Genomic DNA, 70,714 nt, shown 5'->3' with positions numbered 1-70,714 from the left:
AGGAGGAGGATGAATTAGCCAGGCTTAGGGAGAAAGGTGTTCCAGGCAGAGGGAGCAACATGAGCAAAGGCTAGGCAGTGAAGATGGTGCATATGAAAGGGCCCAGCACTGGGCCTCAGCACTGTTTAAAAAATACAAGGCAGGAGAGTGGCCCAGACAGACTGGCCTGGGTGCTGGATGTGGGGCAGATGAACTGGGTCAGGTACGTCCAGGGAGCTGCATTATTTACTGTCCCATCTATAAAATATTTACACAGGCTTCCTGATGATTTATGGTGTTTGTTTTCCTACCTTGGGGCTCCTGGCAGGTAAATCATGTGCCCTGCAGCTCACCCTTGGGAGGAGTCCCAGGGCACCGATGCCAAGAACCTAACTGGGCCAGGAGGAGGGCTCTGGTCCATCAGGCCAGGCCATTCAGCAGCTCTAAGCTCTTCTAATGAGGTGTGAGCCCCGCAGACCTGAAGTCCCCACCCCAGAGTCCCCAGGGCAGAGTCAGGAATCCAGGGTGACAAAGGTCCAGGCTATGGGGAGAGGCAGACCCAGACGGTGACCCAGTGCTCCCTGGCTGCGTGGTCTTAGATGAGGTGCCAGACCTCTCTCATCTTGTCTTCTCCCCTGTAAAATGGGGTTCATGGTGGTACAGTGTTCTGAGGAGTGGATTGAGATCACATAGCACAGGGTGTCAGCTCAGTGACAGGAAGCTTGAAACTGTATACATGTTACATTAAATGTCTGCGAAGTGTAACATTAGGACAACCTGTCAACTGGAGCACACCTCATAGAAGAGCACAACTCTTATAAGTGTTTTATGTGGGAAGTGGGTGCCTTTTAATTTGCTTGGGTTGAGAGCCAAGGGCCTGCGGAAACCTTAGAAGGGCTTGACCTCAGCCTCCCACAGAAGGAGACCTGCTGTCCCCTCTGCTCAGCACCTCTCTCAGAGTCTTTTTAGAAATCTTTCTTATAATCTCTCTAAAACGGGCCCAGTTTCCTGTCCATTTCTGGAAAGGAAAAAAGGAAAAACCCCAGGTAGAGGGAGGGAGGTGGGGTGGAGGGCTTGAGTGGACCTCTGCCCGGGCCAGGTGGTGCCTCTTACTGCTCTGAGGGGGAAGAGCCCTCAGCCAGCGAAAGTGGAGCTGGGGTGGGAGGTCCAGACCCATGGCTGATGGGCTGGCAGTCTCATGAAGACTGGACTACAGGGAAAAGCGGACACAGGGCTGGGTGCCCCCAGCCTGAGACAGGAGGATGGGGAGGTATGGTGAGGTCAGCAGATTCCTGAAAGGAGCTTCTGGAGAATCATGGCCTGGATGTGGATGAGAAATCGGCCCACATACCCAGGGTCTTCTCCCAGGGCCCACCTGGACCGGCTCGACCAACCTCTCCATTGAGCAGGTGGCCACACTAAGGGCAGAGGGAGTAGGAATCAGCAGGCCACGCGGGATCGGAATTGCGACCAGAACCCAGGGAAATCCACGCCCTCCTCTAAGAGTCACAGACCCATAGACTCTCAGAGAGCAAGTACCCTCAGGAACCATCAAATCTGACCCCTTGCCACAGTAGACAGAGGAGAATGTGCCTATCCTGGGCCTACTTACCGCAAATCACGCCTCACCCTTCCCCTGCTCTGATCCTCGTCTATAGCAGAGGGGTCAACCTCTTCAGGCTGCATTCCTCATACTTCTGTGGCTTGGTTTAGCCTGTTGGGGGCACTGGGGGAAAGGTGGAAGGAGACAGGAAGAGAAATGCCTTAGGCAATGTTTCCAGCAGTGCCTGCCTCTCTTCTGTGGCCTCAGATCCCCTGGACAGGCCCAATGAGGTTCTAGCTTCTTCTGGATACCCAAGTATCAGTCAGTAATACTTTAGTGAGAATCAACTGATGAAGTTCCTTAAGTTCACTACATTCCCAGACAGCTCTCCACAAAGCAGAAGGAAGCTGGCACAGAGTGAGGGTGAGGAAGGCAGATCTCCAAAGGGAGAGGGGGCTGAGGAAGCAGAGGATGGGTGCCACAGGCAAGCCCTTTGATCCTGGACAAGTGGCCTTACCTCTGTGGACTTCAGGGTCCAACAGGAAAAGAGAAGCCACTTGAGGTGTTTCAAATAGAGGGAACTGAATGTAGGGAATCCATTACACAGGTGATGGAAAAGTAGAGAAGCTATGGGGAAAGGAAAGGCAGCCCAGAGAGTAGCACCAGCAGGAAGCCACCACTGCCTCCAGGCTAAAGGGACAAAGGAGAGAGTGGTGCGCATGTGCCACCCCTGGAGATCCCCTCCCCAGAGCCCAGCAGCCTGGTGGATTTTCCCCACCTTGTTTCTCAACCGGGTGTTTCGGGCAGCAACTTCCCCATTGAGCACATACTTCCTTCCCTCGGCTGCAGCTACAGGACACAGCTGTCTGGAAAACCTGTGGCCTCCTCTGCCTGGCTCATCTGGGAACTGGAGCGGCTGGGCCTGTGCTTCACCCCCACAGTTCCCAGAGGGAGAGCCAGGGGCTGCTGCCCAAACCAGGCACCGGGGGAGAGAGCTGAGGACTGAGGCCCTCTGAGCAAGGCTCCAGAAACCCAGGAAATTGAAATCTCTACCCCACCATCTAGACTCCAAACAGCACCACCCCCTAAGGGTCTCAAGGCCAGTGTTAACCAAGGGACCCACAAATCTTTACTGAGCACCTACTGTGTGCCAGGCACCATTACATCACCTTGGTTTTACCTGACTCCAAACCTGTGAGGTGGGTATTATCATATAACCCCACTTTATAGATGGGGAAATCAAGGTTCTAAGGGGCTAAGTCATTTGTTCAGGCTCCCTACATTAAGATGCTCTATATCTCAGAGCCCTGAGGTATAGACATGGAGAACCCTTGGCATTCACGCTTTCAACATAGGGGTTTCAAGTGCTTGAGAGTGATCCCAAAGGGTGGGGATTTTCTGTCATTGGTAGCATTGCCGAGGCATGAATTTGAACCCTGCATAGGTAAGGCTGGTGGTGGGAGGGAGTCACTGACTTTGAGGCTTAAACGGAGTAAAGCAGGCTAAGCATTTCACCAGCACCCCGTGTGAAGGCATAGGGGCTATTAGGCTCTGGGGTCAGGTTACCCACCCCACCTCCATCCCTTTACCTCCTCAGCTGTTAGATGAGATACATAATCCTGACCTTAAAGGGTTCTTGTGAAGACTGCAATCACGTATGTAAAGGTTCCAATGCTTCTGGCATATATAGGGGCTTTTAGGACAATGACGTTGATCTTGGCCTTTGCAAACAGTGACGTAATTCAGGGCTCAGTGGTAGGTTGTGAGGCCTGAATTGGTAGGAGCTCCAAGGGCAGACAGTGTGATCCTGGGGGGAAGGGTGGCCAGGAAGGTCCACGTCAGTGAGATGTGAAGGACAAGCAGGCAGGAGGCACCAGGTTGTGTGCTCAGGGCCTCTGGTCTTTGGGGTCACAGAGGCCTGAGTGCAAATGGCAGCTCTGCCCCTTCCTGGTGGTGTGACCTTGTGCATGTTACTTCAGTGGGGCCTCACTTTCCTCATCTGTAAACTGGGGTGACATCACTGCCCATTTCCTAAGGTGTGTTGAGGAGGTTAAATGCAATAATACACCTGAAACCCCTGGTATACGCCTGGCACATGCAAAGAGCTTAATAAATGTCAGTAGTTACTGTTAGTTAACATCAGTGGTTACTATTATTTTCATGAGGGTTGGACCAGCACTTCAGGACATGAGTGGAGGTGATGGTTCCTCCATGGCCCCAGCAGTGATTCCCGGGCCCCAGCAGCCTTGGGAACTACTTGCTTCTCATCTCTGGCCTTCTCTGAGGGAGGATTCCTCTAGTCCCCAGGGAGGAGGTTTTTCTCCATCACTTCCCACCAGAATTGGACTAGGGGGAGTTAGACTCTGTGCCTCTCGGGATTTGGGGTCTGACTCATACCCTGACTCGCTTGTTTATCAACTGGAGATTGAGCCTACGCGCCCAAGCAAGGGCTAGACTGGGGAGGGGAATGGACAGTGATTAAAAACTGAGCGAGGTCCTGCCAAGAGGAGTTCACGGTCTAGGGCGCAAGGCAGACCAGACTGGCTGAGGTACAGGCTGTGATACATGTGGCGGTCAGTCTTAGATTCATGGTATTTTCTGAGCAGCTGGTGCAGAATTCTCATCCTCCTCAACCAGGTTACCTTCTCTGGCATTCGAGCATTGGCAGTACCCTTTCTCTTACCTATGCTCATGTGCCTGCCCTTCCGGCGGGCCAAGATGTTTTTCCAGCATCAAGCCTGGGAATGGACTGTCACAGGCTTCCAGATGATCAGCCCATCTTTGATCAGCTTCCGGATCTGCTGACGGGAGTTGGCATTGGTAATTTCATTAGTCTCATTGGGGTCCAACCAGACCTTCTTTTTGCCACAGCGGAGGACACTGAAGCCAAGCCTTTTCTGAAGCCTGAGCATACTCATGCCTGCGGCCGCAGCAACAAAAGAGTGGACAAGGGGCTTCCCCGGTGGTGCAGTGGTTGAGAATCCGCCTGCTAATGCAGGGGACACAGGTTAGATCCCTGGTCCGGGAAGATCCCACATGCTGTAGAGCAACTAAGCTCGTGTGCCACAACTACTGAGCCTGTGCTCTAGAGCCCGTGAGAGACAACTACTGAGCCTGCATGCCACAACTACTGAAGCCCGCGCGCCTAGAGTCCGTGCTCCACAATGAGAGAAGCCACTGCAATGAGAAGCCCGCGCACCGCAACGAAGAGTAGCCCCCGCTCGCCACTAGAGAACTAGAGAAAGCCCGCGTGCAGCAACAAAGACCCAACACAGCCAAAAATAAATAAATAAATAAAATAAAATTTAAAAAAAGAGTGGACTGCCATTTTTGATTCCACTTTGCTTTCCCCGAACCATGTCCCAGACACCGAGCCTGCCCAAGGGGTGTGTGTGTGTGTGTGTGTGTGTGTGTGTGTGTGTGTGTGTGTGTAAATGACCTAAAGTTCCCCACCATACTAAAAAAAAATTAAAATGCTATTTCTCCCTTACTGCCCCCTGCCCCAGAATAGAGAGCTCACTTGTCATGGTACTCAACTTCCTCAGACCTCATCAGAGACATGCTCAATTTCACATTTCCAAGGAGATTCTTGACCATTTATCCTCTGATAGACACCCAAAGGCTGAGTCCTCCCTTTCCCATTCCAGGTCCCAGGTCTGTGGGCAGATTGCTCATGGGCTCCATCCACTTCAGTCTTGAAGTGGCAAAGGGGAAACAATTTCAAGGGCATAAGCCATATTGCCCCCTGCTTCATGACACTGCTCTTCTAACCTATGAACTGAAGTTAGCTGTGAGGACCTGAATTGACCCAGGCTGCTCCAGTACTTTTCCTGCCTCCGACATCTCTCTTCTGGTTCTGCCTACACCCTCTTCCCAGCAACCTTAGTCAAGGTTTGAGAAAGCCTGGTGTAGTAGAAAGAGCCCTATTGTCTTGAGTTCCAAGCTCTTCTTTGCCATTTAATAGCATGTGATTGTGGGAAAATCATTTACGATAAGCCCCAATTTTCCCTGTCTTTGAAATGGAAATAATAATAGGTGCCATGCCTGAAGGGTTAAGAAACTTAGTAATTGTGATTATAAAACAACACTCAGGACACCAAGTAAAATAGGCTATTTCATTAATTGCTAGTGAGTACAAAGTGGGAGCACAAAGTGTTCCTTTTTAAAAAAAATATTTTAATTTTATTGGAGTATAGTTGATTTACAATGTTGTGTACAAAGAGTTCTTTAACAGGTGAATGGTTAAACTGTGGTACATCCATATCATGAAATAAAAGAAACAAACTACTGATACATTCAAAAACTTGGATGGATTTCCAGAGAATTATGCTGAGTGAAAAAATCCAATCCTAAAAAGTTACATAGTGTATGACTCCATTTTTCGAATGAAAAAATTTTAGAAGTGGAGGATAGGTTAGTGGTTGCCAAGGGTTAAGAAGGGGGTGACATAGGCGTGATTATAAAAGAGCAACATGAAGAATCCTTGTGGTGTTGGACCTGTTCAGTATCTTGGCTGTAGACGCAGATGTAAGAATTTACACAAGTAACAAAATTGCATAGTACTTAATATACACACATACACAGGTAAAACTGGGGAAATATGACCAAGACTGGTGGATTGAACTAATGTCACTGTTCTGGTTGTGATGTCATACTATTGTTTCACAAAATGTTACTACTGGGTGAAAGTGGGCAAAATGTACAAGGGATCTCTCTCTATTGTTTGTTACAACTGCATGTGAATCTACATTTACCTCAAATTTTTCCAAAGGATATGATAGATTATTAATGTTTCTGCTGGGTTTAGGAGAAAGAAGGGGCTGCCCTTGTGTTCCACTGCAGAATTCCAAAGAGGAAAATTAAAAAATATTACTCTCAAAAAAAAAAAAAAAAAGAATTGGACTAGGGGAGTGGTCGAGGCCTCCTGGACTGTGGCACGTGTGACAGCTCCACCTGCCCCTAGAAGGTCACTTAGAAAATAGGTCTGGAGACCCAGCTGGGAGGAGCTGGCTCCCCTACCCTGGCCTCAGCTCCGATGTCACTCTGCAGAGGCCCTCCCTGACCACTCTGTTGAAGTAGGCCTCAGGATCGCATCACCCTACTTTTCTGACTTCAAGGCACTTTTCAGGATGTGGAATTATCTTATCAACTTGGCTATTGGTTTACAGTCTACCTTTCCACCCTGGAGGAAAGCTTCTTGCGGCAGGGTCCTGGTCTGTATCTTAGAGACCAGTTTGATGCGTAGCTCTCAACAGGTACTCAGTAAACATTTGCTGGATGAATGGACCACAGAGGCAGAAGGTGTGTCTTGGTGGAGGCACAAGAAGACCACTGGACACAGAGGCGAAGGCCTGAGTCCCAAGCCCAGCTCTGCCCCCACCAGCTGTGTGACCCTGGGCTCCAGTCTCCCCATATGTACCATGAAGTCTTTGGGGAGAGGGGCTCCAAGTCCCTTTGGTTTCTGACATTCTGTGCCTCTGAGAGGTCCACAGAGCAGCAACTCTAGGAAGCCTCATTGGCTCCCAGGTAACAGGGAGTCCCCATGACAAATGCAGCCAGGTCTATTTTGAAATATGTTCTTGAACTGTCTGTGTCTGGGCTTTGAGTGACTTAGCCCAGAGAATTCTACCTTCCCTCGGGGCCACCACCATTAATAAGTGACCTGGGGCACCGACCACAAGCACATGCACATGCACAAACTGATTTGCAAGGCAGAAATAGAGACACAGATGTAGAGAACAAACGTATGGACACCAAGGGGGGAAAGTGGCGGGGGGTGGGTGGTGGTGGGATGAATTGGGAGATTGGGATTGACATGTATACACTAATATGTATAAAATGGATAACTAATAAGAACCTGCTCTATAAAAAATAAATAAAATAAACAAAAAAACCCATACACACAGACACACTCACTATCACACCTGCTTGTACACACTCACATATACTTGCTCACATGTTCACACCACACGACACAGGTGAACACTCACACATGTGTACTCACATGTTCTCAGACACACACACAGATGCTTACACAATCACACATACACTCTGGTATGAACACATACAGGCAGTCACACACATTTGCACTCCTACACGCTCATACTCATTTGTACACTGTCATATGCACTCACTTGCACTCGCCTACACTTGCATGTAGACTCGCAATGCTTACATACTCATGTACGTGCTTGCACGTGCTCACAGACTTTGCCTGATACACAAGTGCACTCAGACACTCAACCTGCATCCACACACTCACATATACACTCACACACATTCACACATACCCACTCCCATACCCACGTTTACAATCACACATGCTCAGTCATGCTTAAAGTCAGTCACGCACACATGCACACACTCACACACATGCACACACTCACACACGCACACACTCACACATGCACACACTCACACACATGCACGCACACACACACATGCACACATACCATTCTGTTGTACAAGCCCAACCCCCACCCATCTGCAGCTTGCCCCTCCAGAACCTCCCAGGCCTGGCCCCATCTAATGGCTGCTCTCTGCTCTCTTTTCCCTCTTGGTTCGACTTATTTTTCTTAGCCACAATGAGCATATTTGGAGAAGGATCTATTTTCACCCTATCTGGAAACGTACTTCCTTTCAGCCATGAGCTCGGCAGACCAGTGAGAAGGCGCCTGGCTGCCGTGGCACGGGCTGGGAGGGGTGAGGAGAAGCCGGGATGGAGACCAGAAAGTCCCAGAGACCAGACAGCTTCCTAGGATGGGGCTGCTGCAACCCCTCCTGGGGCTGCTGCCTCTGAAATTCTTTTTTGGGTACCCCTGAAATCAGGACAGCTCCTTCCCATAGAGGGAGCTGTGACTGGGAGAGTCTGGCTTGCCCCTTTGCTCCTTTCATATGACGTGGGGGTTCCACTGGCTCCTTATCACCTCTCTTTTCTAGGAGGAGTCAAGCATTTGTAGATCATCTTGTCCCTCTCATCCCAGATAACAAAAAAGTAACATACGTTATATTGAGTGAACATTTCCTCTCCCCCAACCTGTGTAAACCCCTTTGCATGCATCATTTCATTTCAGCTTCAGAAGCACCTCAAGAGATTGCGTTGTTAGTCTCCCATTTCACAGATGAGAAAACTGAGGCTCAGAGACATCAAGGGACATGCCTAAAGCACACAGCCGTGTGGGGCAGAGTAGGCCCCTCTGTCTTCCTATTGCTCAGGCTCCAGCAGCCTCACTATCCCTAGCATTCACCCTGCAGAGCTGCCTGGAGATGACCAGGGACTGTGTGGGAACCCTGACTGGGTGGCCATGGGTTTAAATTGGGATTCCCTGAGGGTGCTTACCCAGAGGGTGCCTCCTCTGTTGGTGACCTGGGTGGCTGCCACATATCAGTCACACCGGTGTCAGGTGTGGCAGGGTAGCCTGTGGGCAAGGCAGGCCCCTGGGAGTGTGCATGGCACAGACAGCCTCTGAAACCCGAGGCCCTTGTCCAGTCTGTGCCTCCTCCCCTCTTGGATCAGAGTCCCTTCTATCACACACATGCTCCAGTGTGACAGCCCTGGGAGGCAGAGCAAGGCAAGTCTTCATGTCCCAAGCAGAGTCCATGGCTCTGTGTGCCCCTTCCCATCCCAGTAAGTCAGCACACAGGAGGTGCTCAGTAAATGTTAGCTAAAATAAAAAGAATTTTTAGATGGCAAAGGATTTGAAGAGACATGTCTCCAAAAAAGATATACAAATAGCCAATAAGCACATGAAAAGATGCTCAACATCATTAGTCATTACGGAAATGCAAATCAAAACCACAATGAGATATCACTTCACACCCGTGAGGATGACTGTGATCAAAAACATGGACAATAATATGTATTGGTGAGGATGTGGGGAAATTGGAACCCTCATACACTGCCAGTGGGAATGTAAAATACTACAGCCACAGTGGAAAACAGGGTTACCACAAGACCCCAGCAATCCCACTCCTAGGTACATAACCAAGAGAACTGAAAACATGTCCACACAAATATCTGTACACGAATGTTCCTAGCAGCATTACTCATAATAACCAAAAAGTGGAAACAACTCAAATGTTCATCAGCTAATGAATGGATAAACAAAATGTGATATACCCATAAAATGGAATATTATTCAGCCATAAAAAGGAATGAAGCAATGATACCTGCGACAACATGGATGACTCTACAAAACACTAATGCTAAGTGAAAGATTCTGGGTGCAAAATACCCCATTCTATATGATTCCATTTATAGGAAACGTCCAGAATAGGCAAATACAAAGAGACACAAAGTAGATGAGTCATTGCCAGGAGCTGATGAGAAGGGGAAAAGGGGAGTGTCTGCTAATGAGTATGGAGTTTCTTTTGGGAGTGATGAAAATATTCTGGAATTAGATAGTGGTGATGGTTGGAGAACGCCCTCCAAGCGTGAATATGCTAACACCCACTGAATCGTACACCTTATTTTTTATTTTTATTTTTTAATATTATGATGTTGTATTTTATTTTGTTATTATTTTTTAAATTTGTATTGAAATAGAGTTGATTTACAATTAAATTGTACACTTTAAAAGGGGTGAATTTTATGGTACAGAATTATGAAAATAAGTTATCTATTTTAAATTTTATTTATTTATTTATTTTCGGCTGTGTTGGGTCTTCGTTTCTGTGCGAGGACTTTCTCTAGTTGCGGCAAGTGGGGGCCACTCTTCATCACGGTGCGCGAGCCTCTCACTATCGCGGCGGCCTCTCTTGTTGCGGAGCACAGGCTCCAGACGCGCAGGCTCAGCAATTGTGGCTCACGGGCCTAGTCGCTCCATGGCATGTGGAATCTTCCCAGACCAGGGCTCAAACCCGTGTGCCCTGCATTGGCAGGCAGATTCTCAACCACTGCGCCACCAGGGAAGCCCAAGTTATATATTTTAAAACATTTAAATGAGCCTGGGACTTCCCTGGCAGTTCAGTGGTCAAGACTCCGTGCTTCCACTGAAGGGGGCATGGGTTCAATCCCTGGTTGGGGAACTAAGATCTCACATGCTGTGCGACATGGCCACCCCCAAAAAAATTAATTAAAAAAAAATGAGTGTAAGAAAAAAAAAAGTCAGAATAATCTCTATGTGGGTGGAGGATGGAGGTCCAAATATTAAATGATTTTCCAAGGTCACAGGGAGAAACGATGTCAGCTCTATTGAAGCAAATACAATGAAAATAACACTAATAGCTCCTATTTGTTGAGCATGTTCAGTCTATGTGCCTGGCAGTATGGAAGCCTCTGCATGCATTGTCTCATTTAACTCTCACCATAACCCATGTGGCAGGTATTATTATTATCCCCATTTTACAGATGAGGAAACAGAGGCTTGGAGAAACGAAGTGTCTTACCTAAAAGACACTTGAACTTAGATCAGTCCATCTCCAAATGGTTGAGGAAAATGATTCTGTGAGACCTATTTTTTAAAAAATTGTTATTGCCTGTTTTGGTTTTTACAAGACACTTGCGTCCTCAATGCAAGAAAAAAGACACAAATGCAAGTTGGTGGTGCTGCTGCCGCTAGCAGGCTGTCAGGTCCAGGAAGGGCCTGCCCTGGTACCCGACTCCACTCTGGTCCCCAGGCTCGACCCCCACCTTCTTCATGAGCAGGTCCTGGCAAGTAGCCTTCGAGAAAACAGGCCCAGGAGAGCCTGGGGGCAACTCTCCATGCTGGACTGTTGTTCCATAGGGCAGCAAACACACCATGTGCTCAGGCTAGCGGCCTCCACTGGCTCTGGCCCAAATTCTTTGGGGTTTTGGATAAACAAAGTCTGCCCCATTTCACCTCTATGTGACCTTTCTACGTGTGTAGCCCTGGGTCCCAAGAGCCAGGCCCCAGGGACAGCCCCTTCCTACCTAGCATGTGAGAAGAAGCCCTGGGTGTTTATGCCAGGTCCAGGCCAGGGGCGGAAATGTGCCAGGGGTGGGAATGTGCCAGGGGCGTTTCCTCCCTGGGAGCTTTGTGAATTGCTGAGAAGCAGCTTGCAGAAAATGGTAAACGGGGGCCTTTGAGGTCTGACAGTCTGAGCTCAATCCCAGCTCTGCTACCTATTGGCTGGGTAACCCTGAGCAAGTCACTTTACTTTTCTAAACTTCAGTTTCTTCATCTGTAAAATGGGGATAATAACTCAGATGATTATTATATAACTATTATAAGCCCACCATGTAAAATTTTGTTTTAAATAAATTTATTTATTTATTTATTTATTTTTGGCTGCGTTGGGTCTTCATTGATGCATGCGGGCTTTCTCTAGTTGCGGCGAGCGGGGGCTACTCTCCACTGCAGTGCGTGGGCTTCTCATTGCGGTGGCTTCTCTTGCTGGGGAGCACGGGCTCCAGGTGTGCGGGCTTCAGTAGTTGTGGCACGTGGGCTCTAGAGCGCAGGCTCAGTGGTTGTGGCGCACAGGCTTAGCTGCTCCGCGGCATGTGGGATCTTCCCGGACCAGGGCTCGAACCCGTGTCCCTTGCATTCGCAGGCAGTTTCTTAACCACTTTGCCACCAGGGAAGTCCCCCCACCATGTAAGATTGATGAGAGGGTTAATTGAGGTGATGCATGAAAAGTGGAGGCCTGACTCACAATGTTAACCATTTTTACACTTATGGGGGCCATGGACCCAGAATCAGAAAGTCCAGAGGCTGACTCCCTGAGGCAGCCTACATGTGTGTATACCTGCGTGCACACACACCTTCATGTCCCCACACGTTCACTGGCTGCGTGCACTGCACGTGATCTTACATTCACATTTCCACATCCGTGCTCATACATAAACTCACAAGCATGTATGCATTCATGTGTGTGCGCACATACTCCCACACACAGACTTTGTCTGTCTGAAGGCAGATCCTGGCAAATAGACCTGCACACACATACAGATGCGCGCCCACCTCCCCCCATGCATGTGAACACATGTGCCTGAATTTGTATTCATTCACACATGCATGTCCACATCCATGAACTTGCTGTTCTTCTCAGGGCTACCAGCCCGGCACTGGCCACAGACCAGTGGGGGAGGACCTCCTGCACTCCAGGGCAGTCAAAGGCACTTCCTGGGTCCTCCAATGGGCTCGGCAAGATTCCTCCTCTGTGTTCTCTCTGCCTGCATGTCCCTCTGTCTGACCAAGCCCTCTCTCCCTTCAAGGTGCAGCTCAAAAACGGTCCCTGCGGGAAAGCTTCCCTGATGCCCCCGCCAGAGAGCTCTGACCCCGACCCTGAGCTTCCCTTGCCTGTTTTTTTCCACCTCAGCCTGCCTGGTATCACAGTCGTGTTCTCTTGGAGAGGGACCCTGAGCTCTGAGAGGGCAGCGATTGTGACTCATTCACCCTTACCTTCCCTCCTAATGCCCAGCACAGGGTGGTGGCTCTGGAATAGACATTGTGTTGATATGAACTAGGCTGATGAGTGGACATTGCAGTATCTCTGCACAAATCAAAGCCCACAGGAGCCAGCAAGGCCAGGGCCCTGTGGCTGCTCACCCCCAACCCCTGGGCAGACCCTGGGACCCAGGGGCTGCACTGTGCACCCTTCCTGATACAAAATTTCCCCAAGGCCCTCGCGCAGGCACCGCCTCCAGTCCCTGCTGCCCTGACCACTGAACTGTGGCCCAATCCTGAGAGCAAGACCCCTTGATGGCTGGATGGGCCTGGGGGCAGATCTCAGGACTCAGTTTGCTTGCTTTAAGCAGACAGAATTTCCCAGCCCACTGAAAGAGGTAGATTTTCCAAGGTGCCTGAAGATCTGCCCTCAGGCTGTCCTTCTCAGAGCTTGGTCCACTGTATCAGAACCACCCAGAGTGCAGGTTAATGCATATTCCTAGGCCCACCCCAGCCTTCCTAAATCAGAACTGCTGAAGTGGAGCCAAAAAATCAGCACTAAAAATAAACAACCTGGTTTAGTCCTGGTTAAGGGTCTGAGAGTCACACCGCCCTGTGCAAATTCTGGCACCGTCATTTACTAGCCCTTAGGCAAGTCCCTTAACCTGCTAAGCCTCAGTCTCCTGGTCTGTAAAATGGGGATAATAATGGTGCCTACGTTGTGGGGCTGCTGTGGGAGTAAAATGAGATCATGAAAGTGAAGCGTGCAGCATAGTGCCTACACGGGCTCAGCAAATGTGGACTACTAGTAGCACAGCCAAATTCTCATGCCCGGGGACTTGTGAGTGAAGGACAGAGTCTTGAGTTTCTCTTGCAGGGGGGCATTGGTGGAGGTCCTCTGGGCAGCAGGAAGCCTTGGCAGGGCAGAGCTAGTGGCTGGTGTATAGGACCATGCCCAGCTCTTCTGCCTCCTCCCAGCTGAGGTCCAAGGTCCTGCTTCCCATATCTTCCATCCTGCCTCCCCACCCGCCAGCCACCTCCCTCCCTGCCCTGATGCCCCAGGAGTCTAACTGTCTTGGCAACAGCCCTGGCACTCCCTCCAGCTTTGTAATAAAATAGCCAGCTCAGGTCAGCTTTCCCTGGCAGGGAGGCTACCTGCCATGGAGAGCAGGGGGCGAGGGGGGCAGGGAAGCCCAGAGAAACAGCTCCTTCAATGACCACCAGTGATAGTCTAGTGTTCTCCCAGGGGTCACTTGCTCTCCAAAGCAGGCAACCCCCAGGAAAGAACTCTTCTTATCATCATTATCATCATTAATCATTTTGTGTCTTGCCATGGGCTAATAAAACTCTTCCACCATTAAAATATTTTTTAAACTGAACTTAAAATTTCATTTATGTATGCAGTCATTCATTCAATATTGAAATGCCCACTGCTTGTCAGGCACCGGGGCTCAATGGTGATCACCAGGATTGGCAAACTTTTTCTTTAAAAGGCCAGATAGTAAATATTTTCAGTTTTTCAGGCCAAACTATTCTGCTGTTCTAGTAAGACAGTAGCTATAGACAACAAGTAAACAAATGGATGGATGTGGTTGTGTTCCAATAAAACTTTATTTGTGGGGAGGGGCAAGATAGGGGTGGAGATTAAGAGGTACAAACTACTATGTATAAAATAAATAAGCTACAAGGATATATTAGAAAACAGGGAATATAGCCAATATTTTATAATAATGGTAAGTGGAATATAACCTTTAAAAATTGTGAATCACTATGTTGTACACCTGAAATTTACATAATGTCGTACATCAACAACTGTACTTCAATTTAAAAAAATAATAATTTGAAAATACAGTGGAAATGTACAATATGATTCCAATTTTCTTTTTTATTTTATAAAATTTATTTATTTAATTTATTTATTTTTGGCTGTGTTGGGTCTTTGCTGCGCGCAGGCTTTCTCTAGTTGCAGTGAGTGGGGTGCTTCTCTCCACTGCAGTGCGCGGGCTTCTCATTGCGGAGGCTTCTCTTGTTGTGGAGCATGGGCTCTAGGCGTGCGGGCCTCCGTAGTTGTGGCACGCGGGCTCAGTAGTTGTGGCACATGGGCTCAGTTGCTCCACGGCATGTGGGATCTTCCTGGACCAGGGCTCGAACCCGTGTTCCCTGCATTGGCAGGTAGATTCTTAATCACTGCACCACCAGGGAAGCCCCGATTCCAATTTTCTAATTAAAAAAACCTTTACTGTGGACCCTGAAATCTGAATTTCATGTAATTTTCATGTGTCATGAAATAGTCTTCTTTTGATTTTTTTCCCAACCTTTTAAAATTATAAAAATTACCCTTAGCTTGCAGGTGGTTTAAAACAGGCAATAGGGCTTCCCTGGTGGCACAGTGGTTGAGAGTCTGCCTGCCAATGCAGGGGACACGGGATCGAGCCCTAGTCTGGGAGGATCCCATATGCCGCGGAGCAACTAAGCCCGTGAGCCACAACTACTGAGCTTGCGCGTCTGGAGCCTGTGCTCCGCAACAAGAGAGGCCGCGACGGTGAGAGGCCCGCGCACCGCGATGAAGAGTGGCCCCTGCTCGCCGCAACTGGAGAAAGCCCTAGCACAGAGACGAAGACCCAACACAGCCATAAATAAATAAATAAATAAATTTATTAAAAAAAAAAACAGGCAATAGGCAGTGGGTCACAGCTCACCAGCCCGTGCTTAGCCCTCCACACAGGAGTGTGGCACACAGGAGTGTGGCACACAGGAGTGTGCCAGGCCCTGTTGGTGCCAATACCTCTAACAGAGGCAAGGCCTTCGGAGAGGCTCAGCACAGAGGCAGGGGACAACTTCAAGCCCACTGCCGTTCAACCTCTGCAGCTCTCCCAGAGTCCTCATCTGTAATACCTACCTCATGAGTTGTTGAGAGGATGAAGGGGTTAGTACATGCATGTGCAGTGCTCACACGAGCACCTGACATGGAGTCAGTGGGCGGTGCTCACTGATTCTCATTACCGTTCCTTCTGTCCCACACACCCATGCACCCAGCACGGCTCTGGGCACAAAGTGTCTGCTCAATCTCTCCTTGCTAAATCCTACCCTCCAGAATGAGAGAAAAGGGCCCCTAACTCCCTGCCCAGAAGCCCCTTGGGGTCTGTACCCTGGACTCCGGGGAGGCTTTGCACCTTGGACTTAGCTTGGAGCATTTCCCTTTGGCTTCTTTGCCCCCAGTGAAACGATTCCCTAGTCACTCCCAGACCAGCCCACCTGGATGCCTAGGGTTAGAGTATGTTGACGTGAAGAGCTCTTGGGGACTTCCCTGGTGGTCCAGTTGTTAAGACTCCGTGATTCCAATGCGGGAGCGTGGGTTCGATCCCTGGTCGGGAAACTAAGATCCCGCATGCCGTGCAGAGCAGACAAAAAAAAAGAGCTCTTGGCTGTTTGCACTCCAAGGAGGAGCTGTGGAGGAGGCAGCTGCTTGGCCGGGGAAAGAGAGAGCCAGAGCCCACCTCACCTGCCAGCCCAAGGTCCATGGGGGTGGGCAGGCAGCCCAGGTCAAAGCCTTGGGCATCTCGGCCCACAGGCTGAATACCTCAAACCTCCAGCATTTTGCTCTCCTCTCCAAGTGGTTGCTCAATTTGCTTTGCCTTCCAGAACAGCACCCCTCCCTCCCCGTCTAAAAGCCTCTATTACCTTATCTTATTTCATTCTTTCATAGCACTTATCACTATGTGAAATTTTATTATTTATTTACTAGGGTTTTTTTTTTTTTTTCAATCTTCCTTCCACTAGAATTTAAGCTCCTGAAGGGCCAGACTTTTGTCTACTATAATCCTTACGATTGCCATCACAGGGCAGATAATATCCCCTATTTAATAGCTGAGCATATAGCGGTCACCTGGTTAGTGAGTAGCAGAATGAGGATTCAGGGTCAGGTCTGTCTGACAGTCAAAAGCTTACATTCTGAGCCCCTGCCATAAGACAGAACTTGATTAATCTGGCAAGATGGGAGTGGGGGACGTGCATAGGCCTTGAACCCCATAGTCTGTTTCCGGCAGTAGTAGCAGCAATAACAGGTCAGGAAGCATTCACGGGTGTCCTGGGGACTTTCTCTGCCGCTGCTGCAGGAGGCAAAGCCAAATGGACTTCATTCCTGCCTTATTGGAACTCATGGGATGTTTAGACATAGCCTACTCTCTTCACTGCAAAGCAGACTGTGCTAAGAGCTACAAAGGGTTACAAAGTTCTTTACAGGTGCTGTCTTTTTTTTTTTTTTAATAAATTTATTTATTTGTTTTTATTTTTGGCTGTGTTGGGTCTTTGTTGCTGTGCGCAGGCTTTCTCTAGTTGCGGCGAGCGGGGGCTACTCTTGGTTGCGGTGCGCGGGCCTCTCACTGTCGTGGCTTCTCTTGTTGCACAGCACAGGTTCCAGGAGTGCGGGCTTCAGTAGTCGTGGCAGGCGGGCTCAGTAGTTGTGGCTCGTGGGCTCTAGAGCGCAGGCTCAGTAGTTGTGGCTTAGTTGCTCTACAGCATGTGAGATCCTCCCAGGCCAGGGATCAAACCCGTGTACCCTGCATTGGCAGATGGATTCCTAACCACTGCACCACGAGGGAAGCCCTACAGGCGCTGCCTTTATCTGCTTAGGCTGCCGTAATAGAATACCATAGGCTGGGTGGCTTAAACAACAGGAATTTATTTCTTGCAGTCCTGAAGGCTGGGAAGTCCAAGATAAAGTGGCTGATTCAGTTCTTAGTGAGAGCCCTCTTCCTGGTTTGCAGCCAGCTGCCTTCTTGCTGTATCCTCACATGGCAGGGAGAGAGTTCATCTCTCTGGTCTCTTCTTGTAAGGTCACTAACCCCATTCTTGAGGGCTCCACTCTCGTGACCTAATTACCTCCCAAAGGTCCCACCTCCAATTACCACCACATTGGAAATTAGGGCTTCAACATATGAATTTGGGGAGGACACAAACATTCAGTCTTTAGCAGGTGCTGTTATACTCACAAGTCAGAACACTGGGGCCTGGGAGGGTAGGCAGTGCCATTTGGAAAGGAAGGCACTTTGGGCAGAGCTGGCAGCAGAGCAAAGGCCAATTTGGGCCTGTTTGAGGAAATGTAAGGGATCCAAGTGGCGAGAGCCTAGAATGTGTTGTGAAAGGGCAGTGAGAGTGTGAAAGGTGGTTGAAAGGTAGGTTGGGGTCAAATCACCGAGTGCCTAAAAGAGATAGATGGAGCTTCCTATGGCCCGCATAGTAGATGATAGGAGCATGGACAGAACAACAGCCGACTGTGTCGGGCACTTTACATTTTATGAAGCACTTTCCTACCATTCTTCCGCTCTGTCCTCACGATTGGTGGCATGCAGACAAGTGAGGCAAGTTTAGGATCAGGAGCCTGAGGTCCACTCCACCCAGGCACAAGTTATGTATATATGAACAAGTCACTTCACGTCTCCACGTCTCACCTTACTCATCTCTGACAACAGGTCCCAATTTTCAACGCTTGAGAAAGGATTACACAAAACCACACATGAAGATGCTGTATTCAACTTCTGGTCCTCAGTTCTTTCGTTGTAAAATTGGGACAATCCTGTCTACTCCAATTCAGGGGACCGTGTCCGTGATTTTGTAAGCGAAGGCCAAATGGCAAAAATCTTATTACGGAGGCCAGTGAATAGTTTGTTCCTTTTGACAGATGAGGCCAGGGAAGTTAGTGTTTCTTGGTTTGTGGGCTGGGAGCCTCAGAGAAGGGGCTTTGGCTACTTTAATAGCGCCTCTTAGTATGGTCACAGTATTTAACTTATTTGGAACAGGGAGGCATACGCACAGAAACCACACGTTCTCTCAAACGGCAGAGGCGATGCGGCGCAACCACGCTGACTCATCCGAACCCGGTCCACTTAAAGGGCCAGATCTTCCCGTGCCCCGCCTCCGCCGTACAAAATCGCCAATCAGCGAACGAGCCGCTCCGTGACGCTATCTTCTTGCGACAAAGCCGGCCGTCTGAGGCGTTTACTGGTGATGGACCCCGGGCGCTGAGGCTATGCGCCCCCGGGAGGTGCTGGGCCAGGCGGCCCGGCTGGCCTCCTCTGGTCTCCTCCTGCAGGTACTCTGCCGGGCCGGCCCCAGCCCGTTCCGCAGCCGGGATTCACGGGGAGGTGGCCCTGGGGCCCTTGAGAGCCCATCCCGGGGCAGACCCAGCCCTGGCGTGAACCCCGCTACTACGGAGGGGTTCCGCGAGAGGCGGTGGCGGCGGCGGCGGCGGCGGCCGAGAGGGGACACCTGGACCCGGAGCTGGGAGCCTGCGTTCAGAATCCTGGCTGGGAGACTGCAAACAAACCACTTTCCTTTTGAGCATTATCTATCCCATATGGCAGTAGGGGAGGGTTAGATCAGGTGGCAGGGGTGCCTCTGGTGCTCTAGAATCTCATATTTTTTTAAAGCAAGGGTTTATTTTTTCCATGTCCCACTCCTTACCCTCACAAACACTTTTTTTTTAAAATTTATTTATATATTTTTATTTATGGCTGTGTTGGGTCTTCGTTTCTGTGCGAGGGCTTTCTCTAGTTGTGGCAAGCAGGGGCCGCTCCTCATCGCCGTGCGCGGGCCTCTCACTATCGCGGCCTCTCTTGTTTCGGAGCACAGGCTCCAGACGCGCAGGCTCAGTAATTGTGGCCCACGGGCCCGGTTGCTCCGCGGCATGTGGGATCTTCCCAGACCAGGGCTCGAACCCGTGTCCCCTGCATTGGCAGACAGACTCTCAACCGCTACGCCACCAGGGAAGCCCCCTCAAACACTTTTTTCAAACTCTGACTCCCACTGAGTTCAGAGAGACAATATGGCATGGCGAAGAACAGGGACCTGGGCTCAGACAGGCCTGGACTGGAATCTTGGTTCTACCATGTCCTTGTTGCATGACCCAGGACAAGTGACTTCACCTGCTAAGCCTCAGCTCCTCCTCAGAAAATGGGGGTAATAATAGTACCTAGCTCATAAGGTTGCTGTGAGGCTAGGTTGGGGTTATTCAGATAATTGCACTTAACAGTAGTATGCTCTGGCTCTTAGTATGCACTCTTCCTTAAGGCAGTGTGACCTTGGACAAGTCACTTTCCCTTCTTGGCCCTAATTTTCATGTCAGATATGGTGCATGCCAGTTGATCCAAATGGTATTGTAAAGATTCTTTTAACCCTAGAACCTGGTCATTCTAAGTCACGTGGCTCAGTTTCTCTATGTCTCACTCTCGACCCATTCAATCCTTCCTCACAAAAGTCCTGAGTCTACCTTTCCCCTTGTTTTAGAGAGGCAGCATTTCACATAGAGGTTAGGAGAAAGCACCAGGCAGACTAGGGCTCAAGTTTGGGCCTTGCCACTTGCTAGATGCCTGCACTTGGGGAAAATCTCTTGACTTCTACAATCATCAGTTTCCTCATCTTAAATGAGAACAATAATGCGACCTCATAATGTCATTAGGGAGATTAGATGAAATGCCTAAGTGTCTGGCATATTATAAGTACTTAATAAATGTTAGCTAGTTTTATTATGGTAATATGAATTTTTAAAATGGTCACTGTAGGGGTGAAATGAGCCAATCTATGTAAGGCATGTAGAAGAATTCCTTGCACAAGATATGCACTTAATAAACATTAGCTAGTCATCTAACCCTAAATTAGGTGAACCCTAAGTTAGCTAGTTGTGTTTTTTTTTCTATTTCACAACATTAATAATTGTTTGAATTCAGTGCTTTAGCCACAGTGTTGATTGTTCAACCTTTGATGATACCTTACTACTGAGATTAGCTTCATTAAAGGAAAACAAGTCATAGCAGAAAACACACTAGACTAGGAGTCGGGTGGCCTTACCCATAAGGTCAAGCTGGGTCATTTGCTTGCCATGTGGGCAAATCCCTTTGCTCTGAGTTTACTTGCTTCCCTCCCGTGCATTCACCCAGTTGCTTTTAGGGGTCAGGTAATTAACAGATGTGAAAGGGCTTTTTTTTTTTTTAAACTGTTAAGTCCTTTACAAATGTTGCTAATAAGGGCCACCATACGGAGCAAATACTGGGGAGTGTGAGCAACCTCATAGCTTCATTAGCTCAAACCTTTATTCAAACCAATTAGGAGATATGGATATAGCCTAAGACATTAAGTTTCTTAGTGATAACTTTGAAGTTAACATAAATGTGTGCATGTGGTTTTTTGTTTTTAAATAGCTACAATCTTTAGGTTTCTTGGAGTGTTTTAATTCAGCCTTGTGTGCTTTCTCAAATTACAATGCAGACACTTGAGGTAGCTTTGCAATTACATTGTGTTCTGAAAGAATTTAAGAGCTTATTCTCTGTAACTCTGAGCCAGCCATAGTGTATTAATGCCTTTCATTTGTATGCATTTTTCAAAAATGCTTTCACTTCCACGATGTCTTTTGATCCTTGTCATCAACTCTCTGTGATAGGTAGCCTCACTTGACAGGGATGAAAATTGAGGCTTACAGAAATTAGAAGATGATGGGTTTAGCTAAATGGTGAGTTGAGACTCTCAGCTGAGTACTTTTTCCATTAAGAGCTGCATGAATTGGTTTCAAATCTCTAAAACTGAATACAGAATTTGGTGTCTATGTATGTACCCGCATGTTTCTAAGGAGAAGCTACCAAGCTTTCATCAGACTTTCAAAAGATCACCTTTGACTCCATAAAGGTTAACACTGTGATACCTTGGCTTTGGAGACCTTGCTGCTCTGTGACACTTCAGGGACAGTGTTAGACTGCAATCTCCCTTTTTGGTCATACCTTCCCCCGGAGATTTTCAGACCACTGTGGTCCATTGGCATAGTTTGAATTTTCCAGATTGCAACTGTTCATGTGTAACTCTGAGAGTGCTTGACACAGAAGTGATCTGTCATTTGCTCTGGAGTGCCCTTGATTTACATCTGTGTTGCTGCCAGGATGCAGAGGGGGTGTCACTTAGTGAGGCTTGCACCCCAGCCATCATCCCCATTTGGCAACCTCACTTAATTGCAACCTGTTTTTCTCTGTCTCATGGGAAGAATTCTTTGTTCAGGTGGTTTTCTTGAATTCACAGGCTTGAAAGTCTCAGGATATATCCTTTTCAAATGGCAATAGCTGGCTGTTTTCCTTTCCCCTCTATTGTATAATCTTATAGTAGTTTTTTGAAAGGTATTTCAGTTCCTCTCTGGAAAGTGGCAAATATTCAGTAAATAAACATAGCCTTTTCTGTTTTCTAATTGAGAAACCGAAGTTCAAAGAGATTTAACGTCATTGTTGGATCCTTAGATATTACTAGGCAAAGAAGGAGAAATTAGATTCCGTGATTCCTGGTAAATCTGCTATATTCTGCAGACTCCCACTTGCTAAGCGTGTGCTCTTTCTAAACAGGCTGGAGGGAAGGCCAGTGTGAAGCACTAACTAGAATTCCCTTTCTGCTCCCTAGAGGCCTGACTGAACTTGAAGAAATTCAGTGAATCTGTCAGGGCCTCCCTCTTCTCATCAGTAAATTAGGGAGACTTCCACACGCCTTCTTGGGTTCTTTGACCATTGCACGAGAGTGCCGAGAGACCCCAAGGAATGAGATTTCAGAAGCAGTGCAGACAGGTTGAGCATTTTAAAGAGAATCTCTCTGGCAAAGCTGCTGTATGTCGTTACATTAAGAAGAGCAGCCATCTTGTGTTCATTTCAGCAAAGTAAACCTTCCCAATATAATTTATTCTTATGTATTTTTTTTCTTTTTCTGTAGGTGTTGTTTCGATTGATCACCTTTGTCTTAAATGCATTTATTCTTCGCTTCCTGTCAAAGGAAATCGTTGGCATAGTGAATGTCAGGTAAGAAAGGGTGTACCCTGGCATTGTCCACAATTCACATCCCTAGTCCGGTTTTCTTCAAACTGTGTACCTGTGTGTCACCCTTGGATTTGAGAAGCATGGACCTTTACCAGAAGCAGAGTGTTTCAGCAGTGGGCTGAAGAGAAGCGTTAGGCGATGTTGCTTTTAATGGACCCATGGTGTGTTTTCCATTAGCAGCCTCCAAATACACATTTCTCTGCCCGCTCTTCCGCTGTGCCTCAGAACCCAGGAGAGGAGTGGGAGTAATTCACTGCAAACTCCAACTCAGGTATAATCCTGTGTTCTCGTCCTGCTGACAGCAAAGGAAGCAGGAATTCTGCAGATCGTGAGGATGTGCTTTGTAATTGCAGGGCTGGAACAGCCACCTTCCTTCCCTCCTCAGTGAACTTTATAATTGGAAAGTGGCAGTGGGATGAGAGCTGAGTCCTTGTCATTAGTTCCTTGGAGGCTCTTAGAAAGCCAACTTGCTTTGTCTTTTAGACTCTGTTTCTTCTACTCTCCTCCTGTCTGTTCAAGGACACCCACACATATTCTGTCTTCACAAATGACACAAAAGTATATGAAGTGATGTGAGTGCTCAGTATAGCTCAGCTTCCCAGGTGTGTCTTCATGTCCTAGTAAACAAGACATTATGTTCCAGACAGCATTTCACATCTAATATTTACCGAACATATGCTCTTGGCTCTGTTCTCAGAGCTTAGAGAAGGGTCTCAAACTTTGATGGGCAAAGGAATCATCTGGAGAGCTTTGCAATTGGTAGGACTGAGGAGGTGCCCGGGAATCTGCACTTTGACAAGTTTTTCAGGTGATTTTGAAATAGGGACCATACTTTAAGAAATGCTCTTTTTGGGACTTCCCTGGTGGCACAGTGGTTAAGAATTCGCCTGCCAATGCAGGGGACACAGGTTCGATCCCTGGTCCGGGAAGATCCCACGTGCCACGGAGCAACGAAGCCCATGCGCCACAACTACTGAGCCTGCACTCTAGAGCCTGCAAGCCACAACTACTGAGCCTGCGTGCCACAACTACTGAAGCCCGCCTGCCCTAGAGCCTGTGCTCCACAGCAAGAGAAGCCTCTGCAACGAGAAGCCCGCGCACCACAACGAAGAGTAGCCCCTGCTCGCCACAACTAGAGAAAGCCTGCACGCAGCAGCGAAGACCCAACGCAGCCAAAAATAAATAAATAAATAAATTTATAAAAAAAAATAAGAAATGCTCTTGTAACAGCAGGAAGGAAGAGGGCCAAGGCCTCTTAGGTACTCAGACTTTAAAGCAGTTTGGGCCTCTCCCCACTGGCTTCCCCCAGATTTGCAGATCCCTGCATTGACAGCCCTTGTCTGGCCTGTCCACTTGCTTAAGGTATAGTTCAGTCTCATTGGGACAGAAGCACTGGGTCACAGAATGGTCCCTGGACAACCTCAGGTACCTTAGCCCTGGGCCATCCTCCTTCTGGCTTCATCCAATCAACTGCCTATTGAGGAAGGGGAACTGTAGCTACTCTTTGCTAAGGTGCAGGAGGGTCCACCTAGGTAAGCCCGCCAGGGGGAACGTGGGCAAGCCTTGCCCATCTGGGTTGCAGCAGCCCCAGTAGTGGTTGCCAGCCTCATTGCCTGTGTTGAGATTCTCCACTCAATAGAGCCTCAGCTTCTTTCATAGGGGTCATTAGGTCACCAGTCTCAGGGTGGCCAAGAGGCCCTCTTGCTGTGTGGGGTCATATCTTGTCCTTTTTTCCTCCTTATGGTCAGAGCCACATCTCTGTATAGACACAAAGGCTGCAGGCTTTGGGGGCCTCTGTGGCAGTTTCTGTCCTAGGCATAACTCTCTATAGGCACACGCTCATATGTCCCTTGTTTGGTTCCTAACTCTCCTACGGTATGGATCAGATTAGCTGGGGAGGGGGCTTCTGTAAGAAACCATTGCCCCCCGCCAATCACCACCAGTGATTTATGACCAAGACTTTTCCTCCTCCCGATTGCTGGCAAAATCCCAGAAGTTGTCTCTATGAAAAAACTAGATGTCATGTTGATTTCTGCTTTTCCTTTACAGGCTAACACTGCTTTACTCTACCACCATCTTCCTGGCCAGAGAGGCCTTCCGCAGAGCATGTCTGAGTGGCAGCACCCAGCGGGACTGGAGCCAGACCCTCAACCTCCTGTGGCTAACGTGAGTTGTGCTTTGGCCAGAGACGGTTTCACGGAGGCAAGTGTGATAAGTGTGAGAAATTAAACAGCAACACTTGCCTAAAGCTGAATAGTTTCCAGCTTGGGTTTTGCAGTGGGCTTCTGGGCCCTTGGCGTGGGACAGGAAGGGGAGAATATCTGTGTGAAGGAGCATCCCTGGCTGTTTTCTCTCTGGATGGCCAGGAGCCAGGAGGAAGCTCCGGGTAGGGGTTTCTGTGCCACGTTTCTAACCCCACTTCTACCCCCTTTGGAGGCTGTTTCTGCTATTTTGATTCCCACTGGGCCTGTGCCATCTTTCTTATTCCTAACCTTTTTCCTTAGAGTGTTTTCTGCGCTTTTAACAGCCACTTATTATTTTTTGAAAGCCTTTTTAGGGTTTCTTTGTATCTCTCCTCAATTTTGTTATGTTGATTTCAGTTCTGAGCCTTTTAGAATATTCTTGAGGACCAAGTACATCAGCTAAAAATTGTAATGGCTTTTCTGCAGTTCGATCCCTGCCGGGAGGGCTAGTGATTAAAATGGTTTCCCAGTCCTGCCCTTGCATAACTCTTTATTACCTCATGGAGATAGATGACTGTCGTAAGGGCTGGTAGGTGTTTATTTTATTAGAGGAATGACTGTTAGCCACCCAGTCATATTGAAGTGCTCTCTGGTCACACCTGAAGGGATACTGTGCACTGGACTACCAGTTATTTGAGGTACAAGGACCAGCTGTATACCGTCCTTCAGTTATTCTAGTGCAAACAGCAGGCACTTCTGGGAGTTTTACTTACGAGTCATTGTAACACAGTGGATAGGAGTGCAGGCTTTGGAGTTAGATCAGGATTGGGTCCTACTTCTGCCCTGAATAGCTGTCTATGACCTTGGCCAAATTACCCAATACTTGTCAGCCTTAGTTTCCTTATCTTTTAATTAATTAATTAATTAATTAATTAATTTTTGGCTGTGTTGGGTCTTCGTTTCTGTGCGAGGACTTTCTCTAGTTGCGGCAAGTGGGGACCACTCTTCATCGCGGTGCGCGGGCCTCTCACTGTCGCGGCCTCTCTTGTTGCGGAGCACAGCCTCCAGACGCGCAGGCTCAGTAGTTGTGGCTCACGGGCCCAGTTGCTCCGCGGCATGTGGGATCTTCCCAGTCCAGGGCTCGAGCCCATGTCCTCTGCATTGGCAGGCAGATTCTCAACCACTGTGCCACCAGGGAAGCCCCCTCATCTTTTAAATGGGGGTAATGACAGAGTATCATTGTGAGGAATTAGTGAGATAAAGGGGGTGAATCATATGCCTGGCACGTAGTAAGTGCCTGAATAAGTGGTAGCTATTTTTATTATGACTATATTTCTTTTCTGTTCAATGTTACTATTTTAATATATTTTTATTTTTATATTTAGCATATTAAGAGACATTTTTTCCCTCTTCTAGAGTCCCTTTGGGTGTGTTTTGGTCCGTGTTCCTGGGCTGGGCCTGGCTACAGTTGCTCGCAGTGCCCGATCCTGACGTCATCCCCCACTATGGAACTGGAGTGGTGTTGTTTGGGTTCTCGGCAGTGGTGGAACTTCTGGGAGAGCCCTTCTGGGTCTTGGCACAAGCACATATGTTTGTCAAGCTCAAGGTCAGTGTGCCTTCTGCTGTGAATGAGAAATGAGAAGAATAGGAGAAAGAGTGGTTTTTAAAAAATACTTTTATAGGAGAGAATGGTCTTTTCAGATTTGCATCTAAAAAAATATTTGGAAAAAGGTAACATGATCAGTTCAGTTCATTCACTTGAGATTTGTCAGATGGGTTTGGCTGAAGTTTACCTCTGCTACACTATTAATGAAGAACAGGTTTTGTTAATAGGGAAGTTATTAGTGTAAATAAGAATTTAAAAGGACTTTTTCAGATTTTTCTAGTGATTCTATTTAGTTGTATACGAATATTAACTTTTCATCTTTTAAGATATATTATTTGATACATACAAAAGAATATAGTGTGTAACATATATGTAAATCTTAAAGCATGATAATATACTGCAGGTCCATGAACCTACCACCCAACCCAAGAAGTAGAACATAATTAATACTGTGTCCAACCATATGCCCCACCCCTACCACCAGGGTAACCACTATCCCAGATTTTCTGGGATTCCTTTGCATCTTTAGTTTTTAATAATGTTTGTAAAGTGTACCCTTTACCATGGGTTTGCAGGTGATTGCTGAGAGCCTGTCAGTAATCCTCAAGAGCGTCCTGACAGCTTTTCTCGTGCTGTGTTTGCCTCACTGGGGACTGTATATTTTCTCTTTGGCCCAGGTAAGAGTTATGACTTTTAACTTTTGTATAATCTCTGTTTCTCCATCTGTTTTTTACTTCTTGTTTCTGTTACTCCGTGATTTACATTTGCAGTATTCATGCATGTGGAGAAGGCTGGAAGCTCTAGAAAGATGGTCTTGGCACTGCTTCTCCTCTGGCTGCCATGTCCATCCCGCTGCATACACTGACACCACTGGTGTTTGTGGGGACCTGGTGAGGGCCACATCCGGCCTTGTTGGCAGACATAAAAGCTCCTTTATACATTCTGTGGGCAAGCCCAGCCCGTATCAAACTGATCTTTGATTGTCTGACAATCCTATGGAGGAGAGAAAAAGCAGTAAGGGGGTGGAGTGGGAATCAAATTGCATGTGTGTTATTTTCCCTGGATTTCAATCAGTTGTTTTCAGAATAGCAGGAAACTCTGCCAAGCCTGTTTTAAACTTAGATTGAAATCTCTCATAATTCAGAGGGTGTGAATCAAGTCATAGGAGGTACGTTTTCAGTTTTAGCAATTTTGGCTTCAATTCCATCTCATTTTCTAGTTCTAGTTCATATTTCTAGTTCTATTAAAAATGTAACTACAGTACTAATGCTAATTTAAAAAATGAAAAAAGATCATATAGTTATCAGACCATCTCATAGTACAGACTACTTTGTAATTTTTCTTAATGTATTGGAAGACAAGTTAAAATTCTTAGTAATGATTTATGTGAAAATGTTTCCCATGTCCTAGGCAAAAACTACAAATATTTCTGTGAAACACAGAAGAGCTAGATTTAAAATTATAGATTAAGAATGAGAATTGCTTCCTAAAAGCAGCTAGCTACAATTGCATATTTTAGAGAAGTTATCTCTGATTATTTTTGCCATGTTTTATTAGATCTAGAACTACAGTTCTCAACATTCATCATTGTTTGTGATCGGCTCTCCCTAATAGGATAGGAGGGCAGTAGAGATGCCCAGTTATTGGTTGACTCTTCTTGGGAAAGTTACTTGCATTATGACTTTCTCGTTGTCGTAGTTCCCACCCAGGATACGTCATAGATCATAGGTCAGCTAGGCCAATTCTGAGTTTATTGACATCCTTATCATAAGATTTCTGAGAGCTCTTCTCTGGTACATTCTCTGTCAGTCTCTGTGGGAGAGGTCTAAGAGCCAACAGCACCTCATATCAGCAGGCGAGCCCCACCTATGGCGCTAGGATTCCCCTTTCTCCAGCCTGCCTTCAGGTTCCTCCTTGAACTGCCCCTCTCCCCATGGCATCATAGCTCAAATAAAAGAGTCACTCTAGAATATATAAAGAAATCTTACATCTCAACAACAAAAAGACACACCATCCCAAAAGTGGGTCAAGGACTTGAATAGATATTTTTCCAAAGAAGATACACAAATAAATAGCCAATAAGCACATGGAAAGATGCTCAACATCATTAGTCATTAGGCAAATGTAAATCAAAACCACAACGAGATACCACTTTACAGCAGTTAGGATGGCAATTATCAAAAAGATAGAAAATAACAAACGTTGGTGAAGATATGGAGAAATTGGAACACTCATACATTGCTGGTGGGAATGTAATATGGTGCAGCTGCTGTGGAAAACAATTTGGCAGTTCCTCAAAAAGTTAAATGTAGAAGTGCCATATGATCCAGCAATTCCACTCCTAGGTATATACCCAAAAGAACTGAAGATGGGTATTGAACAAAATTTTGTACATGGATGTTCATAGTAATACTATTCACAATAGCCAAAAGGTGGAAACAACCCAAATGTTCATCAGTTGATGAATGGATAAACAAAATGTGGTATATCTATACAATAGAATATTATTCAGCATAAAAATGAAGTGCTGATACAACATGGATGAACCTTGAAAACATGATACTAAGTGAAAGAAGCCAGACACAAAAGGCCACCTATTATATGTTTCCATTAATATGTAATGTCCAGAATAGGCGAGTCTGTAGAGACAGAAAGCAGGTGAGTGGTTGCCAGGGGCTGGGGGAATGGAGAGTGACTGCTTAATGGGTCCAGAATTTCCTTTTGGAGTAATGAAAAATGTTCTGGAATTAGATAATGGTGGTTATTGTACAACATTGTGAATGTACTAAAAGCCACTGTCATTATGTGCTTTAAAATGGTTAAAATGGTCAATTTATGTGACTATTTCCTCAATTAGAAAAAGGGGAAGGGATCATGTAGTTAGGATACTCTGTAAAGAGGTTGTTGCTCTTCCCCAGGCTCTGGTCAGCAGGAAGATGGAGAGAGGCAGGGAAGGGGGCTAGAAAAGGGTGCTTGTTACAGAGGATGTTGGCATCAGGTGGTGTGGCTCCCCACAGCGCTGCTTGTGTCTTAAAGGGTTTGAGGCATGAAAGAAGGAGAGTGGATGGCGAGTCTGTCCTCAGGCATGGATGGGCGTGGAGAGCAGAGGAGCCTACACCTGCTAAACCCAGACTCCTCTTAGTGCGTTTACTAAAGGAGCAGCCTTGGTGTTTCCAGATTGAAAGTGGGGCCTGGAGGTCCCAGTACTTCTTAAGCTAGTGTGCACTGTTCTCAGAGGGAGAGGGGATAAGGGAGCTTATGAAAAGGGGCTCTTCAGGTTTTTTTTTTTCCCTGCGATGCCACGCAGCTTGTGGTATCCTATTGTAGTTCCCTGACCAGGGGTCGAACCTGGGTGCCCGGCATTGGAAGTGCAGAGTCCTGACCACTGGACTTCTAGGGAATTCCTGAAAAGGGTCTCTTTGGATACTCCTCCCCAACCTGCAGACAAAACCCCAGGCTGCTCCTCATGGCCAGAAGACATCTTTTTGTCCTAGATGGGAAGAGGAAGGGGTGGAGCCTCTTAGCACCCCGTCCCTCCCCATCCTGTAGTAGCTCTTGCCCTGCCCACGCGCTGGGCAGAGAGGAGAGCCAGCAGCTCAATTCTGCTTTTTAATCGTAATGTCACAGGTTTCTGGGGTTCATGGAAAATCCCCAGCCCTAGATGATGGACAAGTCCCTCGATACTAGCACAGCCGGGACACATGGATTCTCACGGTGTTCTGTCTAGGTGGGAGAGCCATCCCTTTGTCCAAATACGAATCTTTGGAGAACGTATCTGACATTGCTGTGGTGGTTGTCCTAGTGGATGTCTGTCACGGAACTTATGTTCTGCCTGCCTGGAAGAACTTCTGTTCTCCCAGTCAGGTGAAGTGTTGTGACACCTTCCCTAGAGATGCTGCAATGGAGCTGGGTCATACTGAGTAGTGCTGTTTTCCAGAGGGTGAGGCATTGCTCCATAGAAAGTACAGTTAATTAAGACAGTTCTATTTCTTGACTGGCCTTTGAGGTCAAATCTATAGGTGTATCTTAATTATGCTTACATTAAAACAGTGTAATTTAAACCCATTATTTTCTTTTTTCAGCTTTTCTATACTGCAGTTCTCGTGCTCTGCTATGTTATTTATTTCACAAAGTTACTGGGCTCCCCAGAATCAGCCAAGCAACAAGTTCTTCCTGTCTCCAGCATGACAGATATGTTACCCAGTATTACGAGAAGTAGAGTAAGTAATGTATTTTGTCTGTTATCATTTTAATCACAGATGCTAGTTATCCTTGAGGGAAAGAAATGACAACCTTATTGCTTATTGTTACAATAATAAAGATAATTTGATAACTCATGTCTATGGAGTGCTTGTTATGTGCTCAGCCAGGGTTTCTAAATCTTGTCACTATTGACAATTTGGGCCAGATAATTTTTGTTGTGGGAGCTGTCCTTTGCATTGTAGGATGTTTAGCAGCGTTCTTGATCTTTACCCACTAGATACCAGGAGGTACCACCCCCGAGTTGTAACAACCAAAAATATCTCCAGACACTGTGGAGTGTCCCCCAGGGGACAGAATTGCCCCCAGTTGAAAATCACTCTGCCAGTCCCTCTGCTGGATGATTTACATACCTTATTTAATGCTTATAACAACTCTTTGGGGCTGACATTATTATTTCTATTTTAGCGTTGAGGAACTGAGGCTTAGCAACTAAATTACCTGCCCAAGGTGAGGGTCAGAGTGAGGACAGGAGCTGGAGTGGCATGAATCCCAGCAGAGCACAGGGCTCTCACCACTGTGCTCACTCTCTCTGTTCTGCTGTCTCTTGGTTTTTCCCGGGACTGACCTCCAGCACAGATAGTCTGGAGGGTGCTGACAAAGCAGGGAGGGCCCCTGCAGAGTTCCTTCGCGTAGTGTCAGGCTGCTCTCTCAGGTGATCCGCTTCCCCACGTAGACCATTGAGGATTCCAGAGGCTGATGTATGAGAGCAAGGCATAATCTCTTTCTACTCAACCCTTCAACTTTCAGTCCATTTGACTTTTATCTCCTGACTCTCGTGGGGTCAGTGCTAGTGTCTCTAGCCCAGGAGCCGTGCATGTGATGTCTTACCACATCGCCTCTGCACAGATGCTCTGTGACCTGCTCCATCTGGGCTGATGCACTTTCCCTTTTTCTCATACTTATTTGCTTTCTGGATGTGGTGCACTTAGTTGAGGTAAGGCTTCAGCTGGACTTCTCCTTATAGCTCTTTTGTGATTACTTGAAAATGTAATAAAGTATTTGGGACTTAAGTCTCAGAACTTAAGGAATCTTGTTATGCAACTTTTCAAGAAAAACGAGAAATTATGTAGCAAAGCCAGGTATGTTCTTATTTGTTAGATGAGAGTTCTCCATTCTGATCAACTAGATCTTACCTTTAACCTAAATCAACATGACAGTTTTTGGATACCATGGTGCCTTATCTTCAGGCCTAACAGATCAGGACTCCAGATCACTTCTCTTGCCTGGAGCTTCTGCTCCCTGCCCACAGAGCGGGTCTGAGAGTGCAGAAAAGTCCCCCTCCCTGAGCGCTCCCCAGGGCCCACCTGTACCAAGCCTGGCCAGCTTTTCATACTGGACCAGCGCCTGCACCCAGCAGTATTTTGGAAAGGAGCGTTTTTACTGTTAATACAGGCAAAGAGAGAGAGGGTAAGGAAAAGAGTCTGACAAGTGTGTACTTAACCCTGTGACGGGCTCAGAACTCCAACCTTCAGTTTCCTTATCTGTCAAATGGGCATAATAAGAACACCTCCTTCCTAAGGTGGTTGTGAGAGCCAGATGAGATGGGGCATATAAGGTGCTTAACACTGTGGCCTGGCATGAGTGCACATCCATACGTGACAGCCCACACCATCACCAGCATCTCGCTGCTGCTCTGAGAGCAGGAGTAGCTCCACTCGAGCATCCTAGCCAGGCAGACACTGATGACATTGCTGAGAGCTCAGCGGTTTCACCTGGCAGTCTGTCCCGAAAGTACCCATGCTCATGTTGTCAGGACAGAAGTCTTGACCTTAAGAAGGTTGGGTGTACCTGTCACACACGATGGTGGCAGCGTTCCTGCTGACAGAACACAGCCCCTGCTGGGTGTTCTCTGGGATACAGACACGTAGGAAGGTGACTGCTTAGCCTCAGGGAGCTTCCTATGCATTTGGGAGGCAGTAGATACAGATCTGAAGCCTGCAGGACTCTCTCCAGACCTCAGGGTCCTCACTTTTAAGGTGAGATTGTTGGTCTACACAACCCCTTAAAGACTTACAGAATTCTGTGAAGGTATTTGAACTTTGACAAAGAGCCGTTTATAATAACTGCCATTGACTACACACTTACTCTGCGCCCGGCCTTAGGCTAAGTACTGTACTTGGACTTCTGTCCTTAATCCTCTTAGTAACCCTATGAGGTAAATACTATTGTCTCCCATTTTACAGGTGAGAAAACGGAGGTTCAGAGACATTAAGTGACGAACCCCAAATCACACAGCTGGCTTTGGACCCACTTCTCTCTAACTTCTGTCTGTGGAAAAACCTTAGTCTGTGTGTTTAACCTTTATGCTATGAAGCCTTCCAAAAGAAATTGGCTTATTGCCAAAAGTAATTATTTATTTACTTAAAGATTGGGAGGTTCCAGGTAGAACAATTCATTATTCAAGTTTACTTTTTTAAAGAGAAAAGAAACGAGCCAAATCTGAATGCAGTGGATGACTACACCAGCGACATGCCTAACTCGACTCTCCAGAGCAGCTTTCTGCCCTGGGGGCTCCCTCCTACGAAACTGGTCAAAAAATTGCATTCACAATCAACTTGACCACATTGGGAGATATCTTGCCTCCTCTTATAGAATTCCATCTCCTTTTTTTTTTTTTTTTTTTTTTAATTAATTGATTTTTGGCTGCATTGGGTCTTCCTTGTTGTGTGTGGGCTTTCTCTAGTTGCGGTGAGCGGGGGCTACTCTTCGTTGTGGCGCGTGGGCTTCTCATTGGGGTGGCTTCTCTTGTTGCGGAGCACGGGCTCTAGGCGCACTTGCTTCAGTAGTTGTGGCTCACAGGCTCTAGAGCACAGGCTCAGCAGTTGTGGCGCGTGGGCTTAGTTGCTCCGTGGCATGTGGGATCTTCCCGGACAAGGGCTCGAAACCATGTCCCCTGCATTGGCAGGCGGATTCTAAACCACTGCGCCACCAGGGAAGTCCAGAATTCCATCTTCTTTAATGTTACTTATTTAGCCTTAAAATAATGACATCTCAAATAACGGCTGCCTTTTACATCTTTTCTATTCTTTGACACTTCTGAGTGATTTAATATGAGAGATCAGCTAATAGTCAAGTAAAGCTGAGGAATTTAACACAGCAAGCATGTACTAAGCAGTATCCTGTCTTAAGCACTGTACCAGGTGCCCTGAGCGGGGTCCCTGTGCTCAGAACTTGCACTGTGGTGGGGAGATAACATGTGTATTCTGCTAACTACACTGTGTGTCTAGTGTTAACAAGATAGAAGCACAGAGAAAGAACTGATGAATTCCATCTGCAAGTGTCAAGGAAGGCTTCATGGAGGAAGCTGCTTTTGAGCCGGGCCTTGACGCCTGGGCGGGCAGAGGCGAATGTGCACGTGTGGTAGAAATGAGCATTCGTGGCTGTAGGAAGGAAGAACATTTGCTCAGGGCCTATTATGTGCCCATCACTGTGTTGGAATTGGGATTGCAGAGATGACTGGGTCCTTAGGTTTGTTGGACAGCTGGGGAGGGGAGAGGTGAGGAAGCAAAAGGGGGAAGGAGGTGATGGCGTGCTGGTCTAGAGCCGGGTAATAATGCCCTCAGTGCTGCCGAGTGCAATTCAAGGGCAGTGGAGCCTAATGAAAGGTTTTTGAACAGTACCATGGTCTAATTGCTGGTGTTGAGAAACCTACCATCTGTTACAGATTTATCATTTCTAGTTTTCTCTCATTCAATGCTCATACCAGCTCCAGGAGATAGGACTTCTTATCCCACTTTGTAGGTGAGAAAACTGAGGCTTAGCAAAGTTAAGTATTTTGCCCATGGCCTTCGTAGTCCGTAAGTCAGGAGCTGTAGGGAATTCCCTGGAGGTCCAGTGGTTAGGACTCTGTGTTTCCACTGCAGGGGGCATGGGTTTGATCCCTGGTTGGGGAACTAAGATCCCACATGCCGCCGTGGCCCAGCCAAAAAAAAAAAGAAAAAAAGGGTAAGGAATGGGACTTCCCCAGTCTCACCCCTGGGTCCAGTGGGTGAGACTCCATGCTCCCAATGCAGGGGACCTGGGTTCAATCCCTGGTTGGGGAACTAGATCTCGCATGCATGCCGCAACTCAGAAGCCGTCATGCCACAACGAAGATCCCTTGTGCTGCGACTAAGACCCAGCGCAGCCAAAATAAACAACAACAACAAAAAGTAAGGAGCTGTAGTTTGAGCCCCAGTCTCTGAGCTTGACTCCAAAGCCTGAGCCCTACCATGAGGAGAGAAAAGGTTGGAAGAAGATCAGGAGGAGGCAGTGGCAATCATCTATCACTTTTCAAGTGATGAGGACAGTGGAGGGTGGGTGGAAGCGGGAGCATGGACGAAGCCAGGGCAGTCGACAGCCCTGGAGCGAGAGGGAGAGGAAAGAGTGCTGTGTGGGGTGTGGAGGTGATGGAGGGCAGGGGACAGGACCGTGGCCCTGGTGACTCTTGTCAGTGTGGTAAAGATGCAGCTGGTTGGACCATTCTGAGTCAGAAGAGTTTGGGAAGTGGAAGAGTGACTCAGGTTAAAGCACAATGAGCCCCTGAGTTCTGATTCCAGACTTTCTCTGGAGGTACTGCCCATCACCTTTCCCCATCCGTACCTCAGTTTCTCCATCAGTACCGGGAGGCAGTGGAATGGCTTGTTGGTCACGGGATTCTGGAGAAATTCACAGCCTGTAGACCAGCTCAGCAGCTCAGCAATACCAACCTAGCTCTTGGGGAAGAGGCCTCTTTTGACCTTCCCAAGTGACAAATCCATTCAGAACAGAATGATAAAAGCCCGAAGAGTGCTTCTTTTTCTACCACTTAGCAGGTGCCTCTGAGAAGAAACCCAATCTCTGATCAGACTTCCTGCCTCTGTGTCCTTAATGAGCATTTTGGAGTTAGTAAGCAGTGTGGCCATTCCTTCCAAACCATGGGTCCATTTAAATTGAAGGCATTAGGAGAAAGGAATGCTCAAGTATAAGCTTGAAGATCAGATGCACTGTCATGATTTCACTCTCCTAAAGAACTTTTTATTTATTTTTTTTTAAAGAGCTCAGCCACCTTCCCAAATCAATTCATAGCCTAACAGCAAGTAGGCTTCACAAAAGCCTTGTGGGCCCGCTGTAACTGTTCATTTCCTTTGGAAAGAGCACAGTTACTGCTTTGCAGATCACACCCCTCGCCCCCTCCAGAGGACCACCTGGCATGGAGGGGGCAGACTGAGAGAGAGAAGGTGCTGTACCCAGGCTCCCCTGAAGCCAACTATGGGCAGAATCAGTGTACGAGGATGACATGGTCCACAGTGCCCCCTAGTGGTATAGGGAGGTCTGGCGCTCTTTGTTCTGGGGAAAGGAAATGCCCAATTTCCTTCTCACTGAGGAAAATTTCCTCCTGGACTAGAGCTACCCCTGGCATTCAGCTCCAGGTCCAATGATGCACTGAAGTCAGTGTGGTTTGGCAGGATTCAGAACTGTCCTCCAAATCCAGAAGAAAGGTTCTGAAACCAAAGGGTGAGGAGATTTGAGGACTGGAAATGACCCTTGCTTTCAAAGGGTACTCTGGACTTGCCCTGTCCTAAATGGTAATGTGGACAGGGCAATGTGGCTACAGAGCATTTGGAATTGAGATGAGCTGTAAATGTACTCAATACACACTGGATTTCAAAGAATTAATATAAAAAATATGAAATGCTTCTAGTATTTTCATGTTGCAATGATTGTATTTGGGGTCAAATCAAATATATTAAAATGAATTTCACCTGTTTCTTTTTACTGTTCACTGTAGGCTGCTAGAAAATTTAAAATCATATATATGGCATACATTATATTTCTACACAGATGGGCTTTGGGCCAAGAGCAGGGGCCCATGTGACTGGGACAGGTTCTACGCCTGCCTTTGGGCCAGCTTCCATAGCTAAAGTCGGCCTTTTAGAGAGGTGAGGTGGGCTTGGCCTTGTGATTCACCCCTTTCCTCCTAAATAGCCCCCTGAAATCCCACCTTTCAAAAGTCATCAACTGAGTTAATAAGAACTTTCCAAAATGCAGGTACCCTGAGAATAAGAACCTAACACCTAAACTGAATATTCTGGAATCCCAGGATGCCTTCATGTTTGAGGAGGGGCCCCTAGAAGGAACTGGGAGGAAGTAGAAAAAAAGAAGTCATGTCCAGCTAGCTTGCCCCTCTCCTGCATTTTGTGGTCAGCTCTCTGGCTTTGAGGCTACCTGTCTCTTACAGGTTGACCTCTGCCCTTCCTAAGCATTTTCTTCCTTCTTACCCTCCTTGTCCCTAGGAAATGGGCGGTTTGGTGCTCCCCCTGAGAGTTTTAGAGGAGCCATATCAGAAGTTTGTTTTTTGTTTTTGTTTTCCTTTTCTCTGTCGTTCCAATTCTATGTGGTTTAACTGACCTGGAAGGCCTTACTTTCTTTTGAAATATACAAGCCAAGCTCATATGCTTTCTGTAAAGGGACCCTGGCTGGCTAAATAGAGCACTAAGATGTACATTGAGCAGACTTTGCCCTGCAGCTTGGCATGCTTCAGATGTCTTTTAAGGAAAGAACTGACTGTGAGCTGTGTGTGTTCCATGTGGTCAGCTTACTCTCTGGGCAGCAGCAAGGGGACAGCACAATTCTTCAGGGGTCTCAGTGAATGAATCTTGGGCAGGCCCTACAGGGAGGCTCTTCCACCCAGAGACTTTGTCTTCACATTTAGGAATGTAAGTTTTTTGCCAGTATTTGTTGGATGTCTTCTGTGTGCTTAGCAGTAAACGAAAAATTAGTGGGGACTATCCAAATTGGGATTTAGAGACCAAACTGAGTTTGCCTCTCATGTAGTATTATTGTATTCTTAGACTTGGAATACCTGGAGTTTTTGTTTTGTTTTGTTTTTTCTTCTAGGCTTTTGTAAATTGGGAAGAGGCTAAATTGACTTGGAGTTTCTTCAAACAGTCTTTCTTGAAACAGATTTTGACAGAAGGTAAGTAAAAGGTCTCTCTGAGCAGTCAGGAAGCCGAAGTATCAGCCAGGGGATTCCATAGAACTGCTGATTGCCTAGATGCAGACCACCTGCTGCCTAGAGCCCCCAGGGCAGAGGACCCTCAGAAATGGGAGTTTTTTAAACAAGGAGAGGAAAACTAACATTTATTTAATTTGATACTTCAGTTGTCTAATTTAAATCTCCCCACAGCCTTGTAAGAAAGATATTGTCCCCATTTATTATGGATGAGGAAACTGAGGGTCAGTGAGGTTACATAACTTCTGCAGGAATGAGGAGCAATTTAATTTGAATCTAAGTCTAACTCCAGAACCCATGTTAACAGCGTTTAAACAAATGTATTATAAAAATATTATATCAATTACAGAAAGTTTGGAAAATACAGAAAACTATCTGTAATCTCATTTTCCTAACTTTTTATACACTTCTTTTTCTGCACTTTTTAAGAACCAGGTTTTTCTCATTTTATTTTCTTTAACAATAAAATTCACCTGTGGGATAGTTTGGTCGGCCTTCCAACTTCTCGGGACTTTCTAGTTTAACAGTGACAGAGCTCTGAAGCAGAGGGCAAGCCAGGAGCTGAAAGTATATGTAATTTTTCTATATATATGTATTGGTTTATTTATACCCAGCTTTAGTTCAAAGAATGAGATTGGAGGTGGCTATAAGCTGCTGAAGGTAGTGGTTTCTCTCTATAAATTTCGTGTGTCTGTACATCTATATATCTATTACTGAACGTGTTTCTAAATCTTTTCAAAAATTATCTTTTAATTATGAAAATAATATAACCCCATTACAAGAATTTTGGAAAATAGAAAAGTTTCCTATAATTCTAGTATTCTAATACAAACATCATTATTATTATCTTGTTGTTTTTCCTTTTCCACCTTCTTTATTTTATTCATTATGCTTCCAAAGGGAAGTAACTCCCCCTAAGCCTCACTTTCCGCATATGTGAGTTAAAGTATAGGACCAGGAGGCGCCTGAGGGCTCCCTGAACTTTGCGAATGGATGTTTCTAGCCTGAGCCCATAACGCTGCCATTACAGAAGTGAAACTGTTCATAGGACTTCTGGAGGAAGTAAAGGTCAGAAGCCTTCAGAGAGCTGAGTGAAGGTGCCTTAATGCTAAGTTTCTTGAGAGCAGCGAGTGTGCTGTTCACCACTGTCTCCGTGGCACCCTGCCAGGCCTGGCACATGATAGGTATTCAGCAAGTATTTTTTGATAAAGAAAGGTACTGTAGTGAAATTGTATATTGTGTTAGTTCCCATTATTGTTAGAACAGGCAAAACAATGGAGGGAGTTTTGGGAAGGGGTGTTACTTAAATGCACTTTTTTTTCCTCCTGAAGTTTAAAGGACAGTTTGAATGAGTTGAGGAATGGTCCTAAGTTGGTTGCAAGCAGTGGCCCTAAGTTGGTTGTCTGGACTGCAGTGGCTAGACGTGTTTGCAGTGGCAGGTATCAGCCACACACTCAAGCCTCCCAAGCTGGGTCTGCTCCATGGTTGGGCCGTCCTGACCTGGCTGGCAGAGGGCCCTTAGGGACTTTCCGGGGCCTCCCTCTCTGTGGCTGTGAAGTAAGGAAGGGGCTTGACAAGGACACCCAGATTCTTCTTCTCTAAAAACTACAGCTCTAAAAAATTTGAAATCATTTATTGTTATAGCAAAAATGTGTGTGTGTGTATGTGTGAGTGTATATAGTATATGTGTGTGTATGTGTGTGTGTGTGTGTGAGTGTATATAGTATATGTGTATGTGTGTGTGTATGTGAGTGTATATAGTATATGTGTATGTATGTGTGAGTGTATGTGTGAGTGTATATAGTATATGTGTATGTGTGTGTGTGTGTATATAGTGTATGTGTGTGTATGTGTGAGTGTATATAGTATATGTGTATGTGTGTGTGTATGTGTGTGTATATAGTATATGTGTATGTGTGTATGTGTGAGTGTATATAGTATATGTGTATGTATGTGTGTGTATGTGTGAGTGTATATAGTATATGTGTATGTGTGAGTGTATATAGTAATGTGTATGTGTGTGTATGTGTGTGTATATAGTATATGTCTATGTGTGTGTGTACCTGTGAGTGTATATAGTGTATGTGTGTATGTGTGAGTGTATATAGTATATATGTATGTATGTGTGTGTATGTGTGAGTGTATATAGTATATGTGTATGTGTGAGTGTATATAGTATATGTGTGTGTATGTGTGTGTATATAGTATATGTGTATGTGTGAGTATATAGTATATGTGTATGTATGTGTGAGTGTATGTGTGAGTGTATATAGTATATGTGTGTGTGTATGTGTGAGTGTATATAGTATATGTGTGTGTGTGTATGTGTGTGTATGTGTGTATATAGTATATGTTTATGTATGTGTGTGTATATAAATGCTGTTACTTTCTGCCCCCCACATTTCCTAAACACTGTGTGTCAGGTGCTGAGAATACACAGATGAATGAGGAACAGGCCGTGGCCTCAAGGAGCTCATTCTCTCCCCAGAGACACAGGCATTTGTGTGGTTAACTCTGATACAGGGCTGTGAGGGGCTGTACTTGGAAATGCCAGCTCATTTGCCAGACATCTCTTGAGTGCTGTTTAATTTCCTGGAGCTCTGCTAGGCAGCCAGGGGCACGGAGATGACTGAGACATGGTTCCTGCCCTCAGGGAGCTCACAGAACGTGGAAGGGAGAGGCCTTTTGTGCCAGAACCCAAGGAAGTCCCTGAAGAAAAGTCATTGCAGGTGGTGAGAATACCAACAGCTGAGGCTGGGAACACCGGCCCAGCCTGACTCAGAGCAGCTGGAGGGGCTAAAACCTCCATGTAGGGTGTAGCAGAGGATAACAGTGTGATGGTGGGAGGTGGGGGTGAGGTTGGTGAAGGGAGGCCAAAAAGATAGCTTGGGGTAAGTTTATAAAAGGCCTCAAGGGCTTCCCTGGTGGCGCAGTGGTTAAGAATCTGCCTGCCAATGCAGGGGACATGGGTTCAAGCCCTGGTCCGGGAAGATCCCACATACCACAGAGCAACTAAGCCCGTGTGCCACAACTACTGAGCCTGCGCTCTAGAACCCACGAGCCACAACTGCTGAGCCTGTGCGTCACAACTACTGAAGCCCGCACGCCTAGAGCCCATGCTCCGCAATAAGAGAAGCCATCGCAGTGAGAAGCCCACGCACTGCAACAGAATAGCCCCCACTCGCCGCAACTAGAGAAAGCCCGCGCGCAGCAACGAAGACCAAACGCAGCCAAAAATAAATAAATAAAATAAATAAATTTATAAAAAATAGTAATAATAAAAAAATAAAAGACCTCAAATGCAGAATCAAGGCGCTTGGACTTTTTGCAAACACTACAGAGCCATTCAAAGTTGTGAAAGCAGGGATTGACTTAAGATCTGTATTTGCAAAAGCTGGAACTGTTAGTGGTGAGGATGGATCAGAGCAGAGCAGAGATATAGATGGGAACTAGTGCAGTCCCTGAGGGCCCGTGCCTGGGAAGACTTGCAGAGGTCCCTGCCACAAATGCAGTGGCTGGGAGATTGTAGGCAGGGAAGGGCTTGAAGAGGGACTTAAGATCACATTGCTTCTCGTCTCTTAATATTGCTTTCCTCTTTGAGCAAGTTGCTAGGAGGTGAGAGTTGGCCCTTCAGAGCTATGGACACTCTTCAGTGCCCCACCTCCATAGTGGTCAGTGCTTTCCACTTACAGATAATAAGAACATTCATGGAAGTTGGGGGTGGGGAATAGGGCTCTGGGCTGGTGTCTTCACCTTGAAAGCATTAGACTTGTCTTGAATTGTGAACTTGGGCTCCAGGGAACTGCCAGCCCCCACGGAGCTTTATCCACCCAGAGAGGAAACTTTTGATGAGTCTGTGCACTTAATCATGGACCTTTCATTTCACAGAATTTATGCTCAGATTATCTGACCTCCCTGAAAACTTGAGATAATCATTTTCATCATTAACATTTTAGTAACTCCTCATACTTTTTAAAAAACTTATCAGACTGGTTTTATTGATTTTTGTTTTTTTGTTTTTATTTATTTATTTATTTATGGCTGTGTTGGGTCCTCGTTTCTGTGCAAGGGCTTTCTCCAGTTGCGGCAAGTGGGGGCCACTCTTCATCGCGGTGCGCGGGCCTCTCACTATCGCGGCCTCTCCTGTTGCGGAGCACAGGCTCCAGACGCGCAGGCTCAGTAGTTGTGGCTCACGGGCCTAGTCGCTCCGCGGCATGTGGGATCTTCCCAGACCAGGGCTCGAACCCGTGTCCCCTGCATTGGCAGGCAGACTCTCAACCACTGCGCCACCAGGGTAACCCCTGTTTTGTTTTTAATTTAACTGGTTTGGAAATTTGTTGTCAGTAAAGCCCCCTGCACTTTCCAAATTGTTATTATCTTGAGATTATTTGAAATCAACATTAGGACAAGGAACATGTCTTCAACTGATTACTTAATTTTTCTTCTTTGAGAGTATTTACCAACTGGAAGAGATGATAGACGATAAAAGAAAAGGAAAGAAGAAAATACTGTACATTTGAAATGCTAATTAGTTTGCTTTTCCATTTACAGGCGAGCGATATGTGATGACATTTTTGAACGTGTTAAATTTTGGGGATCAGGGTAAGATGAAATTCTGTATTGTTTTAATTAAAGATGAACTATTAGTAGACACTTTCTCATATTTTTCTCTGCAGTTTGATACATTTAATGAAAAAATGAACCTGAAGATTATTTTTTAAAAAAGATTATAAGAAATGAATCCTGAAGATTAAAAATTGTAGGTCTTTATAAATATATATTTGACTATCCCCTCTCATGTGACGTGGGTGGCAAGTTCTCTTTTGAGATTCTCTGCCCTTACCCTGCTTTCTGCAGAGCTCTGGTGCTCATTTTGGGGGCCAAAGGGTGCTAAGGGAAAAGGGAGCTCATTGCAGTCACAAAGATTTGCTCCATGTTTGTGTGGCTAGATAGGTCTTAATATTTTTTTCACACTTATTTTTGAATATAATCCCAAAGTAGTGGAAATAAAAAGAAAAAAAATCAACTTGGCATTAATGACTTTTATAAAAAAATGCTGGTGATGGAAATGTTCTGTATCTTGACTGTATCCATGTCAGTTGTGATATTGTGCTATAGTTTTGCAAGAATTTACAGTTTGGGGAACTGGGTAAAGGGTACGTGGATCTCTCTTTTCTTTCTCACAACTCCATGTGAATCTATAATTATCTCAAAAACTTTAATTTAAAAAATTAAATTAGAAAAAATTTTAATGGTGCTATAAAAATTCAAATAGAAAAGCCAATACGATTGTTATTTCTTCCTTTTTGTTTTGTAGGCGTGTATGATATAGTGAATAATCTTGGCTCCCTTGTGGCAAGATTAATTTTCCAGCCAATAGAAGAGAGTTTTTATATATTCTTTGCTAAGGTGCTGGAGAGAGAAAAGGATGCCACACTTCAGAAGGAGGTAGTCTTGGTTCTCACGTCACCATCTCCCAAGTGAAATCTCTGTCTATGCGCAGGATAAACAGACAGAAACGTGGAACTATCTGTTCCCCTCTGTTAGATCTGAAATTTTCTTCTCGTTTTCATTCTTCTATCACATTCTGAATGATGGCAGGACCCTGAGCTCACTTCTTGTTTCACAGCCTCTCCTTTCCCCCCTGACCAGCCCTTCTTTTTCACCCTTTGTCCTTCTTTGTGACCTTATTCTTGTCCCAGCCCTCTCAGAACTCTCTGCGGCTGTCCCCAGTGCAGCGAAGGCAGACCTCCTTCCATGGTCTAGTCTTAGGTGTAAGAATGAGGTTGCCTCCCCCATCCTCAGATTCTCAAGTACAAAAGATGAGCCAAAGGATGCAGAGACCGGGTCAAGGCTAACTGAGGGTGCAGGGAGGAAAGCATGTGGGCATTTGGTCTCGCTCACCAACATGCGGGTTTAAGGTCTCGCTCGCTTAAACAACTTAAGAAGTTGTTTAGCTTCTTAAGGACTGTGACATGCCCAGAGCTCCATTCTGACTCTGAGAATCAATATACTCCGGCCAGTAAAAACAGAAGAGATTTTAATCCTGGAGTATTTGGTTGTAGAAACTTCCCTTTTCCTAGAACCATTGAAAATGTCTGTCTTAGAATTAGAAGCAAGCTAAGTCGGCCTCTTACATCTCTTAGAAGACATTTTGCAAAATGCAGTTTATGCACAGTATTTCAAAATGAGCTAATCTGGTTCTCAGACTGATTTAGGAATGTTTTCCTAAGTGTAGATTCCAGGAACATCAGGGTTTGGAGTTGTTTGTCAGGAGAAGCACGCTGACAAAGCTAGCTAGCAATGTAAAAACTCATCCATTTAAGAATAAATGTCAGAGGGGGAAGTGAGTGTTTCCTAGGCAACATTTGAGATAGTTTATCCTAAATGAGTTAAAAACTAACCCTCCCCTGCACTGCCTAAGGAGGTACACTTTGTCTTTTTCCCTCCATTCTAATTGACATAGAAACAAACCCAGGCTACAGAAAAGCAGTGATGGCCCTCAGCAGTTGAAAGAGTGATCTGTAAAACAGCAAAGGGAGAAAGTCAGATGTGAAGTTTTTCTTTAGCTCATGATTCATCCCACTTCCTTCCCTCTCCCCCGGCCCAAGGAGGATGTTGCTGTGGCCGCTGCGGTTTTGGAGTCCCTGCTAAAGCTGGCCCTGCTCACTGGCCTGACCATCTCTGTTTTCGGCTTTGCCTATTCTCAACTGGCTTTGGACATCTATGGAGGGGCCATGCTTAGCTCAGGATCAGGTATGCACAAGAGGTTTTTCCAGATCTGTTCTAATTTCCAAACCGAAATATTTAGAAGAGTCTTACAAAATTCAAACACACGACTGACATGTGTGTCAGTGTAGGGAAAATTGCCGGTAGCTGGGGCACCTGAGGTGAAACCAGCTCAGGGTGCAGTTGGAGCTTTGGCACCAGGTCGATCAGTCCCGCAACCTCACTTGGAGCAGTTGTTATGAATCCTTGGCTTTCCTCTCAGCCCTAAAGTGTGTTTTGCCGATTGCTTCCCTGTGCTCCCTCTGGGGTAAGCGAGGAAGGCAGAGAGCAGGCTCTGATGAGTCTCCGCTTGGTACTAAACACATCTGAAGACAGTAAATGCCACATAAATCTCACGGCCTGATGCTTAAAAGCCTCCGAAGGATAACCCAGAGCCATTTGCAGAGAATGAAATTGATCTCGGCAAATAAAGTGGTATATTTAATCCAGTGACTCTTGGGTTTTGAAGGAGAAAAGTATTGAATGTGTCTGACTTTGAAACACTTGGTGCCCAGGCCACTGGGCGTCTCACAGCATCGCTGGGCCCTGGGAACTTCACCAGTTTCAAAATGCGCTGGGTCGTGGGGTGGCAATCCATTTGGAGTGTTTCATCTTGGGTTTAGCAAAGATGTTTTTAATTCCTCAGGTCACTAGACAAGGACCCTGAAGACTTCTGTCTGCTGCCCTATCTCAAATGTAAAGGGCCTTCTCCAGTGCCATTTTACAAGGTCACTGGCATGTTTTAGTCTCCACTATAATGGGCCCAAACTTTTAGTGTTAGGGGAAGAAGGGCCAAGTTTCTGCTTGACAGCAAAGGTTAAGTTTGGAGAAACACCTGCCATGAAACCAATGACATGGTTTGCTGCTGCCTGGGTCAGGCAACTGCAGGGAGGCCCGCATTAGGAAGCCATTAGCAAGTCAGTGTGCAGAGAGCGAGACAGGCTATTTCACAGCAGCTCTGCCCCTTTGGAAAGGTGGTCACCAAGGAGCAGCCTTTGTAATGCAACCACAGGACAATGCCACGAGGAAAGGGCTGTCCCATCCATGTAATGTTCACTTGCTGGATTCGTTAATCATAGAAGATATATCAACAAACCATTGTCATTGTGTGGTCCTTTTACTCAAGTGAGATGCTGGTACCAGTCTTGAGAATTTAAAAGGGTCAGTGTTAGTTGATTTCTAAGGTAATAAATTCTATCTCTGATGGTTTATGTCAGAGTCATTAATAATTTTATTTATTTTTTATTTTTAATTTATGTATTATTATTTCTTATTTTTGGCTGCATTGGGTCTTTGTTGCTGCACGCAGGCTTTCTCTAGCTGCGGCGAGTGGGGGCTACTCTTTGTTGCAGTGCGCGGGCTTCTCACTGCGGTGGCTTCTCTTGTTGCGGAGCACGGGCTCTAGGCATGCGGGCTTCAGTAGTTGTGGCTTGAGGGCTCAGTAGTTGTGGCTCACGGTCTCTGGAGCGCAGGCTCAATAGTTGTGGCACACGGGCTTAAGTTGCTCTGTGGCACATGGGATCTTCCCGGACCAGGGCTCGAACCCGTGTCCCCTGCATTGGCAGGCGGATTCTCAACCACTGCGCCACCAGGGAAGCCCCAGAGTCGTTAATAATTTTAGACTCAAAAAGGTATCCTCTCTGTCTCATCTTCAGAGAGAGAAGAGTCTTGAGAGTGGTCTGGTTTCTCAGTCTCTGAAAAGGATGTGTGGTTTGGTGTAGCCGCTGCAGGATCTTTAGGACCCTTGTCGTCTCTTGCCTGGCTCAGGCCTCCATCAGCATCCCTGTCCTGGCAAGGTCTTCCAGCATTTGTCTCCTCATTGCAACTGCTTCTCATTTTGACCAAACTTCCAGTTCTCTGTGCCTCTGGGAGGGTCATTTTGTCTCCCCAGGGTGCCTGTCGGCTTTCCTTCCTTTGTCTACACTCCACCCATCTTCTCCTTGCCCTACTCCTGACTCTTCGGACTAGTGCTGCATATCCGAATGCCTTTCCTGTGCCAGAAAACATTAACACTGCTGCTCTCCGCCCCCCACCATAGTCTTTTTTGTTCCCTTAAAACTACCTCACAAAACTTGACTTTCTCCAGAAAGTCTTACTGAATCAGAAAAGAATGGGAACTTTCCATGCCTCAGCCCAACCACTTAGTTTTGAAAGTGGACCTTGCAATGCTGCTGTCCTCCGTTGCCCCAGTTGCGTGTTGGTCTTTTTCCTCACCTGTGAAGTGGACTCACCTATGACCTGAAGTGGCCTCTCAGAGGCCTCTGTGCTGCTGTCTCCAAATGTAGGACTTGGACGCACCACAGGCAGGCTTTCGTGGGGCACTGTGGTTTTGCTTTGCATTACTTGGCCCTAGCCCTGTATATAATTAGGGGCTTTGGAAGTGCTCTGAGACTTTTCTCAGAAGTCTTTCTCATACCTAGCTTTTCCATCCTAAAGAAAAATACATTCAGTGAACTTCCCTGAGATTTCTCACATTTATCTCTTAGGTGCTTCTCTCTTGCCCTTTCTTTTACTTTTTTTTGTCTGGAGAAGGAAGGATTTATTATTTGCAGCAAGTAAGGAGAACACTTGCTTTCCCAAAGCAGTGTCTTCTCTTTTATTTTTTAAAATCTTTTTTTCTTCTCAATCCCCTAATATTAGTTTCCTAGGGCTGCGATAACAATGTATCACAAACTGTTCAACAGAAATTGATTGTCTCACAGTTCTGGAGGGAAGAAGTCTGAAATCCAGGTATCAACAGGGCTGTGCTCTCTCTGACATCTCCAGAGTAAGCATCCTTCCTTGCCTCTTCTAGCTAATGGTGTTGGCCGGCAATCCTTGGCTTGGAAATGCGTTAACTCCTATCACGTGGCTGTCTTCTCCCTGTGTGTCTTCACATTGTCTTCCCTCTGTGAGTGTCTGTCTCTGTGTCCAAATTTCCCTTTTTCATAAGGACACCAGTCATAATGGATTAGGGCCCACCCTAATGACCTCATTTTAACTTGGTTATCTTTATAAAGACCCTGTTTCCAAATAGATCATACTCTAATAGATCCAGATAAATCTATTAGACTTCAAATTACTTCAGATTACTTTTGAAGGGGATATATAATTCAAGCAATACTACCACTCACTTCAATCCATAGTTTAAAGTTCCATCCACAAATTCCCCAATTCCAACCTCTTTCCCCAAAATTGACTCAAAGCGCTTCTACTTGAATCACCGTTTCATGCAGGAGTTTTGTGTCCTCCACATTGCAAAGCAGCTCACTATCCACCTTCAGATAGACTCACACATGCCGTTGGCTTTCAGTTACCAAGTGAGAGGTGCAGGTTAGGAGAGGAGCCCCGCTCCTCTCTGCCAGAGAGAGGAGGATGGAGAGAAGCAGGAAGCACACTGAGCATAGCCTCGAGCCACTGCAGGGCAGAACCTGGTCCCTGCCTCCTTTGCTGGAGTCATCCCACAGCTGGGGTGGGGGCCAGGCTACTTTCTGCAGCGACTTGGAGAATGAAATGCAACAGGATACGGTACAATGTGAACCCAAGAGAGGGCCATCAGGACTGCCCTGTTAGTAGTCCTTTTGTCCTTTTTGATGGCCGTAAAACTATTTAGGGTCCCCATGACACAGGGATGTTTCATATTAAGCAGCTTTCATACACCAGGAATAAGTTTCAGATTCCGAGACTCTGGAACTCCCCCCGCCATTCCCTTTTCTTTTAGCAGTTAAGTTTTTTCGTTATTGAGGTCTAATTTACATAAATTAAAATGCTGTCCTCTTAAGAGCACAGTTTGGAGGCTTCCCTGGTGGCGCAGTGGTTAAGAATCCGCCTGCCAATGCAAGGGACATAGGTTCGAGCCCTGGTCCGGGAAGATCCCACATGCCGTGGAGCAACTAAGCCCGTGTGCCACAACTACTGAGCACACGTGCCACAACTACTGAAAGCCGCGCGCCTAGAGCCTGTGCTCTGCAACAAGAGAAGCCACCGCAATGAGAAGCGTGTGCACCGCAACGAAGAGTAGCCCCCGCTCGCTGCAACTAGAGAAAGCCCGTGTGCAGCAACGAAGACCCAATGCAGCCAAAAATAAATAAATAAAAATTTAAAAAATGCGTTAAAAAAAAAAAAAAGAGCACAGTTTGATGAGTTTTGACAAATATCTACACCCATGTAACCAACATCCAGATTAAGATACAGAACATTTCTCTTACCCCAGAATGTTCTCTTAGGACCCTTTCCAGTCAACTGCCCCCCTCCAACTCAGAGACAAGCACTTCTCTGATTTCTGTTACCATAGATTAGTATTGCTTTTAAAAAGAATTTCATATAAATGAAATCATACAGCATGGGCACTTTCATGTTCGGCTTCTTTCCCTCAATATAATGTTTTTGAGATTCATCCATGTTTTTACATGCATCAGTAGTTTTTTTTCTCCTTGACTGCTGAGAAGTATTTCTTTGTGTGGCCGGCCCATAGTTTGTTTATCCCTTCTCCTGTCGATGGTCACTTTGGGCTGTTAGGAATAAAACTGCCACGGATGTTTTTGTACACATGTTTTTGTGAACACGTGCATTTGTTTCTGTTGGTTGTACACCTAGGAGTAGAATTGCTGGATCATAGGTTAAGTACATGTTTATTTTTTTAGAAACTGCTTGGCTGCCTCTCAGTAATGACCCTCTTAAAAGAGGGGCTCAGGGAATTCCCTCGTGGTCCAGTGGTTAGGACTTGGCACTTTCACTGCTGAGGGCCCAGGTTCAATCCCTGGTTGGGAACTTATGTCCTGCAAGCTGCGCAGCTCGGCCAGGGGGAAAAAAAAAGAGGGGATCCGTTTCGTTTTAAGGCTCCCGATTTTTGTTAGCAGATCTTCCCAAAGCTTGTTAGTTAGCTGTAGAACCACATCACTTTGTTTTAGGAGAAAATAACTTTGCAGGCTCTGATTCTCCCTGCAGAGTTGTGGGTGTTCTATCTGTGTAGTTTCCTGCTGCTCCTGAGCCCTGGGCTTCTTCAGGGCCTCCTCAACTGAGTTTCTCTTAGCATGCGGGGCCACTAGTGTCCCCAAGTGCTCAAACTAGCAGGCTTCTTCATGCCGATTTAAAAAGTGAGATTTGCTTGCTGGCTAGATAAGCTTTTAGTTGTTAGGCAAGAGATCTGTACATTTATTCCTAATTGTCCTTTTGTTTTTAGCTGTTTATTTTAGTCAGTACTGTAGAATGCTGGGAGTCCTTCCAGATAGTTAAGACCATAGGCTCAAGCCTGCGTCTGCCCACTGATGACATCAGCAGGGCTCATGACCCAGCTCTGGTGTTCTCTGACCAACCAGCCGAAGTGAGGGAGCCCGTGGGCCTCCCGTTTGGGCTCTGGAGTCTCGGTGGGTTGTTTCCTTACAGGTCCTGTCCTGCTGCGTGCCTATTGTCTTTACGTCCTCCTGCTTGCCATCAATGGAGTGGCCGAGTGTTTCACATTTGCTGCCATGAGCAAAGAGGAGGTCGACAGGTAGGTAACCTTAAAGCCACACCTCTAATTATGGCCTTCAGCCAACATGAAGTAACTTCTTTCTTTTCATCCCGAACATGCATTTACAGAAGGCTCTTTTAGAGCCAGGAGTGTGGTGCCTTCCTCAGGCACCATGCGGTAAGTCCTCCCCGCGGTAGGGCTGGGGGCAGCAACTGCTCCTCGCCTCCCTTTGTGAAGGGAGAAGCCTGGGCCCTGAAGGGTTGTGTTAGTCCAGGTTGGCAGAGGCAGGCACCAGGCAAGGTCCACTCCTCCACCCACCTCCTTGCCCAGTGCTGCGATGGGTTACCAAGGAGCTTCTTCAAGATGCAGATCTATAGAATCTGATTTGTAGGTCTTGCAGAATCTCAGGGATCTGTGACACCTCCCCTCAGAGAAAGGCCCAAGTGCACATACAAGTTTTGCCACATTTTTTCCCATCCATTGACCCCCAGGTCAGGACCTCTGCCCTGGAATTTCAAGCAGTAGTTTTTAACACTGGTTATGAGTCACAGTGCCCCATGGAGCTTGTTAGAAATGCAGATTCCTGTCCACCCTACTCCCACCACTCTCTCTCCTACCACGCCTACAGAATCGGCAGGCCCTGAGCATGTGAATGTTTTTTTTAAACTCCTCAGTGATTCTGACGTGAACTCCTGGTAAGAGCCTCTGACCCACACCTAGGATCATTGATCTCTTGTGTCCCAGATGCCAAAATTAGCAAGGTGGTATCTGAAGACATCACTGCAGAGTGCAGTTGAGGAGAAGGATACAACTGATAGGGACAAAGAAGAGAGAGGAAGAAGAAGAGAGAAGGGGTGGGTGTAGGTAATGGGGCGAGTGGCCCTTGTTATCCCTTTGCCCCTTGAGGTCTGGGTCCCTCGGGGGTTTCATGCTGCCTCTGTAGTGCCCTGAGTGCTGTTGAAACCCCTCAGAGTCCCGGTGGGGGGGGTAGGATGGGAAAAAGGTACTCAGAGAGTTGGCGAACCCTTCCTCTCATTCAGAGCGGCCTCTGTCTGCTTCCCACTGGGGCCTGTCTCACAGAGGCTTGGTGACCTTGTATGCTACACCGTAGTTGAGAACTGGAGTCTAGGGCAGTGGTCGCAGCCCAGACTGCTCAGAAGTTCTGGCCCCCTCCCATACCAGCTGAACTGGAATTTTAGGAACTTAGGCCAAGGAGTCTTTTATTACTCAGCTCCAGGAGATTGCTGATGATAGATAGCGAGGGCCTTAGGAACCGCTGGCTCAGACCAGCTTTCAAAGTGAAAACTGCATTGAACACTGTGACCCAGTGCATATTTGGGTGTGACTGAAAGGAAGCTTCCATGAAGCAACAAGTACCCCAGTTACGCACAGGACACACTGATGGTTTTTAATTCTGTTCTATTTCATTCTTTAAACTGCCATGTCATGACCCACTAAATTGATTTCCCAGCCTACTTTTAGGTCACAACCCATAGTTTTCAAATGGTGGTCTAGACATGGTTTTTACTTCAGACAGTTAAATTTATACCTATAAACCGCTTTGAGTGTATCTTTTTTTTTTTTTAGTGGATAAAATGTTCTCTAAGTTTAATTTTGAAGTACTGTGTTTCTACTTGAAAGGTGCTTCTAACATGAAATAATTTAAAAATATAATTTAAAACATACTAAATAAGGCACTGAGGTGTAGTGGAAAGAGTTCTGGACTGAGAATCTATCTCTTTGAAGGGAATTTTGTTATAACAATTTCAGCATTAGTGTTGAGGGGGAGAATCAACACTAAGCCTGATTAAAACATTAAGAATACATATCTTGCAACAAATCATGGGGGAATATAGACAGTGGCCGGTTGCTTTGGTTTCTCTTACATTGCATTGACCCAAAGAAAGCAACTTTTTAAGTTATTTTTAGTAATGGGATCAGGACAGTATATTAAAATCTGGAAAATTGTTTTCATGGTATTAGTAGTCAACAAAGAGAAAAGACAGGGCCTTGTTCTCATCTGAAGTAACTCACTTCCCCCAAGAGTAAAATGTGTGTGCCTTTAAGCATGGTCTCCATGTTTGTATTAAACATAGCAACCCCCTTTCTGTCTGGGCCCCTGGCCCCAACCCTCAGTCCTGTCTGAACACAGGGAGCACCTGGGCTCATCACAGACCCCAGCATTTTTTCCCTCTCTATGAATTTGGCCAGACATAAAACGGTAGTAAGAATTTTTATAGTAGAATTGAGCAGCTTAGTTAAATGTTATGATTGATTTACCTTGTACATTTCAGATTCTGAATTGAAAAATATATACTGATGAAATCATGGCTTTTAGTTAACTACCTACAGGTTAATCAGTGTTTTTCTAAATAAAAATAGGGGATTTGGTTGGATGTGAAATATTAGAATGTCCATTGAACTGCAGGTTGCTTTTTTGTTAATAACCTCATAATAAATATAGCATAAAATTGATGGCTTTTACATTATGCTCCACTGAAGGATTTTTGTTGTGTTTTGTTAAGGATATCTCATTTTCTTTTGTTCATCTGACAAATACTTTTTGAGCATCTACTCTCTAACAGGCATTTCTTTAAGCTCCAGGAATTCAGCAATGAACAAAAGAGAAGAGATGCCTGCTCTCCTGGAGCTGACAGTGGGGAAGGCAGGTAGCAAACAAGTAAATAAGCAAGAAAATATTGTGCTTTGCAGAGAACTAAAACAGGGTTATGTAGTGAGAGTGGGGGCCTTTTTAGATTGGGGGGCCCCTCCAAGGAGGTGGCATTTAGGATGAGGCCTGGATGACCAAGAAGAGTCTGCTATGCAAAGATGGGGCCGAACCTTCCAGGCAGAGGGGACAGTGATGCAGAGGCCCAAGACTGACAGCTCCTTTTTCTGACTTGTTGGCCCTTGAGTGCCCAATGTGGAGTGGGACTCCGTAACTGTTGAATGAAGGACGAGTGCACACAAGACTGGCACCATCCTTTGCATGGTTGCCAAGGCTACAACGTATGGCTGTGCCTTGATGTTTTCAACCAGCACCCACTGGGGGATGCTTCAGTTGCTGCTGCAGTCATCTATCTTTTGATAAGCCTGATTAAATAACTTCCTGTCTATGTTAACCAAGCCTTAGAAAATAGTCATTGTCACTGACTAATTTTCCATTGATTTAAAAAGTGGCATTTTAATTTTATCTTTAAAACTCTCATTTTTTCCTGAAGTGGATAATGTCTTTAAGGCTGTAGATTTATGAGTTCTGGAAAGTTCAGTAGCTGCAGAGCCCTCTTCTAGTGAAAAACAGTGGACTCCGTCATCATCAGCACCTCCCGAATGGCTACGTTAAAGAAGCCACACCATGGAACTTGTCCCTGCTTGAATTAGCATGAATTGCCTACCGGTTTCATTCATTGTTTCCATTCTACTTGGGGCTGGCTGAGGATGACTTTGAAAGTTTGTGAACCTATGGCCTAAACTCCAAGCATTGGTCTTAATAAACCTTTCTGAGATCATTTCTGAAAAAAAAACTGAACAGATTACACATCTCTGCTTCTTTTTGGAAAAGAGGTCAGAGTACTGGCCCAGCCTCAGTGGCCTGTTATAAAGTTGGCCATTCTGATCATTGATTAGCAGTTAGTGAAGAAACTTCCCCTTTGAAGATGTGGGCTCTTGTAGTTCCATTACTCATTAAAAGAAACTCTCTCAACTAAGAAGCAAATGAATTCCCTCTTTGAAATTCTGGATGAAAGCATACCTCCCCTGTTGGAGTACAGTGTGTGTGTGTGTGTGTGTGTGTGTGTGTGCGTGCGTGCACGGATGTGTGTTCTTGCTATCCTCTCTGATGAATTATATCTCCCATAGCACCTTGGGCTTGGTCAGCCCAAGGACCAGAACCTGGGCATTTGGAGGCCACAGTGGCTTTCTTACCACCCCTCCCTCCTGTACAGAACCTGAGTGGTGGCCTCTGAGGTTTCCTAACCCAGCTGACACAGCTTGGGGATCTAAGGAGTTTGGTTCCCTCAACAACTATACACTTAGAATGCCTGCCGTGTGCTAGGCAGAAACGAGATGCTGGAGAATTTTGTTCATGGATGTACCACAAGCCTTTGGGAAGACTGTGGCAGCTATTTCATCTCTGCTGAGACTCAGTTGAGAACTGAAAACTGAAGATAACTAAGTGACGTGCTGCTCTGGAATCATAGAAGTGAAAGGAGCAGTATAACCCCTCCAGTCATAGAACCCACAGAGCTCTGGAGATGTAGAGAGCAGAGGAGGGATGTATAAGAGTCTGGGAAACCCTGAAGGTGGTCCAGGCCTTGCTCCCTCTTTCCATTTCATTATGGAAGCTGGTCACTTGCTTTGAGTGAGATCCACTGGCCAAGGTTATGGGGCTTCTGCATTTTGCAAGGGAAACGGTGTGAGGTGCTAAAGTTTAGGGGCCAGGGGTCAGGTTGGGGTGTCGGCTCATTCCTTAGGCAAATTACTTAGCCTCTCTCTGCCTGGTTTCCTCGTCCGTAAAACGGATCCAAGCTCCACAGGGAAAGGGCCGTGTGTTCATCCACCAGTGCATCCCCAGCACCCCTCACAGTACCTGTCAGAGTGCCTATTCACATGTAATTGTTACCCGTGTCATATTGTTGTGTCTCACGTTAAAGACAGGCTGAAAAGGATTTTTATGTGTTCTGATCACAGTGTCACTTAAACTAACCAGTTATTATCCTTAAACACCATAAATATGTTGAGTTGTTCATTTTCCTACTCTTCTATTCAGGGGTGAAAGGGACAGTGACATTTCCATGTTGTCCACTTAGCATTCGATGTTGTGAAAATCAGCTGGATCACGGGAACTTGAAGGTGCTTTCTGTGAATTCATGTTCACAGCCACTTTCTTTGCAGCAGCCCTGTCTTGGGACCAGGTACCCACTGCCCTGCATTGCTTGCCTCCCTCTTCCCAGGTACAATTTCACAATGCTGGCCCTCTCATCTTCGTTCCTGCTGTTAGCCTATCTCCTGACCCATTGGTGTGGCAGCGTGGGCTTCATCTTGGCCAACTGCTTCAACATGGGCATTCGGATCACACACAGCCTTTGCTTCATCCACCACTACTACCGGAAGAGCCCCCACAAGCCCCTGGCCGGCCTGTTCCTGTCGCCAGTCCTCCTCGGGGCATTTGCCCTCAGTGGTGGCATTACTGCTGTTTCCGAGGTGAGGCGCCCCGCAGCCTTCACACCACATGATTTTGCAGCATGTCCACTGTCCCTCATTCCAGGCATCCCGTTCCTGCTCTACCTGACCCAGCTGGACAAGTACTTGCTTCCTCTTACCCGTTCCCCTAAGCTTCTGGGACAGCATCTTATGATAGAAATGACTGATCAGTGGTACCCGTGGGAACAGAGTAGGCCCTAGTACATAGCTGTCATGCCTTTACCTGACTGGAAGCTGGAGCGGTAGGGCCTCCACTCCCCCTGGCTTGCCCCAGAGAAAGGAGGTACGGCTGGGGGCCCAGGGCAGTGACAGTGGTTTCTTTCTGCAGGTGTTCCTCTGCTGTGAGTGGGGCTGGCCAGCCATGCTGTTGCACGTCGCTGTGGGGGCCCTCTGTTTGGGAGCGACTCTTGGGACAGCGTTCCTCACAGAGACCAAGCTGATCCACTTTCTTAGGACTCAGTTAGGTGTGTCGAGACTCACTGACAAAACAACGTGACCTCGCGGAAGCCTTGTGGCACCTGGACCAGCTGTGGGGCAGTTTTGTGGGTGGAACATGTTTTCTATGCAGAAGAGCCCAGTTAGGGGTCTGTAGTGGAGCGAGACCAACACACAGGTGAGTCATCAGAGCGAACCACCAGACCAAACACTGTCCATTTGAGGTTTCAGACAGCAAGGAGGAGTTCCATTTTTAAGGGAAGACCAAAAAGCTTTTAAAATAGATACAATTATTTTTTTCACCATTTTGTTGTAATCAGCATTTTTCTTTTTGAATAATGTGGTAATTCTTTTTGGTTGAGATTGACCTTCAGAACTACATGTTCCAACAAACTCTATCTTGGATGATAATAGTTAATAATCTTCTGGCCCAGAAGGAGAGATGTAGCCACTTTACCCTCCACAGGAATATTTAACATATTCCATAAAAGCTGGAAGGAGACTTGATGTTATGTGATGTTGTGCACCAAACAAGAACAAGTTGGCCCTGGAGTTGTGGCTTTCCCCACGTCAACACTGTGGCCTGGTTGTTTAGCAAAGGAGAAATGTTGCTCAATGAGAAATCCAAGAAATGAAGACACAGTCTTTCAGATCACATTTCCCACAGTTAGCCAGGCAGAGTCACGTCTCTCCCCTTCATGGCTGTCCCCCACTCCCACCCCCACCCCCAGGCCAGCACATGTCTTCCCACAGCAGGGGAAAGCCGGCTCACGACCTCTGGCCTGGCCACTTGAGAGAGGAGGGCTTTGAAGGACACTGTGATCCTTCGTGATCTACTCTGAAGGGAACACCGCTTTGCAGTTGGCTGTAACTTCTCATGAGGAGATTGCACAGATGACAACTAAAGTTGAATAGAGGTGTCTTTTTTCCCATCAGAATGAAATAGGGTAAATTCTATATGGCATGTGTCACTGAATCACACCCTTCCCCCGCTGACCTGTTACTTCCAGCGCTGGTCAGTACACCGGAATTCCAGCCCCAGGACAAGACTGGCAGGCCTGTGGATCTGGTCCTTCAGGCTACAATGTGAGCCCAGGCTTGCCTCCCTGCCCTGCACCCAGCAGGTGCTGTTCTCAGGCAGCAAAGCATTCTTCTTCTTTCATTAATGTATTACTATATTAACTGATGTAATTAATGTATTAATTAATTAGATGTGATTGACCTTTGGAGCTACATGCACAGACTATATCTTGGGTGGTAATAGCTAGTAATCATCTAGCCCCGACATCCCCAAACTTTCTATGTTTACACCCAGAGAGCAGGGAAGCTTGTATCAGATGGCAGTTTGGCTGAAATGCACACATTTAAATCCACTGGCCCAGAGCCAAAGCCAAGAGGCCAAGGATTAAGACCCACCAGTGGACCAAGACTAGGACCCAGTCACCTGGACACCTTTTTATCTGTTCAAGGAGAGAATGCTTCGTGTTAATTGCAGGGAAAGTAGCTAAATGCAAGGTGTCACTGAACAATCAGAGGCCCTCCAGAATCATGGGCTTGGTCATGTTTTGTAAGGCAGGGTCAGCCTACCTCAGAAGAACTGATTGCCCCGTGGGGTAGGGTGGGTGGCACACACAGAAGGCAGCCCCCCGCCCCCAAGTACTTTTTTTTTTTTTAAATAAATTTATTTATTTATTTATTTTTGGCTGAGTTGGGTCTTTGTTGCTGCACGTGGACTTTCTCTAGTTGCAGCGAGCGGGGGCTACTCTTTGTTGCGGTGCTCGGGCTTCTCATTGTGGTAGCTTCTCTCTCTTTTTTTTTAATACATTTTATTTATTTATTTATTTATTTATTTATTTTATTTATTTTGGCTGCGTTGGGTCTTTGTTGCTGCGCACAGGCTTTCTCTGGTTGTGGTGAGCGGGAGCTACTCTTCGTTGCGGTGTGCAGGCTTCTCATTGCGGTGGCTTCTCTTGTTGCGGAGCACAGGCTCTACGCACACGGGCTTCAGTAGCTGTGGCACGTGAGCTTAGTAGTTGTGGCACCCAGGCCCTAGAGCACAGGCTCAGTAGTTGTGGCACACAGGCTTAGTTGCTCCGCGGCATGTGGGATCTTCCCAGACCAGGGCTCGAACCCATGTCCCCTGCATTGGCAGGCGGATTCTTAACCACTGCGCCACCAGGAAAGGCCCCCCAAGTACTTTTTTTTGTCTTTTGAATGCACAGAAATGGGCCTCCAGCCCTCACAAGTTCCTTCTCTGCTGCCGTTGACCACCCTTCTCTCCCCTAGAACCCTGTCACCCAACCCCTGCCCACTTGACGCCAGACTCAAAGTGTGGTCCTCGCACTACCTGCCTCAGAATCACCTGGATTGCAAGTTATAAATGTAGGTTTCCAGGATCCATTCCAGACCTTTGGCCTCTGCGTCTCTGGGGCAGGACTTTGGGACCAGCTTTTTCGGCAAACTGAGGTTGGCACACCCCATTATCCTCACCAGCGTCAGTGCCCAGGGCCAGTCGTGCTCATGTTCACAGTGTCCATTCCCAGCTCTAGGAAGACAGCTGCCATTGCCTGAGCAGCAATGCTGACACCCCACCTCCTCGGGAGCAGGAACACCATGGCTCCCACTCTGTTCTCCAGCTTGGAGAGCCTCTGTGTCTGACAGCAAGGAGGGCTCATGCTCATCTCGTCCCCATGAGGCCGGGCTCTGCTATCAGCACGGGGCTGCCACAGTCAGGGCCAGCGCCTCTTGAGAGATGGCCAGCTGGGACGGCCACCGGGGACTGCTTCCTGTGGCCTGCTTCCCTGTTTATAGAAAGAGGAGTCCCCGTGGCCCAGGGTTTTGGGAAGTGGGTGTTGTCCCATTACCAACGCCTGCTTCCCGGGCTCCAGCACTTGGGCAGCAGGCCCTTTGCAGCCCATGGCCTCTGCCTCTGTCCCCGCTGCTCCCTGGAGCACAGCTGGGCCCGACCACTCGCTCTGGGGCTTTCCCCCTGTTCCCCTAGAGCCACACCTGTGCCTCAGGGTGCTTGCATACATGGGTGCTGAGCTGCCCCACGTTACCCAAGAAGGGTTTTGCGGGGGGAATCACACTTGAGGCTTTAAGTGCCACTCAAAATATAGTGAGGCTACTTCTCCATGGAAACAAGTCTCTAAAGCACATCCATTTATGAAACACAGAAGCTTTTGTTGGTGAGGATAACAGCATTTCTTCTTTCTGTGCTGCTCTGGCCACATGTGTGTTGGTGTCTTCAGGTTTGGCCTGTCAGGTCCCTCCGTGAGGGGATGCTGCTGTGCTACTTAATGCTTCCTCAGCTGTGACTTCTGGCTCAGGAGATGCTGTATACTCTGCCCCACTCCCTGCCACTTACCACCTGATTCACCAGGGCACCTCCTCCCTCCTGTCTTTTTTTAAAACCATGTATTCATATTGCTAGTTTCATGTCAATTTCCCCATTTTAAAATGAATAAATTATTTTCTTCACATCTCTGTGAAGATGTTTCATACTACTTCTGCTTCCAAAAAAGAAACAAAAACTCTTAAATTTCAAAAGGAAAGTGGGTAAGTACCTTGAGTATGTGAATCATTTTTATTCCTCATCAGAACGCTTCTCCCTACGTTGACGTTACTGGACCATGATTCTGACCTTGAAAGAGGGGCTGGATTCCTGGCCCCTGCGATGGAGCTTTCTGTGTCCCAGACTGACAGGCCTGGCAGTTTATTCACTGCCTTTCCCTTCCACCCAAAGTAGTGCTTCCCATTGTTGATAGCATTTTCTCTTTCCTATCTTCTCTGTCTGGCCTGTCCTTGTCTTGGTCATGTTTTTAAAATATGCAGCCATTTTTGGCAGGTCAGAACTAATATCAGGGCAGGGAGGACAAGTGTGTGATTTTAGGCCTGTGGGTTTTAGGGAGTCCAGGGTACCCCTTCACCTTTATATCTTCCTCATTCGGGTGCTTGACTCGTGTATTTTATTTGGAAATGAGACTTCTGAGCCAGTCACATGCAGGTGGAAAGTGATTTGTTTTACTGCTGTTTACCTGAGTGAATGTCCTTAATGTTGTAAATATTTTATTGATATTTGTTAATTAACTTTCTTTTTTTTTTTTAAACAGGGTTTTTTATTTTTATTTATTTTTGGCTGCGTTGGGTCTTCGTTGTTGCGCGCGGGCTTTCTCTAGTTGAGGCGAGTGGGGGCTACTCTTCGTGGCGGTGCACAGGCTTCTCGTTGCGGTGGCTTCTCTTGTTGTGGAACGCGGGCTCTAGGCGCGAGGGTTTCAGTAGTTGTGGTGCGCGGCCTCAGTAGTTGTGGCTCGCGGCTCTAGAGCGCGGGCTCAGTAGTTGTGGCGCATGGGCTTTGTTGCTCTGTGGCATGTGGGATCTTCCCAGGCCAGGGCTCGAACCCGTGTCCCCTGCATTGGCAGGCTGATTCTTAACCAGTGTACCACCAGGGAAGCCCAAATTTCTTTTTTTTAAGATTTTTTTTTTAATTCTATTTTATTTTACTTTATTTTATTTATTTATTTTTGGCCACGCTGTGTGGCATGTGGGATCATAGTTCCCCGACCAGGGATGAAACCCACGCCCCCTGCAGTGGAAGTGCAGAGTCTTAACCACTGGGCCACTGGGGAAGTCCCTAATTAACTTTCAAGGGTAGCAAGAAAGGTGTTTTATTTGAAGAGTTTGGGGGGAAAGGAAGACTCATTGATTTGCATCATCAGTCCGACCCCAATTACTGTGGCACAATCATTCCCCCTACTTAGTGTCATTCCTTCTTAACCAGAACCATCTGGGTGTATCAGAGTGAAATAGGGAAAATGGGCTCCTAATGTAGTTCAGCCTCCTTTAGGGGCCTAATGAAGGAAGTCTTATAAATACTTCTTAATTATCCTCCAGATTAATTAGCCGAAGTTGCTAGGTGCCCCTGTCCCAAAGTGCAGTCAACTCTTGGCCTGTCAGCTTCTCCATCCTTCTGGGGTAGTATGGCTTAGAGGGAAAGTGCTAGAGGTGAGCTGTAGGGAGTTAAGTCTTTCCCTTCACGAACGGGGTCCTCACCAGAGTAGGTGCACCCAGAACCCTGTCAAGGCTGCAGCACGCTCATGGAGACCCCTCCCCATGGCTTGTCAAACCTGTTACAGTACACCCTGTCCCACATTGAGCATAACAGATATGTAAGTATGCAGGAGTTGTGGTTGGCTAACTCTCCTGGTGATATGTTCTGTAGACATTTGAACATCAGCTTTGAAGCTTTGTGTTTGGATCCAGTAAGTTTTTTTCCATCTCAGTCATTTCTGTAGGTTCCTGAAGAGTTGAAGGGCCCTGGATTCTGCGCCTATGAGGCTGAATAAACGAAGGGCCCCAGGGGGCTTGAGAAGGAGGAGAGGGGGTGCCTGGATGGCTGCCTCACCATGAGGCTAGCAGGTGCTGGGTGCTGGGGCAGCTCCTGGTTTCTGTGCTCCTCCTGGCTTCACACTGGGGTGATACCCACCTGTCCTGGGGCCCAGATGGTGGGCAGTCAGGCTGGTGGGCAATGAGAGGAGGAGTTCCCAGAAATAGGTGCTGCTCTCGGGTAGGGGTCCACGTTCTTCCAATGATGAGACAGTCTCTTTCTTTCTTTTTTTAATATTTATTTATTTATTTGGTTGCACTGGGTCTTAGTTGCGGCTCACAGGCTCCTTAGTTGCGGCTCACTGGCTCCTTAGTTGCAGCAGGTGGGCTCCTTAGTTGTGGCATGTGAACTTTTAGTTGCGGCATGCATGTGGGATCTAGTTCCCTGACCAGGGATCGAACCCGGGCCCCCTGCATTGGGAGCATGGAGTCTTAACCACTGCGCCACCAGGGAAGTCCTGAGACAGTCTCTTTCACCACCTTTTATCTCCTGCCTGCAGTCTCTCCTCTCGGGTTTAAGCTCTGTTCTGTACGCAAAGCCCCTGAGGAGAAATGGAACTGGCCCAGGTTAGCTACTGTGGGCCATGGGGTCATAAGGGAGCCAGTGGATGGGCCACCCTCGGGGCAGCTGAATGCCCAGTTCAATCAGCTCTCACTGGGTAGGGGCTGGGCAGGGTGGCATGGTTCATCCGGACTTGCCCCTTCAGCCTCAGAGGAGCTGCCCAAGGGCCTGTGATGTAACACCCAACTTGTGAGGGAATGTTCTAGTCCACCATTTACTTGTCTCATTACCTCCCTCCATCCAAAAATGTGTCCCTGTTGGCTCTACTGTCACAGTGCTGCCCTGGTCTGACCAATGAACTTGGCAGAGGCCACCTGGGTTCAGAGTGCTCAGTGGGAAGGGGACCTGAAAACCTGGCAACTCTCAGTCCTTTAATCTCATCCGCATCACAAACTGGGGCCTTGGAACGGGGCTCTGATGCTGTCAGCGCAGTAAACAGTGACTAATTAAGACACGACTGCATTAGTCACGTTGGAGGTGACAACTGAGCAGCATGTTTCGGGTTCGTGTCTGAGAGATCCTGACACACTTTTCAATTATGTGGAACTAATAGTGTGCGGCTTCCACGCAGCCGTGTCGGGCGGGAGAGAAGGGGAGTCTGAAATGAAAGCCTGACTCACTGTGGCTCTTCACTCGCTTCTCTGCACTGCTTTTTGAAAATCACAAAAGTTGACACCAGGGAGCGTGGCATCAGGGGGACCAGAGGGCATCTTTCAGAAGGAGAGTTATGAGACAACTCCGGGTGACACAGGAGCCTCGGTCCTTTCGGGAGGTGTGTGTTGTGAACCCCAGCGTTGACTAGCCCCAGCTTCCCCTGGGCTCGGGGCACACTCTCGTCCAGCCCTCATCAGGGACTGGCACGGCCAGGCAGGGAGAACCATGAGGACCCAGGAGAACCAAAACCCTTACCCGTGAGGGAAACGGCAATGTTTTCCCCCACATGTAATCCCAACCAAACTAGGGAATGTTGCTAAAATATCTTTCCTTTTTGTTTCCCCCAGGGCATTAACACAACAATTTTATGAACAAACCAGATTAGCACAGTGCATTTTTATGTTCTTGAGCTAAGCTGAAGATTCCTTTCTTCCTCATGTGGCTTGTGAAATCCCTAAGTGGCATCTCTCCAATGGCAAGACGATGTTCTTGCAGGTGTGCAGATGTCCAGCTCTGGGGGGCAATAGAAAGGATAGAGCTACTTGCATTTTTTTTCTTTTTTCTCTAGTAAGCGGGAGTGACATCATACGGGGCTGATGGCAAGATGCCCAAGCACACTGGCCACTCATCCTTGCCTCTTTTCAGCTCTCCCTGCAGCAACCCTACAAACACATGGCTGAGAGCCAGACTCTGGGGGAAGACCCCAGAGGTGTCCTGCCCGCGGCGTTCCTTCCACGTGCACCACCACCAGGGAAGTCCGCTTGCGTCCATGTCTGCCTTCTGAAGTACACGAACAGAGTTTTGCTTTCTGAGCGGCCCATGGTGTCACATACATGGTTATACTCCAGCCTGGCTGCCCTTTTCTAACTCAATGGGTGACCTTGAACAAGCCTCCCTCTCTCTACCACCTGTGGCGCACTGAGCACGTGCCAGGTACCATCTACCTTTGGGCTCCGTTCCTCCCTCGGGTTAACAAGGGCTGGATTTGAACTGTAGTGATAACATTGAGCCTGAGGAGATGGACGGGCCATCCAGCTCCTACTCCAACTGGAGCAGCACCCTTTTTATCTGTTTTGAAAATTAGGGGTTAGTCTAAGAATTTGCTTGAAAAAAAGGTTCTTTCTGTTAAAAACAAAAACAAAAAACCCCACGTTTTTTGAAATCCATGATTTTGAATGTTTTAAACCTCCTCGCTGACCTTCCATGACTTTTTCTCCCACAATTCCTCTCCCACCTCAGTCTTTATCTCATCTTAAAGAATTTAAGGTAATTGTTTTGCACAGGCATTAGCACGCATAAGAAGTATTTGGGAGAAACAAATCTGGCCAAAAATTATGTTGCGTTACAAAGAAAAAGTTGTCTGTACCCCATGGTCCCCTGTCTGTTGGTGGCCTTGACCCCAGGTGACACCACCAAGGAGTGGGAAGGTAGCTAACTTTGGCCACTCCATCACTTTGTAATCATAGGCAGGAGATGTTGCCTCTCTGTGCCTCAGTTTCCTCCTCTGTCAGTAGCCCACCTTGCACAGCCCAGGGAGGATGGAAGGAGAACAGAGGTAGGACAGGCAAATGCAGCTCTGAAAGCCTTGGAGAAAACAACCCATAGCAAGACTCCCTACATGTCCTGTGTGCGCACCTCCCTGCCCGCTTTCTCTTCTGCTCCTCACCCTCGGCCAGTCCTCTCCTGATGCTGTCCACCCCACCCCCTCCCCAGCCCAAGCTCTGTTCTCCCCACCCTCGCTCCTATTAACCCACTCAAGGCCTGTTTACGGCTGGGCCAGCAAAGGAGCGAGAAGTGAGGACATTACAAATACTGGTGATTTAACCACTTTTCTTTAGCCCTGTCACCCCCAGAAGGCACTAAACCCCAAACATGTGGCATTAGTAAACACAGGACCCATCCCTTTTCCCCCGCTTCTGCCTGGTCTGGTTCTTTGGGTGCCCTCGGGAGCCCAGCACCACCTGCTATCCAGTCTCCAACCTCTCACCTCTCCGCCCCCTGGGCCCTCGCCCCCGTCAGGTTCAGTTGCTCATGCCCTTGACCCCATCACGCTCCTTTCCCTTTCTTCCAACAGCCCTATTTTCATTCTCCCTTGAGAATTAGGAAGGCAGGTTGTGTGTGGGTTCCAGAGAGGGTCTTGGAGGCAGACCCATCCCCACTTCAACCTTGAGCAAGGTCGTTAATCTCTTTGAGCCTCAGTTTACGCATCTAAAACTGGGCATTAGAGTACTTGCCTCATAGGATGTGGCAAGGATTCCATGAGAGGATGGAGGGGCACTGAGCAGGGGGTGCCCTGCACCAGCCCGTTTGCTCTGTGAGTGGAATTATATATCTGCTGAACAGAGAGGAACTGTGGCCCCTGGGAACATTTGTTTCACGCCTACCTGCTCCCTCCTTCCCACCTAAACCCAGTCCACAGACATGCATGTGGTTGAGTCTTTTTCCCTTCAGTGGCAACATTTCTTTCCCCTTTTCTTGGAGGCAGTGCTGCAGGTGAAGAGGAAACGAAAGATCCTTCTCAGCCCAGCTTGCCCGGAGGAGCTTAGAAGGTGAGGACGTGGGTAACGGAGACTGCCCGAGGCCTTCTGACTCTTGGCCAACTCAGGTAGGCAAGCCTGGGGAAGCAAAGCCACAGCTTCCAGGGAGAGCCAGCAAATGACCTCTTTCAGGCTCAGCCTGAGTGGCCCCCCAGAGCAAGAGGGGATGCTTCCAAAGCTTGTTAAATGATTTTCAGCAATTTCAGAAATTACCTCAACTGGTAGTTTAAATTTCCCTGTAGCCTTAGATTAAAGCAGAAAGAAGAAAGACCCCAGGTGATAGAAGAGAACGTGGCTTTGTCCAAGGAGGGCCAGCTGCTGTCGGCAGCTTCTGAAGAAAATGGAAGGGTCTGCGATGGTCCTGCCATGTGGGTGGGCGGCCATGGGCACTGGCTCCCCTGACCTCAGCTTTAGGCCTGGGCCATGGTGGCTGTGAGGACACTCCCGAAACTACCCCCTCCGTCAGCCTCGATCTCCAGCTTGCCAGTGTCCTCACCTTGAACCCACTCATCAAAGCTGATCTGAAACTTGTTGAGTTCTTCCTCCTCACCCTAAAAAAGACAACAAAAAACAACCATTGCCTCTGCCATCAGCCTCTCAGACTTAACCTCTATAAACTTCTATTTCATTTGTTGTTTTTCCTTCTCTGGACTGGGATAAAGGATGCCAGGTTCAGACCAACCAGCTTTCCCCTTCCAGAAGCAGCTGAGAGGAAGAGAAAGGCCAGAACCTAGGGTGCCCAGAGGGTTCTGTCTTGAGTGCTGCTATTAAGGTGGGATTTTCCTAAGAAAGGAAGTGTGTTCTGCCCACAGTTAGGACTCAAGGAGAGCAGGGAGACACCAGACATGTCTGGGTCTGGCACCGCTCCTTGGGGAAGGAGTAAGGCTGTTGACCTTTGGTGTCTGGGTCATATCTGAGCAGTGGGGGTCCATCAGGCCTTCCTCTTGCTCCTCTTCAAAAGGAGCTGTGACCTGGGTGTGCCACAGAGCCCGGTGCTCCAGGCCTCCCCACTCCCATCAGCTTCTGTGGGCCACTCCCCCGACTCTGCAAGGTTTCTGGTTGTCTTTGCTGCTTGGGAGATGATGTTTTAGCTCCAGGGACCGGCTGTTGATACAGATAATCAACAGAGCCAGGGAGCCTGAAAATCACACTCTAATTCCAGGCCTGCCGCTGTCTGTTCGTAAGATCCTCTTCTCCATCTACAAAAGGTTCTGATCCCTACTCACTGTTGCTCTAGGACCATGGTGGGGGCCAAGAAAAAGTCACCATGCAGCACTATTTGGGGCTGAGTGGAGAGTGGGAAAGCAGGTGGGCCTGTGTGCTCCGAGGCTGGAGCCTGGGCCTGCGTTCAGACAGGGGAGCTAGACCAGAGCAGAAATCATCACAGAGTCTAAAATATCTCCGGGTATTGTTCTTCCTGGTAGCAAATGATCTTATCTCTAACAGCATTATGTATTTTAGGTATTTCTTATTTTAACTTATAAGTTGTAAATTATGAAGTATCCTGGGCAGCCAAGTGCCCTGTAGACAGTTAGAAACGCCCCATCCCGTCCATGGCCTCTTTTTACTTTGCATGTGGTGCACACATCTTGCCATGTATACACTGCCCTCTACATTGTTCTTTTTTACTACACGGTGTACCAGTTAAGTTGTCCCCAGTTTTCCCTACAATTGTAAACCACGTGGTAGAGAATATCTTGACACAGAGACCTCTTCTGCATTTTGCCCACTGATGGAGCCTGAGAGCGCTCTTGCTGTATCAGAGCAGGGCCCTGCCTCTCGGCCCCAGCCTCACCTCAGAGGAAGCCCCGGGATGGAAGGAAGCCTCTCCAGGTCACACTGTGTTAATGACCAGCCAGCCTGGAGCCCAGACCCAGGACCTGCTAGCCAGTGGGCCATACCCCTCCTTTCACATGAAAGAGGCTTTGCACAATGCCAGGCACCCAGGCCATGCTCAGCGGTAACTGTGAGATCGTGGCAGCCTGTCACTGGGTCATTCAGCCGACTGTCTTTCCCACTGCAGAAGCCGGGACACTCCTGGAGGAGCAGTGGACCTTGGTGCCTCTGGTGAGCACAAGCCGGCAACGAGGACCCGACCCTCCAGGCTCCACTGCCTCCTTGGCTGCAGGTGGAGTGTGTCTGGCACAGGGAACTGCTTCCCAAGGTGTCAGGAAAGTCACTGATACCCCAGGCCTCCCCCTGGAGAATCTAACTAATCAGCCTGGCTGGATGGGGAACTTGGGAACTAAAGCTACCAGTAAACAGAAAGGAAGTGAAACCACCCTCTGCTCCTGCTCCTCCCTCGGGGTGACGTGATCTCCTCAGGGAAGTGGCTTTGGGCCTTGTTTCCCTGCCCAGAGGCATAGGGTGCAGCCGGTTAGGCTCGAGGCCTTATTTGTGCAGCCTTTCTGGGCGCTTGGTGAGCCACCGGCCCATAGGTGGAGTCCATGGTCTTGACAAGGTCGCTCCAAGCTCTCAGAGCTGAGTGTGGATCCCTGCTAGGCTGTCTCCCAACTCTGCCACCCTGGACGAGCTACTCTACCTCTCCAGCCTCAGCCTGCTTTCTATCTAAACTCTACCTATTTTTATTTTCAGTTTTTCTTTTGATCAAAAAAACACATGTACATCGTTTTAAAAGATAACCCCCAAAGGGCAGGTTCTGCTCCCCTCCAAGCTTCCTTCTCCTTGGCCCATTGTTTTAGTTCTTTTCGTCATTCCTTCTTCTGTTTCCCTTCATATTTCTAAGTAATCTGCATGTAATGCTATTTCTTGATTGTTTCCACTTTAGAATATTGACCTCCTCGTATGGAAAAATGAGCTCTGATGGCCACCTCCCTGCACACTTACCTTCCCATCCTCCCAGCGTTATGATTTGGGGTAAATTGATATTCATGTTCACATGGTTAAAACTATAGAAACATTGTTCTCTGCTAAACCAAGTAGTATCCTATTTCCTTTCTACTACAATCCTCAGGCTATTAATGGTCTCGTTATTTCATTTGCTTTTTTAAAAATACTTTATGCTGTCCCCTACAAAATTATAAAACGCTGAGCAAACACTATAAAGCTCTTGGCAACATGACTAACCTCAGCAAGTATCACGGAGTCTGTGTTTTCCCTGGAGACTTTGCTCGGGGAGCCCCTCACCCCCCCTCCTCCACTCTCACGGTCCCATCTGTGGGCCCCTCCCTTCCCCAGAGGGAAAAGGCTCAGAGAAGTTAAGGAACTTTGCCCAACATCATAGCAGTAGTAAGATGGGGGCAGAGATGCGGGCCTAGCCCAGGAGATGCAGTTACAGTCAAGAGCCGCCACCCCCTCACCAGAGGATGCTGCAGCCCTGTGGGGCGGCGACCATGTAAACAGGACCACGTGGTGGGTTTAACCTGCAGCAGGATTGCATGTGGTGGGAATTCCCTGGCAGTCCAGTGGTTAGGACGCTCATGGCACTTTCACTTCCATGGGCCCTGGTTCAATCCCTGGTCGGGGAACTAAGATCACACAAGCTGAGCAGTGCAGCCAAAAAAAAAAAAAAAAGGATTGAACGTGGGGCAGAGGCCTCAGCCCTGACTGCAGAGGGCAGAGGCGGGTCTCCCTGCTCATCCTGAGTGACCCTTCCTGGTAAGCTCCCCTGCATCCACGTCCGTCCCTGTCCCAGGCAGATTTGAGAACAGCCTGAGCCACAAGTCTGCCCGACAGCCAGGTCCACGCGTTTCTCTGACTGCCCATGGCTACCTCCCGTTGAACAGGCTGAACCAGCCCTCACCCAACTGCCAGGCTGACATGTGCCTCCCAGGGCCACTGGCAACCCCCTTATCACAGAGAGGCCACTCTCCCACCACCCCAGGTCTCCTTCACTGGGGGACTGAGCTCTGACCCCAGCCCCCATGCTCTGCACTGGAGGCGACTCCTTTCCTTTGCTGGTCACAGTCAGCTAAGGTGAGCTCCTGGGAAAGCGTGGTTCCGAGGGCCCCAGGGGGCCTGGTCATCCAGTTGTTCACACACAGGCAATTCCCAGCCAAGGCCGCCGAGTCCCTAAAGGCAGCGCACACCCCTGAAGGGGACAGAGAGCCTTCTGAGTCCAGAACTCTTGCTGGAAACCCCTGTGCCTCACACGGAAGAGGCCTGTGCATGGTCTGGGGCCTCTGATGACCACCATCCACCCGCCCCTGAAGCTGCACACCAGAGTGTTGTCAGACGGAGGCCAGACCGGCAGGGGATGCTGCCACTGGGCCGGGACCGCCCCTGGGCCACAGGAGCTGGTGCAGGACATGTCTCGCTGGCCTCAGCCATCAGGAAGCAAGGAGTGGGCATCAGAGGCACTTGGGAAACGGAAGATGCATAGATCTCTCCAAGCAGCCACATGCCTTCTAAACAGACAGCTCACCACGATTTAATCGGCAGCTCAAGTTCAATCTGCTAAGTAGGGAAGAAGAAAGTGTGTGGTTGTCATGGCAACACCAAATTGCCCAGGACTGTTGGTCTCTCAGGTAGGAAAGGGAGGGGAGCAGAGCCCAGCCTCTGTTTCCCTGATGGGGATGTTCTGGGGAACAGGGGCCAGGCTGGACACACCTGCTTTCTTCCCACCACCCCAGCTTGCAGCTGAGGGCCTGAGCCGTGTGGTGTGGTGTAAAGGGGGCTGGCTGGCTCAGGGCCCTCACCCTGGGGTCTGGGGCCCAGGTTGCTCAGCCATGCGTGTTCCAGCCCCACATCAGAGCAACTGGGACTTGGACCCCCCTTTTCCTCTTACCCCCCAAATCCTATGACTTCCTAGCAGTGCTGTGCCCGCAGGCCTGGTCATGGGCATGTGCACAGCTGGCCTTGCTGGCCTATCCTCTGAGTCCAGTCCGAATGACCAAGAGAACAACAGCCTCGCCCAGAGAGTGCCAACCAGAGCCACACGAAGGAAGGTGTGGGGCTGATCCTTCCACTCACAAGTACACCGCACCGCCAGCCTGGCCTCCTTCTCTCCATCAGGAATGGGATGAAGCCATCTGACGGGTTGCCCCCTGTAATCTATGCCAAGCTGGGCCCAGGCCTGGGTGGGGGTGAGTGGTAGAGGAAGGGGCTGCTCAAGTGGAGGAGTTAAGCACTAGGAGCTTCGCCTGCCCTCATACCCACCTCCAAGGCCCTGCTGATCAGCTTCATGTCTATCTCTGTGGTCCCAGGGCCTGGTCCTAGGAGGTCCATGGACACTTAACGCATGAATGAATGAGTGAATAAATGAATGAATGAGTGGATGACGTATGGAGTGAGGACTGGGAGCAGAGGAACTGGAGAGGCCAGGTTGGGATGAGGAGCTTGGGGGAAGGCCTCAAAGGGAGGTGTTTGTCAGGCTCCCCATCCTCCAGTCTGCCCAGACCTGGGGCAGCTCCCATCTTCCAGAGGGACCACTGAGGTCCCTGGCAGATGTGACCCTGTCACTTGATCCCCCCTCAGAGAAGCAGGGACCCCAGGGCCCTTCCCCCAAGGCCCTTCTCACCTGGTGCCTGATGGGGACTGCCTCCCTGGGACCCCACAGACCTGACTGCTTTTGCTACACGGTCTGTGGGTTCTCCCGCTGTCTAATTAGTGCTAATTGGGAGCAGGAAGTGTGTGCGTGAGTGGGGATTCGTGGGGGTATGTGTGCCTGGAGCTCGGATGTCCTTGTCAGAACCTAGAGGCTTCTTGGGACGGGCCCTTGCCCAGAGCCACGGGGTCTCTGTGGGGCCTGGGTGGGACTGACTGGGCATCGTGTGCGCTGAGTGCTTCTCTGCAGAGGCCTGTGCTGTCACTGGCCACCTCCTACCCTGGGCGCCAGCTGCCCCAGGGCCAGGCAGGCCCACTTTGTTCATGTGAATCCTCAGCGCCTGGCACAGAGCCACAGCTCTTTGCATTTCAGACTCCAGGAATGAAGGGAAGAGGCCTCCGGGGCTGGCAGGAGAGACATGGAGGGCCTGGGGGAATGACCCGGTCCCAGGCTCAGTTCATGGTCCGGTAAAGGCAAGGAAAGACTTGCTTATCTGATGGGTT

General features: G+C 47.6%; 1 protein-coding gene across 4 annotated transcripts; it reads left to right on the top strand.

Moving 5' to 3' along the window:
- Window positions 1-18,839: 18,839 nt before the first annotated feature.
- RFT1 (RFT1 homolog) lies at window positions 18,840-62,632 on the top strand. Of its 4 annotated transcripts, none has more exons than XR_005021953.1 (14): window positions 18,840-18,961; window positions 22,603-22,688; window positions 24,756-24,872; window positions 26,306-26,495; window positions 27,071-27,172; window positions 30,578-30,715; window positions 37,617-37,695; window positions 42,283-42,333; window positions 43,049-43,179; window positions 44,343-44,487; window positions 49,864-49,969; window positions 54,883-55,132; window positions 55,461-55,745; window positions 62,516-62,632. XR_005021953.1 is itself a non-coding variant. In XM_036870121.1 (14 exons), the coding sequence occupies exons 2-14, from the start codon at window positions 21,371-21,373 to the stop codon at window positions 55,626-55,628; spliced, it is 1,566 nt and encodes a 521-aa protein (XP_036726016.1). In that variant the 5' UTR covers window positions 18,872-18,961; window positions 21,305-21,370; the 3' UTR covers window positions 55,629-56,796. The 4 variants fall into 4 exon arrangements, 3 of the variants coding, with proteins under 3 accessions (XP_036726015.1, XP_036726017.1, XP_036726016.1); XM_036870121.1 differs by lacking the exon at window positions 62,516-62,632 and adding an exon at window positions 21,305-21,373 and having other exon boundaries at window positions 18,872-18,961; window positions 55,461-56,796; XM_036870120.1 differs by lacking the exon at window positions 62,516-62,632 and having other exon boundaries at window positions 55,461-56,796.
- The last annotated feature ends 8,082 nt before the right edge of the window (window positions 62,633-70,714 follow it).

This window comes from Balaenoptera musculus, chromosome 11, assembly GCF_009873245.2.
Source record: "Balaenoptera musculus isolate JJ_BM4_2016_0621 chromosome 11, mBalMus1.pri.v3, whole genome shotgun sequence".
Taxonomy (NCBI): domain Eukaryota; kingdom Metazoa; phylum Chordata; class Mammalia; order Artiodactyla; family Balaenopteridae; genus Balaenoptera; species Balaenoptera musculus.
This window is presented reverse-complemented; position numbering and strand designations above follow the sequence as displayed.

What these genes read in the sequence shown, in the direction of transcription:
- RFT1 (XM_036870120.1), top strand. Translation starts at nt 18,899, where the DNA reads ATGCGCCCCCGGGAGGTGCTGGGCCAGGCGGCCCGGCTGGCCTCCTCT. An exon ending in ATATGTTTGTCAAGCTCAAG is followed by an intron (nt 26,496 to 27,070) that starts GTCAGTGTGCCT and finishes ATGGGTTTGCAG; the next exon opens with GTGATTGCTGAGAGCCTGTC. An exon ending in GAAACAGATTTTGACAGAAG is followed by an intron (nt 37,696 to 42,282) that starts GTAAGTAAAAGG and finishes TTCCATTTACAG; the next exon opens with GCGAGCGATATGTGATGACA.